Source organism: Caloenas nicobarica, chromosome Z (assembly GCF_036013445.1).
Source record: "Caloenas nicobarica isolate bCalNic1 chromosome Z, bCalNic1.hap1, whole genome shotgun sequence".
Classification (NCBI taxonomy): domain Eukaryota; kingdom Metazoa; phylum Chordata; class Aves; order Columbiformes; family Columbidae; genus Caloenas; species Caloenas nicobarica.
In genome coordinates, this window is record NC_088284.1 from 42,210,588 (window position 1) to 42,269,453 (window position 58,866).

The window sequence follows — 58,866 nt, forward strand, 5'->3', positions numbered from 1 at the left end:
AGCGGCAGTATTATGGAGCAGTCATGGGGCTGCCAAGGAAATTTGAAAGTGCCAAACAGCGTTAATTCCTGGTGGAATTATTCAAATCCTGCTGAGTGGAAGAATTCCAATTCTCTTCCAAGTGAAAGCTGCTCTGGTGAAGTTGAGGGTTGAGGGTGGAGAAATGGAATGCAGAGCCTCTGAGGGGGCTCTTAAGGGGCTGCCAGGCAAAGATTTATGGTCATTAAAGCTTCCAGTCCTGGCCAGATCTCAGGGGGAGTACTAGCTAGCAGCTCTCTCTGTTGGAGCTACCCTCTTCTGGTAAGGGATGAGCAGGTAGCTGAGTGTAACAGTGAGGTCATAGAGAGCCCAATATTTTTTTGGCTCTTAGGGGTCTGAAAAGGCAGTGTGAGGGCCAGCAACAAGTTTTATTCCTTGCCCATTTTTTATTGAAGCTGTTGCTGGACACTTTATCTTTTGGACCTTGTCTCTGCTGTAGTGCAGCTGTAGGAGAAGTAGTAAGGCAAGCTCAGAGCAGCAGTAGTGCTGGGGTGTGAAAGAGCTACCACAGAAATTGAGATCACAGTTTTGACTCCTGGCCGCTTCAGTGTGAGAGCCATTTGAACCAGGGCACTGGTTAGGGTGATGGAGTAGGTGAGGGGTGGCATAGAAGGAGCAGTGCTGTATTGTGGGTGGAGCTGTGATGCGGCTGCCAAGGGAATATGAGGCCTAGTAACACCTTTCAGTCTTAGCCACATCTGTGTGGGAGCCCTAGGTGTTGTTTTAGAGCTAGTGTGCTTAGGATGATTGGGTAGGGCTGTTAGCTGGTAGAGCAAACACAGAGCTCCAGTGCTGGTAGGGCTGAGAAGATGCTGCCAGAGGAAGGTGAGAGTTGCCGAAGACTTTTACTTCCAGACACTTCCGTGTGGGAATTCTACGTGTTGGGTGTCAGTTTTGTAGCTGGGTTTTTGTGAGGCTGAGTTTGTAGGTGAGGGAGAGGTGGCAGGCCAAGCACAGCATGCCAGTGTTGGTGGGGCTGTGAAGGGGCTGCCAAGGGAAGATGTGGGCCACCAAGAGCTTTCATTCCTGATGCACTGGTTTTGGCTAGTATGGAGCAAAAATTCTTCATAGTAGCTTGTATGGGGCTGTATTTTGGATTTGTGCTGAAAGCAGTGTTGATACTCTGATATTTTAGTTACTGCTGAGTAGTACTTACATAGCACCAAGGTATTTTCTACTCTTCACACTGCCCCACCATTGAGTACGTTGGACGTGGAAAAAAAATGTTGGGCGGGGACATGGTTGGGGCATCTGATCTCAACTGGCCAAAGGGATATTCCGTATCATATGATGTCACACTCAGCAATAAAACTCGGTGGGGGAGGTCAGCAGGGATCGGCCATTTCCTGGGGACTGGCTAGGCATTGGTCTGTTGGTGGTGAGCAATTGTTTCATTTGCATCACTTTTCTTTCTTAGGTTTTATTTCCTACCTCTCACATTTTTGTTTGTTTGAATTATTTCTTTTTAGTTATTAAACTGTTTCTAACTCAACCCACGAGTTTATTCCTTACTTATACCCTTCCTATTCTCCTCCCCTCCCACTGGGGAGGTGTAGCAAGGGGCTGTGTGGTACTTAGTTGCCAGCCAGGATTAAACCACAACAGTTCTTTTTGGAGTTCAGTTTGGGTCTTGAAGGGTTTGACATGTAACAGATTTTCCCAGAGTGTATTAGAAGAGATTTATATCTGTTAACAATTGCTAGTCAAAATCTTTATTCATCTGTTCTCAATATCAGATCTGTGCCATGCTCCTTTTATATTTTGTTTGCCATACATGTTAAAACCTGTTTTTGGCTTTTGCAGTTCACTGTACTCTGTAGCATTCAGTGATGTTTTGCCTGGGAGATTATTTATTAAAACACTGGCTTTGACCTTAATCTGGTACTTGGTGTCTGTGCTGGTTTGACTGAAAATGAGTTAATTTCCTTCATACAGTCAGAAACCTTTCTTTACCATAGCTAGCACGGTCATTATTTGGACTTAGTTTGAGAACAAGAGATAACAGCCCAGCACAGAGTTAATGTTTTTAATTGCTCTGGTCTGAGAGCCAAGGATGTTCTGAGCGCTCTGCCCACAGGTGTGAGGCATCGAGGAAGGGGGGCATGGATGGGGCAGAGCTTGACTGACATCCTGACTGATCAATAAGAGCATTCCATGCCATTAGCATCATGCTTCATATTTAAGGAGAGTCGGGATCTTCCGCACTCTCTCTTGCTTCTTCACCTTCTTTGCTCTTTTTATCAGAGTTGCGGGAGTTCTATTTGGGATGTTTAATTCAGCCTTTTGCCATCCTGCCATTTTGCAGAGGTCTCTGGGACTTTCTGCCTTTTTCCTTTTTTTCTCTGTAACAGGGTCAGCTGTTGGGACCAGGTACTGCTTCCCAGGACTGGCTGCTTGGTATGGAAGGAACTTGTGAGGAATTGCATTGAGTATCTTTTATTTTATATTCTATTTCTATTATATATATATATATATATTTACTAGTAGTGTATTAGTAATTTTATTAAACTGTGTTTATCTAAATCCAAGTTTCTCCTTCCCTTTCTATTCTCTCGCTTTTTTGGGAGTAGGGAGGGGGTGAGTGAGCAGCTATAGTGGTTGTATTGCTAGCTCAGGTTAAACCATGACAATCTCTCTACTGAAGCTATTACTGTACTTCAGGTATCAGCTCATGGAGTCAATTAACTATTACACTTCTTCCTCTGAGAATTTTTTTGTGGAGGAAATACAGAATGGCACCTTCACCACCTGCTTCTGTGATGTTTTCTCTCTTGTTACTCTTCAGTATCTTGAACGTCCTTGGGTAATCAAAATACTCCTATTGGTATTTCTTAGGAATATTGTTTCACCTTTTTCTAAGTTTAACAAGCTATTAAGAAATATGACCCATGCCCTGCTGCAGTGTGGTTATGCGTGGCATGGGAGAATATGGGGAGATATCTAGAAAGATTCTCACCTCCAAAGGTCTGGAACTTCACTCCTGAAACAGTGTGGGATTCTGATGAATTACTAGAATGGCTGGGAGGTGGAGAGGAAGATGCCCTGGCTATTCTGGAGACGCATAACTTACTGCGCAGTGCTGGGGCCTGGCCTGCACCTACCAAACTCTTGCTCAATACTGTTCAGCACCCTCAAGGAGAAGAGAGATTTTCTGGATTTGAAACCATGCCCACAGACACTACAGCTAAACCAGAGACACAGCCCTCAACTAGATCAGTCCTCCCTATAATTGAAATAATGGAAGCTGAAGTCAACTCATTCAGTAAGGAAGAAGCTTCTCCTAAGAGAGAGAATCAGAGGAGGCAGCCACAAGAACAGGAGAAAAGCCTGAGACAGAAACTACCCAATCCCTAGCCCTAAATAAGCTGTGAGCTAGGCTAAAATATTTCAGCCATCAACCAGGTGAGCAAATTCTCATCTGGTCACTCCAATGCTGGAATACTGGGTCCAATAGTCAGGAATTAGAGGTTAAGGGAGCCCAGCAGCTGGGATCCCTTGCTAGGGGTAAGGCTATTGACAAAGGTATTGGAAAGCAGGCAGGGATCCTCAGTCTTTGGTAGAGACTCCTGTGAAGGACAAGTATCGCTTCAAGGAAGACCTTGCAAATTCCCAGAGCAAATGGACCATCACTGAGGGAGGTATCCACTATCTGAGGGAGTTAGCCATGGTGGAGGTGAAGTGTAACAACCCAGATGATGACCAGGTATCCAAAAACCCTGATGAAATCCAGTCCATGCTGTCCATGTGGCAAAAGGTCACACGAAATGCGCCGGCATCATATCCCCATACCCTGGCAATGATGAGCTGGACAGACACAGAGGCACCAACTATAGATGAACTGGCCAGACAGCCCTGAGGGTATGAAGATAATCTCACTTCCTCCATGTGGGCCTGTGGCTTGGCCATGGGCAGACTGACCCAAAAAAAGTCTGAGGAAGCCAAGGAGGTCTTACTCATGCACTCCAATCAAGGCTTCAGCTATTGTCAGCCATTTTCTGCTCAAAGTATTGGTGGCACACTCCACTTGGAAACCTGTGTCTCTTTATGTGTTACCAGGGGGGATGACATGAGGAAGTGGGATGGTGAACTTACCAGGAAACTACAAGCTCAGGAACAGGAACTGAAAGAAAACCACAACAGCCAAATGGAAAAATTTCTTCTCCAGTGTCTTTCAGGCAGAGTAGAAGAGTGGATCATACATTTGACCTTGACTGAAGGGACTCCTAGTTTGCAGTTACAAAAAAATCAAGTAATGTATACTCTGATGAGGAACAGAGGGGTTCTGCCTTTGGCCAGGTGGAGGAAAGGAACAACAGGATTTGCTGAACCGTGTAGGTTCAATGTCCTGGTACATCAGCCCCACGTAAGTATGAAGTTCTAGTGGATTGTGGTGCCTCTAATACTATCAGTGGTGACTCTAATACCATCAGGTCACAAAGGGGCAGAATCCATCTGTATTTCTACAGTGACACAGGATCCCAAGAACTGTTCCTGTTGGAGGCTGCAGTAAGCCAAACTTGGAATGAATGGCAAAAGTACACTATCGAGCCTGGTCCAGAGGCTCCATGTATCCTTGCCAAAGACTACCTCAGCAACGGTGCTCTGTCCTGCACCAGGCATTAGTCATTCCAATCTTCATCAGTTCCAAATATACTCAAAAAGAGAGGAGTATATTTAAGCATTTCCCACAGAAGGAGGACTCCAGCACAATTTTTAATAGGGTCAGAGCCTCCATGACAGAAAAATAATTTTAAAACCTCTACAATGGACATACCAGAAGTATGCATAACCAACAAATAATAAAATAAAAAAATATTCAATAATCCCCCCACAACCTCTCCAACTTTCCAGATCTTCTTGGTATAATTTGCTGTCTAAAACTCAGCTGCATGCCATTTCCTCATAATCATCATTAAAGTATTTGAATAAAATACTAAATTTTTAAAGTTCCACAGCATGAATCACGAGGAAGATGGGATCTCCTTCCACAGTTTCCATTTTAAATTTTATATGCTTCAATACTGCAGTCAGGGATGAGGTAAGACACATGTGAGGGGACAGAAGGGACAGAAAAGCAAAAGTTTACTACTGACTTCTCATTTAATAAGAAGTGCCTAGAAAGAAATAGACATGATATGTAGATATATATACACACACAAATATGCAATGACAGAACTAATATTTCTGTGAGATTCCAAAGATTTTAAATAAAGAAGGAAATGAAGCCATAACACATGGGAGTACAAAAATCCCCAAAGCATAATTAAAATTCTAATTCCATAACTTATGAGAAAGTATGATGATATTTTCAGTGCTCATACTGCCAGTTCCTTCTTCCGTGCATGTAAAAATTATTCATTTCTGGGCCTTTTGGGCAAACAAGTGTTTGTACACTCTTATGGCCTAACATTCTTTCTGATAATTTCAAGGTTAAAAATGACATCTGCAATTATAATGTGAGCTGGAAAATGAGGAACTTTTTTTCCATTTTTGACAGATATTCTGAAAAGATGGGAAAAGGATGGCATGGCTTAAGCAATCACAGCTCACAATTTTTGCTAACCAAATAAACAGCCAGTGCTGCAGTTTCATAAATTAAAGCATTCAGTTTGAATTACCGTGTGACAAATTTTTAAGTTTATTAATTTAACTCTAATTCAAACTATTATCTTATTCAGAATTTACTGTAGTCGAAATTAAATTAGCTTAATTAAAATAGTACAGCTTTTAATTGTTAGTGCTTTTATTGTAGTTTATAACTGATCACATAATTGGATGATGATAAGACAACAACAGGTCTGGATCTGTTTGCATGAATCCACAAAAGGTGCACCAGTTGTGAAATGAATAGAACAGATCTCCAGATAAAAAGGTATGTTGACTCTTGCATGTGTGGTATATGCATGCTATACCTCAAAAATGGCCCTTTTCACTGGTTTTGAAAGAGATGCAGTATGTATTTTGCCCTTCTAATGTAGCATGTTAGGGTTTTAGATCCTTTTCTTTAAAAGACTTTGAAGATTTGTCTCACAAGGTTTTTCACAACAGTAAAAGAACAAACCATTAAAATATAAATGAAAAGCTTTGCTAAAGCTAATTTTATAAAGAGTGAGCGATGTTCAAAAATTATACTGTGCTATGTGAGTTATCAGGCAAGGAAAAACAGAAGTTTACCCAAATGAAGTGGCTGACATATCTATTAATTGCAGACCCTCTGCAACAAGTGGTGAAATTAAAAATCAGTAGTCAAAAGGGCACAAATCAGTAGTCAGTAACAGATGAACCAATCTAGAAAAATGCAATTTTGTGTAGTTGGCCAGAGATCAATACAGCAAAATCAGTTAAAGTTCAATGATTAATTATGAGATTCTCAAAAATGTCTAATAAATAAAGAATAAAAGTTCCAAGGTCACATCAGTGTTTCTGAAAATCCCCAAAACACTCCGTTTTGCTGTTTTTTCTTTTCCATACTACTACTCAGCAACTTTATACATTGAAGTGTATACTATTAGCATGAGATATCTCTTTTTTTTTTTTTTTTTTTTTTGGTGCAATTCCTAAAGAATACTGTGAAAATAAAAATCCCAACTTAAGTCAAATTGGAACCTTATTTATTTCACCTCTAACTGTTATACTTTGTAAGATCCACTACTACTTACATATCTGAAATATGATTTTGTTTCACAACAGCTTCTGTATCTAAAAATGTGGAAACCACCTACAGTTTTGCATTAAAAATTCTCCTGCTCAATGAGCAGTCTGCAAAGAAGTAACAGTTCATGGTGACTTACTCCTTCTTTCTGACCCTGTCAATATTAACCCACTGCTAAGAAACTACAACACAACTCCAAATGAAAGGGCATATGTTTCATTTACAAAATTATATTTAATAATTTCTTTAGATGTTCAGTCTATAGATGAAAACAGTTTCAGAATAAATACTTGTATCTTGCTCATAAATGCTCCAAGGAAAATAAAAATTTATCTGAGACATGCCCTGAGCTATGTAAACTCCTTAATAGTGCAATGTTGTAGTTATGCCTGGTACCACCCTGGCTTTTGCAAAAGAAACACAGCAACAGCCCACAGAGCTCCTAAATGGCTGACACACCACAGCATTTTGCACACTACAGCAGTTCTTGTAGCTTTACTAAGTTCCTCTCCATCCAAAGAATATTGAACTGAATTGTGTCAATTGCCTCTCTTACACAGTGCAGTTGAGAATTCTCCTCTGATTTCGACTTAAAAAATGACTCCACCTGCACAGCAAGAAAAAGAAAGAAAAAGAAAATTTCAGTTAAAATCGACACTGGCCACACAAACAGGTTCAAAAGCAAAAGCTACACATATGTTGCAGGAAATCCATTCCCTAGAATGATTTGTATCTAGGCAGCAGGCAAACTTCCCAAAATGCAAGGAAAGCATTTTTCATGGGAACTGCAGCAATAACTAATTTAGTTACAATACAAACTAATTTAGTTACTTATTGTATTCATCACATAGCAATCGCAGAGCACTCAAAGTTCTGGAAACACAGTCTCATTCTGTGACAAAGAACTGATTGTCGCATGCAACCCTCTTCAGCTCTTTGGAATGACCCCCATGCCCAGTCATCATTGTGATTGTCAATGCTAACACTTAAAGTACAGATCAAACCATAAACAACTATCTCTACTAAATTATCTAAAAGAAAACATTAGACTAAACCATTCTTGACACATTAATTTCAAGGCCTTGTTAGGGAAGACAACAGTGACTTCTAGTGGCTATTAACTGCCTCTCTACTGATACTCAAGATATGCAATAATTCCTAGGGACTGTTGACAGCAAAAATAAAATACAGCAATGTTTGTCACACTCCGTCACATTCCAGAGATGCAGAAGTCATAGCTTGTTTACAAAATATAGACCAAAATTCTATCTAGACCAAATTATTTTGGGAGACAGTTCCAGTGAAGAGGAAAACAAAACAGTATAAACAGATAACTGAGTTCAACTCTACAGGCAACTCTGCCACAGACTCAGTAGGTGATCTGCAAAATGTTCACGTACATATTTGCCATGTGTGAAATAGGGAAAGCGACAGATATATATCTTTGCAAAAGGGCTGCAAGGACAGAAATAACATGTTTTCCTCATCCTTCAATTAAATTAAAACAGCACTGGCACTAGAAAATATGCCCTTCTGGTACATTAAGCCACCAACCTCAAGTAGATGTGCCTTTGTTGCAAACTGAGAAGTTGACACACTAACGATATTCTGGATAGTATATGAGCCTAGGTGAAACCTGCAATACAAATAAAGAAGTTACTTTTAACTAGGAGCCACTTTAAGATGCAGGTTCACTATATGTACACATTTTTATTTCTATTTTTTTGTTTTAATAGTTGGAAATCACTAAAAGCACTTAAATTCAAGTTTTACGTACCTCATTTTTCAAAAGAGATAAAAGGTATCTTAGAAGTTCAAGCCTCTAGTTCCCTAATCCCTCTAAAACTCGAACTTCAGAGAAAAAGACATAGAAAATTTTCAAATTTCTATCACAGCTCAAACAGCAAAGAACTAAGGATACTACATGCTGAATACCAAGACCTGTATTTGTGGTATGTATTCCAACACTCTACAGAAATTGAATTTGCAACCAGATGTCATTTAAAACAGAGTAATACCATAATATTGGTTATTAAGAGCTTGGTTGAGCCAAAATTTTAATCCAGGAGAAGCATTTTTAGTAATGCGAAACTGTACCAAATCAAAACTAGAATTTAGAAATAGTTTTCCATGTACTATTAGCTTTTTGAAGACCTGCAGGCCAGCTCTCCTGCTGGGTACCCTTCAAGGCCAGTTAAATAGAACACATATTTGTAAAGCAAGTAGGATTTTCTGGTTATTTGATTTGGGGATTGCTGTAAAAAGGCAGAAGAAAAATGCTGAATAAATTCCCTAGGTCTGCTTTTGAATGCATTTGATCCACATAAGTACGCTGCTTCTGCAGCAACTATCTTAGAGACAGCATCCTTTTAACAGAAATTCAAATCAAGAATTTTTAAAATTACTGTGAAGCTCCACGAGGCTCCAAAGTTCCAGTAATTATTGGTGAGACTTTAGAATTTATGTTCCAAGTTATTTTTGTAAAATCGGATTTTAAAACAGGATTACCAATTTTAATATGAATCTTATATGAATCCAACTATTTATTATCTTCAGCTTGAAAGAAACAAACATGTGCTTTTGCCACTCTGACAGTGAAGGCTCAGCTACATCAAAAGCCTTACTTTCGTGTAAGCTTTTCCCAGTTCTCTTTGACAAAGTCCCAGGCCAGCAAATATCCAGGCAAACTCTGGCTAACAGTTGCTATGATATGTGAAAGCTCCTGTGTCTTGATGACTTCTCCTTCAAGGCTGTTCTGCATTAACCTAAAAGATAAAGCATGTCAAAAGGGACACAAGAAAAAACATCAATTCATATCTTCATATGATTCTCCTGATACTCCTGAATTATATGGAAAATATTATGTAACAGGTCAAACAACAAGCAAGGCCTGGCATCTGGAACACATCAACACTCCATTTTATAACACTGTACTTATTTAGCTTTAATTTCCAAGTATCAGAGTGACCTTAGCTCTAAACCAAGTACCTAAATTACCATTGTGGTTGGAAAAGATGAAGTAAATTCCATCAACTTGTAAAAGAAACCATAATATATTGAAAATTTAAGAGAGGAAAGCTGTAGTAAGAATCATGTATTAGGTTGGTGCAAAAGTAATTGCAGTTCAGACCATGAATTTTAAATCATTATAACTAGGCTCAAACACACCTTTATTAATCAAAATAGGAACCATTACAATCAACACATTTATGCCAATGAGAAATAAGTTTGTTTATTCCTGTAGCATAAAAATCTGTGCTTCGGGATTCAACAAACTCTAGGAAAGCATTTTCTGCATCTTGATGGTTGTGGAAGTGTTTTCCCTGCAAAAAGTCGTTGAGATGCTTGAGAAAGTGGTGGTTTGTTGGTGAGAGATCAGGTGAATATGGTGGGTGAGGCAAAACTTCATAGCCCAATTCGTTCAACTTTTGAAGCATCAGTTGTGCGATGCGCAGTCAGGCTTTGTTGTGGAGAAGAACTGGGCCGTTTCTGTTGACAAATGCTGGCTGCAGGCATTGCAGTTTTCAGTGCATCTCATCAATTTGCTGAGCATCCTTCTCAGATGGAATGGTTTCACCAGGATTCAGAAAGCTGTAGTGGATCAGACTGGCAGCAGACCACCGAACAGTGACCATGACCTTTTTTTTGGTGCAAGTTTGGCTTTGGGAAATCCTCTAGATGTTCTTCTCGGCCCAGCCACTGAGCTGGTTGTCGCCAGTTGTATAAAATCCACATTTCATCACATGTCACAATCCGATCAAGAAACGGTTCGTTGTTGTTGCGTAGAAGGAGAGAAGACAACACTTCAAAAAATTATTTTTTTGATTTTCAGTCAGCTCATGAGGCACTCACTTATCAAGCTTTTTCACCTTTCCAATTTGCTTCAAATGCTGAATGACCACAGAATGGTAAACGTTGAGTTCTTTGGCAACTTCTTGTGTAGTTGTAGGAGGATCAGCTTTGATGATTGCTCTCAATTGGTCATTGTCAACTTCCGATGGCCAGCAGCTATGCTCTTCATCTTGAAGGCTCTCATCTCCTTTGGAAAACTTCTTGAACCATCACTGCACTGTACGTTCCTTAGCAGCTCTTGGGCCAAATGCGTTGTTGATATTGTGAGTTGTATCTGCTCCTTTATGACCCATTGTGAACTCAAATAAGAAAATGCTCAAATTTGCTTTTTGTCTAACATTGCCATAGTTTAAAATAAATATAAATGGCAAGTAATAAGTTAGGAGTAGAAAAACATCAAGCAAGAATAGCGCATTAAAATGATGTGTAACATAACCACAATTGTTTAACAATGTATTCCTGCCCTTGCAGTTTGAACATCCTGGAACATGTGTAATTAGTTGAGTTCATTTTAATGTGTATCTTGAGACTGTCAGATAGAGTGTTCTTTAGATGGACTTTGCTCATCATGAGTTCATTATAATACTAAAGAGCACGCCCACGAGTGTGAAGACCCCTGCTCAAGTGAAGACCCCAACCCATGAGCATGTGTAGTACAAGAAAATGACTGTGTCACCATCTGTAAATTCTTAAACAATGCTGGAAAGGGAGTGGAAAACCTGGGGGGGTACTAACCAAAATCGAAAGTATAAATGGTGTAAGTATTGTGAAGAAGGGGTGCTAGCTTTGTGGTTTTATCACCTAGCACCCAACATTGCGCAATCTTGTAATAAAACAATATCTCAGCTCTGTGTGTATATTCGACTGCGTGCACACCAGGTCCCTGCTTTTGGGACTGCTTGCATAGCAGGTTGTCCCTGCTTTTGGGACGACCACAGGACAACCTTCGTGTCCTCCATGCTGTACTGAGATCTAGTCTACAGAGAGGTGTTTGAGCATAACATAAGGTCAAAATTTCACCCAAAGAAAGAAAATAAATAAATGAATAAATAAATAAAGAAATAAATAAAACCACCAACTAGTTATTATCTTGGTTACAAAGACATACCAATCCTTTAAGACTCCATAGAACAATCTTCAATTTTGTGTTACCAGGAGTGCAAAGCCTTTAAGTTCAATTGTTTTCTCTTTTGGCATATTCAGAATTTGGCCTTTTGAGCTACTCTGTTACGTATATTATTTGAAAGTGAAAAATATCAGGTTCTTCACGTTTATGGAAGCCTGTACAAAATACGGGGATATGTTTATTTTAGCAATCAGAATTTTTTTCAACAATACAAAAAAAAGGCGGCACTTTTTTTCAAATAATATTTTAACTCTTTTAATTTACACAGCCTATAGCTTTTTGGTTCCTTCATCACAGAATCACAGAATGTTAGGGATTGGAAGGGACCTCAAAAGATCATCTAGTCCAATCCCCCTGCTGGAGCAGGAACACCTAGATGAGGTTACACAGGAAGGCGTCCAGGCGGGTTTTGAATGTCTCCAGAGAAGGAGACTCCACAACCTCCCTGGGCAGCCTGTTCCAGTGTTCCGTCACCCTCACCGTGAAGAAGTTTCTTCTCATATTTAAATGGAACTTCCTATGTTCCAGTTTATACCCAGTTTCATACCAGATCAGCTTTCTGACATCTTCCGTGTTGGCTAAGGCTTCAATCATTTTGCTTTTCTCTGCTTCAGAAACTGAAGAGGAGTACATCTTTAGGAGGAATTCCCAGCCATCACTAGATTTGGCTCCAGCTGTAAATATGGCTTTCATAACATCACTAGGCAGACTACAGGGAAGAAGAAAACCAGTAACAAAACTAAGCAACAACAGAAATACAAACAAACAAACAAAAGGGGGACATAAAAATGCTCATCTGAGAAAAGAAGGAAGAAAAGTTACAAAATGAAATTATTAGCTTGAAAGAGATGCTTCCATTTTGAGCAGTTTATTTCTGTAGCAATTTTAAGTTTGCTGGACTGAATGCATGCCGGTCCAATACTTTAAGTCACTGGGAAAAGCAAATCATATTAGTCAAATGAAAGCACACTAAATTGTACAAAAATATGAGTAATTTTCTGTGGCTTGAAATGCACATGAAACCAGAGCAAATGGATTATGCAGGCTAAAAAGGTATGCATTGACATTGCTACTACATAATCCTACTTGAGCATGCGGCTTAGGGAATGCAGATGGAAGCAATTTCTTAAATTCTAGCACAGTTGTTCCTCTCATCTTAAAACAGCAATTACTTCTACATGAGGAACAGTAAAAGACAGAATGAAGTGATTTATCAATATTCAGTTGTTAGTGGTGGTGTGTGCTTTTTGTTGTTGTTGCCAAATGAATGGTGGCAAGGTAAAAGGAAAAGAGGTAGATGAAAGATGTGGAAGCCCAGTTTTTGTGGTACCTCATTGTCCCGTTAGACTTCATCCACTTCTCAAACATCTCAGTGGCAGTTGTTCTACAGTTTCTCAAATCATGGGTGCAGGCAAAATCTAGCAGTGTTGAACGGAGCTCTCGTTCAGACAGGGTTCCATCATCTGTCCAATGTTGTTGATCAATTTTATCTCCAAGCAGGTACTCTATTCTGTGCTAAAGGAGGAAAAATTATTAGCAATAACTAATTCTTACCAAGAGGATTTTCTATATACAAAACTAGTTTAAACATAGTAGTTTTTCATCTACCTATTCCATATTCCATATGCCATTTGTGATCTATGTTAATAAATATCAGACACCACACAGATCTGAAAGATGGGCCAGGTCTTAAACTGCACATTGAAACTGAAGACTACTCTTCAAACTACACTTCATACTTCTGTGTAGTCAGCTTACTATTGCAACTAACTACAACTCCTGTATGTTTAACTGCTCTTAACTTCGTCAAGTGACATGCACCTGAGTTCAGCACAAACAAAAAAATATTTCATCTATAGGCTGAACACCCTTTGCATTTGTAGTTTTGTAGCTTGCCAAAACCGCAGCTAGGTGCCTGACCAGCTACCACTTCTCAGCTGAAACACTTGAATTTAAACATAACCTCATAGACACTGCATTGCAAACCATAGCTTGGGCTGTTTATCAAGGAAGATCTGTAAAACTTTTGAATAAATACAAAATAAGGAAAATTACTATAGTAGGGGTTTTTTTTGTTTCTCATAGGTTTCCTTAAGCACTAATTACCCTTAACTAGTATAAAGAAAAACATCTGCTATTTTATCCACTCATTTAATAGTTTTCTTTCTAGGCTTAATCCCTTTGCTGACATTCTACAATGTAAAGCAGCGAGGATCATTTTAAAGCTGTAGATGAATATAGAGAGAAGGCTTCATAATAAGAAGGTAAACAGGGAAATGAAAGACATTTCCTCAGCAAGAACTGAGGCTACAATGTTGATATCATTGCTAAGTCTGTAGCACTGTATCATGTTAATCTATCACACAGCTGTAATGGGACAATGACAACCACTCATGTGTTCCTATTTTTAGAGAAAATAGTTGGGTTTTTTTTCCACTGCTTCTATACAAAGCAGTTACATCTGCGATCTCTGGCCACTCTAATAATTTTGGAATTGTAAGGAACATTTAACGAAGAACTGTTGTTTTTACGTAACTGAGGACCTGGCACCTGAGCCCAGCAGGGGTGAAGGACAGAGAGACATCAGACTATGAATCCTTAATGTAAAACACAGTCTCTTCCCGGAATATATACTGATACCTGTATGCATACTGATACCTGTATTTACAAGTTAATTTAGGGGGAAGGGTAGCCAAAGCACCAGGAATCCATATTTTAAATAGATTGATAAGGGGAAGGGTATTGTATGTAAACTGAGGCAGGCAGATTTTGGGGGGATATAGGCAGGGGCTTCTTGCCCTATTTTGTGTGCCCACCTTTTGGTAGAACAGCCGGTGTTGCAATATCGTTATTAAAAAAATATGCTTTGCTGAGAGATCCTGCCAGAGCCTATTATATTTGCAAAATAATTGTTTCCTACAGGAAATAACTCTTCTGTACTAGAAAAATATCATGGACTCTCTTAAATTACATAACCGTACTACATTGCCCTTTAAAGCCACTATAGCAAATTCCCAGACACCACTGTGTTCCCACTGCATTACACTCCTTACAAAACATTGCAGGGATGTGGGGGGGAAATCAATTCAGCATTTCAGTAAGAGATCATTTCTAAAGAAAAGCAAGAAAGACTGGCAACTATGTACAATCCCCATCCAACTTAGTGAGATTACTGAATATGTTAAACAGTCAACACTTAAAAAGATAAGGTAACTACAAAGAACATTACAGCTAATTGTTTCAAATTACAGTTTACAGAAAACTAAGACATACCATGACTCGTGCTGCCAGATATTGTTCACCCTTTTTCTCTAAAAGGCTGTATATAAGACTCAGCTGAAACAAAGCTTGAGTGAGTGGTGCAGTGCTGTTCTCTTTCTTAAGGTACTCAATCAACTCAAACGCCTTCTCCAGAGACTCTTTTCCTAGACTATAGGTCAACGAATAAAAACATTAAGATGGCTTCCAAATAAAAAGTACTTCCTGAAAAAAGGTAAGAAGTGATCTTTTCCATTACATTAACAGAGGGATAGGTGAATAGAGGGAGTAACATAAGAAACACTTTAGATGTAGAGGTTTCTATATTATAACATTAGTAAGATAGCAACAAAGCAACGGTGTCCATTAATATGCCTTCGGTTAAAAAAAAACGAAAACAGCTAACGAAGTGTGACAATGATGTATGAAAATATTTACTGTGAGGGTACTCAGATACAGGAAGCAGCTGTCAGAGGCCATCCAGAACGCTCAGCCTCACCTGCTCTGATGGCAATGGCAAAAGAAAGACAAGAGGGAGCCAGTAAAAACTTAAGAGGCAAATAGCTTATTGCTCTGAAGTGGAGCACTCATTGACAGAGCACAGGTAAACAGTCTGCTAGGCAGATTATCAGACACTAAAGAAAACAGTGTCTTCCAGAAATGGAAGCTATCATGTGTCTCTTTGTGATGCAAATAAATGGATGCTGCTATAAAGAATAGAGAGATAACATCTAACACCAATATGGAAGCATCAGTGGACTAACTTTAAAAAATATTAAGTGAATGGTGAACAATTTCAATAGACTAATAAAGACTGAATTAAAACTTCTCTGAAGCAGTTTTCTCTAGAATCTAAGTATGATCTTTTTTAACTCGGAAAAAAAAACTTGAAACATGTATTAACTATGTTTTCTAATAGAGAAGTCTTACCCTGCAAGGCTGAATATATTGTTGATCAAATTAGCTCTGTCTTTAGGACTCAAAGCAGTGTGGTTTTTTTCCAACAGATCAATCAGCATTTTCCAGTCTGCAGCATAGTGTACAATGTAATAGCCATTCATGTCCACATTGAATTTTATCCATTCCACCTCTTCTGGAAGTTCAATGACAGCTAATGGACAGACAATCAGCAGCAGAAACAAACATTTAGCGACTGTTTGTTCAAATCCAAATCTATGAAGTAGACTGGTTCCAGAGTCAATAAATCCTTTTCTACCCACTAGTTCCTCCTACTATAAAGAAGGAATAGCCAGTACAAAGGTTCCACAACGAGGGTCCAAAATTCCAGGTTGTACTTCTTCCTCTTTCTTCCTACATCTGATCGAACGAACAATATCAAAATCTGCCTCAAGTTGTATCTATGCAGTTAATTACTTAGTGCAGTGATTTTTCTCATCCTGTACAGGCCTTCTTTCAAACAACGCTGTCTTTTCTCTGCCCACTTTCTTATATATACGAAGAGCAGTTACACACATCATATAAAGAAACAGAGATGGCATTTCAGTAGATGAAAGGCCACAGTCTAGTTTCAAACTCAACTAGACACAAGAAGAGAGGCTTTGGGAAAAAGTTCTTAATTTCAGTTGGTTCTATACTGCCAAAACCGCCATTTGCATAGCACCTACGATGCCTTTGAAATTTAGTAAATATTCTACCCCAAACTCTTCTGTACATGTCTCCTACTCTTTTATCCTCCATATCCAAGTTTCTGCAGTGAGTGAGGAATTAGTATGATGAACACAAGACCACCAACTGGGCCATTTAAGGTGAAACAAAAATGATGAAATCAGACTACTTACCTGTTAGTTCTAATAAGATCAAGAACACCTTTTCGATTCTGATAATTTATCATATTCTTTTTCTAAAACTCCCTCTCAAATGAAAAAGGGCAGTAATAACTTGAAGAATTTGTAAAAACAATGTCAGAATGACAAAATTATTTACTTTAATACTTCTAAAGTCATTCTAGAGGGGTGGCAGTTCATAAAAATCAGTAAACAGCAACAACGTCAAGATCAGCTCCAAGAATTTGATTTTAATTTTGTGTAGTTTTATTTCAAAAAATAGGCGTGTGAGATAGGTTTATGAATTAAAAATAATTTCCACTTAAATGCACTGAATAGTAACTTTAACAAGGGAGAAGAAAATACATGAGCAGATATAAGACAACGGGTCAGACCAGCTTCAATAAAATCCAAAAACTGATTCATGTCAGTGGAGAGAGACAGCCAAAGTGATTTTAGCACAATACCGCATAGAAGCGTATAGTAACTCTTTACTTGGTAAGGAAAAAAACAGGGCTGGGGAAAAAAAAAAAAATCCAGAAAACCCCACCAACCACCACCAACAACCAAACAAAAAACCCCCACCACAACAACAACAAAATCACAAAAAACCAAACCATAGACTAGCAATTTAGGATTCAAAGTAGCCAGTGCAGCAAAAGCGGAGTTTATGTGAAAAGATATAAGGGTTTCAAGTTTTACAACAGCATTCTCAAAAAGTTAATCTGTTCCAAATGTAGTATTTTCTTATACCATTAAAGAAATAATATTTCATGGAAAGTGACTTACATTTCAGTACACTGGCACAGCAACTCTCACATTACTCCCCCTGTAAAGCACAGGCAGTTTGAGAGATTTTGTGCTGGCACTGGGATGAAAAGAGTACAGGCTTTTACAAATTCCAGACGTGTACTTCTGCCCCAGTTGCTGCCACTTACTTGTACATATAATGCTACAGGGAACCAACTCTCTAATGAGTAGTGCTTGGTTCCAGATCTCTGTAAATATTTTGTACTACATATGCCTTCATCTTCACATCTTAGGCAAGTGTGTGTTCAGAAAGATCAGTAATCTATAACACTTAAGTAACTTGCTACCAAAGTTTTGAGTCACATACCTGACTTTCGGTCCAGTAAATATGCATTAGAGCAATGGATAAAGTTGCAGCTACTGGTTATGTAGGTGAGAGGAATATGCCACAGATAACTGCAAAGCAAAGCAAATGTTTACTGACATATTAAACACATATTAATTGCCTTGAAGGTTCTTTTCTCTTTTTTTTAAATTTAAGCATTTTAATATATTAGTTTTACAATAACTGCATGCTGTGTAGAATAATAAAGTATAAATCTAACTCATATAATCAGAATATTATGAAAGAATACATGTACAGCATGTACAGCAATTATTTTTATATTCCCACCATGTTGAGAAGTGGGAACATTCCATAGAATGGTTCGGGTTGGAAGGGACCTTCAAATGTCATCTACTTCAACCCCACTGCAATGTGCAGGGACATCTTCCACTATATCAAGTTGTTCAGGGCCCCATCCAGCCTGGCCTGGAATGTTTCCAGGGATGAGGCATCTACCACCTTTCTGGGAAACCCGGGCCAGTGTTTCACCACTCTCATCGTAAAAAATTTCTTCTTCATGTCTAGCCTGAATCACCCCTCCTTTACTACAAAACCATTAACCCTTGTCCTATTGCTACAGACCCCACTAAGAAGTCTGTCCCCATCTTTCCTTTAAGTACTGAAAGGCCACAATAAGGTCTCCCTGGAGCCTTATCTTCTCCAAACTAAACAACCCCAACTTTCTCAGCCTTTCCTCATACAGGAGGTGTTCCAGCCCTCTGATCATTTTTTGGCCCTCTTCTGGACCTGTTCCAACAGGTCCACATCTTTCCTGTACTGAGGGCTCCAGAGCTGGACACAGAACTCCAGGTGGGGTCTCACCAGAGCAGAGTATAGGAGCAGAATCACATCCCTTGACCTGCTGGCTGTGCTTCTTTTGATGCAGCCCAGGTATAGTTGGCTTTCTGGGCTGCGAATGCACATTGCTAGCTCATGTCCAGCTTTTCATCCACCAGTCCTTCTCCACAGGGCTGCTCTCAATCCCTTCATCTTCCAGCCTGTGCTAACACTGGGGCTTGCCCTAACCCAGGTACAGGCCTTGTTGAACCTCAGGATGCTCACACGGGCCCACTTCTCGAGCTTGTCCAGTTCAATCTGGATGACATTCCATGACACCACTCAGCTCGGTGTCATCTGCAAGTTTGCTGCGGGTACACTCAATCCCACTGTCAATGTAATTGATGAAGACGTTAAATAGTCCTAATCCCAGTACAGATCCCTGAGGGACAATACATTCCAGCATACTAAATAGCTCGTCTAAAGTTATATAGCCAGGAAATCTCTTGTTGCATCAGAAATTCAACCAGTATCATTTTCACCTCACTCCAGTGTTCTGTCTTCCTGAAATTTTACAAGTTTTATTAAAAAAAAAAAAAGTTCATTCAAGTACAAGACTCAAGTTACAAATCATGGTAATAGAAAGCATAATTGATTTCATACCACAAAGACTATCTCAAGTGAACTGCAAGCAGGAAGAACAAAGGCTAAGAAGGAAATAACCTTGTGTCTGATGTCCAATTTTCTGTTTCCATGTGATACAAAAATTGTTCTTGTTGTACAGAAATATTCTTTCCATTTCGGACAACAGTAACTAAAGGAAATCCTTTATGCAGAATCCAAGTTTTCATCAACTTCTTTACATCCAGTGTTCCATTGGTAATCTGTAAAAAACAATCATAACTTGACAAGAAAAGAGCAAATGGAGAACATTTTTAAACCTTCCTCTTTAACTTACCAAGTAGCTAGTAGCATGATTCTGCATCTGTAAACAATCACTTTGACACCAAGCTTATATATTTCATAAGAAAAAATTTAGGGGAACAAGTAGTTTTTATTTTCTTAAGTTGAGGGAATCCTAGCCAAGCAGTAGAAAGACAAATTAGAAACATCGGGTACATTGAAGTGGTATGTCATAGAAGTGGAGAAGAAAATGTTACAGAAAGAAACTTATGTTAAGCTCCCAAGCTCCCCCCCCCACTTTCTCTTTCCTTATTCATATTCTGATATTATGTGGGCGTTTAATGTTAAAGATCTTCTTTCCATTCTGAAATGAATATTAGAAATTGAATTAAAGTGATAGTGTTTGTACAACAAAAACAACATATCCTTTATATTTCTCTTCTTTTTTTTCTTTTTTTTTCCCGCCTCCCACTTACCAGCCTTTACATAGCTTAACCTCCAACCTCTTCTAATTTTTCAGGAACTGTTTGCACTACGACATCCTCACTGAGAGACAAGTGTTTTATAATGTACATACCACTGCCTCTTTATTAGCAGAGATGATAATCCAATCTGAAAAGGACAGTAAGTCTCCTAACTTAAAAAAGATGGTTTAGGTTGAGCTATCAGGAACATAAAGAAATCAATATATCACTATTCAATTTACATTTGACTTTTACCAATCTGTACTCTGTCCTTCTCTAGTTTACCTCATGAGCATGTTACTGCCCACTCTTCTCTGTTCAAGTCAACAATAACACGTACAGTTTATCCTTATGGGAAAATACTATATTATCACAAGCTATCATTGTTACTACAATGTTACATTATGCATTCCCTTCATAAATTGCCCAGGATGTGCTGGGTGCATTCATCAGAAAATATCTAAAGAACCAGTTGATGTGCTCCTCCACACAGAAGGGCAACTTCTGGCAGACAATGCTGTTAAATATCTGGTGTGAGCAGAATTAGGTAACTATTTAATGAGCACCAAATACAAAAGGTTGTTTATCATTAAAATAGGAAATAGACACTGAGTTCTGATGTTAGATGTTAGTTGTTTGGATGCAACTCACTTAACAATACTAATACAGGTGGGTGAAGCAATCCCAGAGTTTCAAACAATTACTTTTGACTCTTAAAAGATGATGACTCAGGTTCCAGAAGACTGAGGAAAGAGGCCTGCTGTGTTTGCAGAAAAGCTGAACTTGCCCCATGGACAAACAGTTGGGTTACAATTAAAAAAAAGTTCATTTCTGAGCCAGAGACAGACCAAGCAAGTAATCTAAAGTTTTGAGAATGACTCTTTTCCCATGCTCTAGTAACAGTTAAACCCTACATCTGGGAACGGTTAAGCCCTCACATTAATTAAATGTGAGGCATCTGTGTAGTCTCCCTAGCCACTCTATTTGGATACTACCACTTCCCTGTGGCATGCTCTCTAGGTGTGCACAACTGAAGATGGTTGGTTAGGAGGCTCCATTTTGCAGAGGTTGAGGAAAGTCTATTTTGAATATAAAAATCACTACAAAAACCAGAAGAGTTCTTTGTCATAAGAGAGGCACACTCTGGTATCAGTAATAATCCATCACTAGCTGGCAAACTAGTGACTAAACACACAAATTTACAGCCACTTGTGACAGCTGGCAATAACAGCAGTTCTACTTCTGCAGAAACTAAACATTAAGCTAGTATCCTGCTTAGCACTCAGCTTCTGTGAGTGAACCTCACATGTATTTCAGAGACTTTAATACATACTATGCAGTACACACACTCACAGGGAAATCTGTTCCCTTCCCTTATACAATTACCTTGACGCTCCCTGGGAATACTCAGCAGCTCTTTCTTGTTTGGATCACTCTGTCTTGCACTCCCTCGCACGAACACTCTCTCCCTCTCATACATTCCTCTCCTTGCACTCTCCCTCCAGTTCTCTCCCACTTGTGCTCTCTCGCACTCTTCCACTGCCACCCCTTCCTTGCTCTCTCTCCCCGTCTCTCCCTCCTGCCATCTCTCTCCCCTCCTTCACATGTGCCATCTCACTCCTGCCCTCCCCAGCTCCCACACGCTTGCCAACTCTTGCCCTTGCTCTCTCCTGCCCATGCTCTTGCTTTCTTGCAGCTTTTCTCTCTTCACCCACAGTCACTTTAATCAGACACAGCCCTTTGCGTGCCTTACCACTGCAGAGATGCTGAACCAAACTGTCCCCTCCAATTCCAGCACTGCTTGTTGAAACAGAAGCTATAACTGAAAGTTACACTAGTAGAGAGTATCAGAAGACCTCTGCAGAGGTTGCATTCAGCTGTTTCTTGAAAGCAAAGTTTAGTACTACATTTGACTATTTTTATTCTGATTTTAATACACTAACAGTGCAACTCTAGAGAGGATATGAATATACCAGTATGTCCACACATGTGGATATGCATGGCAGTGCAGTGCTTTTTTGGGATGATACTCAATAAAGCCCTAGAAGCTACATGAATCTCCATATCTATATGACAGAACTTTGGACTACGAAGATAAAGAACTTCAGAGTACTTGTCTGCTATTATCTTATTTCTTTCATGAACAAGGAAATAAATCAAAATTTACACACTTAGAGAAGTGAAAAAAACAAGAACAGCATATCAAAGATGGATACCTCATTCATGCTGTCCCATAAGTCATCACTCTGGGCAGAGCCATAGCTGTGATTATGCAAATATACCTCAATACCAGCTTGGAAAACATCCTTAGTGAGATAGTGCTTGAGCATCAAAAGAAGTGAAGCTCCCTTTAGGGAAAAAAAAGAAAAATAATTTGTAAATTAAATTTATAGAACTTGTTGAAGCATATGCATATTATAGCTCTTTCACGATACAAGAATAACTCAGAAGATGGCAGATTTTATCCAAATATATCTCATTTGAATAATTACCCTATATGCAGCTACAAAACAGGCTAATAGAGCTTGATTTTTTTTCTAATTAACATAATCTCAAAAAGAACTTCTTATTGATAAGCCTCTGCCTACTTATTCATGACTCCATTCATGTTTTCAATAGCTAAAACATCACTTTCCAAACATTTCCAAATATTTTTAAAGTTACCTTGATATAAGAAAGTGCATCAAACATTTCTTCAATTTGCTCTGAAGATTGAACAGCAGAAGAGACTGGGTGGGAAGAGTTCAAGGAATCCTTCATCATAGCCTTAAAAATTAAGTTAAGGAAATCTTCATCCTAGAAAAGAAACATTTATAAATGTCTGAGAAGCTAGAACATATATGGTAAGCAGAATGGTAAAAGTTGTCACTGCTTTGTTCTTCCATTGTCCTAATATGCCATTGCTCACCTTCCTGCCAATGGAGGCAGCAAAAGCATCGTCAACGTAGCATTTGTAAAATCTGCTCTTTCCCTACCACATTTTAGCAGTGGAATCTCAGTCTTGAGCTTGAATCATCATCCAGATTGTTACGCTTCTGTCTCAGGCAAATGCATAATTGGCACTAGAGAAAATAAATGTACCTACTAAGTACATATGTGACAAATTTCAGATTTGGCTCACTAATGTCTTCAGTTCATTTACAGGAAGCAGGGAATACAAAAGCATGACTTCTTGAGTATGTTTTAATATTAAAGCATTAAGTCTAGTGAAATTACTCACTACAGTGACACTTGTGTGAATATAAACACCACCTTATCAAATTCTCTTTCTTCTTTTCTTCTAGAATGAAGTTATTTGAATTTAATACATTGTTACCAGAACGAGACAACCCCAAACACTGCAAAGAAGCTGATTGTACTGGTATTTGTCCACCTCATTTCATGGAGACTCAAGCAAACAATTCTCTATACAGTTTCCTCTATACAGTAGAGAATTACAAAAAATAAAAGGTAAGACCTGTGTACAAAACAATAAGGATACCTTTAAAGTTTAAAGTTTTAAAGCTATTATTGAATGCAGATGTTCCAAGTGATTTTTTTTAATTTTCACAAAAACACATTTTGGCACCAGCAAGTGGTGAAATGAGATGTTGGTGAAGGCAACTTTGAGAATGAAGTATACGAGTGCCAGATGTGCCCTTGTTAAACCATTAGAATAGTTTTGTGTCCTCCCCTCACCACATATGCACCTAACAAGCAGAATGGCTACACAAACATGCTTTCAGTGGTCATCAAACAAAACAATCAAGCTAGGCCAAATGGAAAACATGCAGTTTCAAGAAAGAATTCTCCTGAATCAAGTTAGTAATCCAAGTTTCTTAATGCAATAAGAATAAGTGAATTAGGAACTCAAAACTAACACTCAGGCAGAATGCTGAGAAGAACAACAGACAGGAAACAGTCAGTACACATCAGGATTTTAATACCGTGACTAATGCAAATCACATAAACTCTCCTGGAAGCTGGTTCCAGAGCCTAGCTATCTCCTCTCCTAGGAGATGCCTTTACTCAAGACGCAGAATTATTCTCTCCATTGCCCCCTCCATTTAGTTCCACTAATTTTTGTTTCTCTGCCTGCATTTAGTGACAAGGATGCTTTAGAGCAGTAGCTGGTATCTCTTAGAGAAGAAAGATCAAGTTTGATTCCTTCATGTTTTCCAGAGTCTGAAAAGCTAGGTCACTTAGTACCAGAGTGAGTTGTTAAATGATCACTAGGTTATTATATAAAAAAGATTCTATCCTTCAGCCATACGTGTAAACAGATTGCCTGTGCTTTGTACAATTAGTGTAACTCAATGCTATCACAATCCACTGGATGGGACCATATGCCACTTTTACATCTGCTCCTCTGATTTGTGAATCTCAGACTGATTCAGGCACAAGCAAGTACCACAATGAGGGAAATAAAGGAGTTACTCCAAGCATATTTAGTAACTTAAAGCTCTGGTGCTTCCTAAGTGTACTAGGAAAAGTAGAGACAAACAAACATGCTCAACAACATGCCTGGACTTCCTGTATGAAGATTTTAAGTTATAATTTGATATACAGATGCCTACACCTTTTAAGACCTGGTATTTTGCACAGAATTTTTTAATCAAAACAAAACACAAAGGCTGCATACACACTACTACCAAAAAAAACCCAAAACAAAACCAAACTCCACAAAAACAACGTACCCTCCCCAAAAACCCTCCCAAACCCACTTCCAATATAATGAAAGTGCCAAAGCAGAGGAGATAAAAGTATAATCTCAATGGTGGCCAAAGTGAATTTCAATATAATTTTATAACTATCAGTCCTTTATGGCCAGCATTAAAAAACATCTTAGCAAAGGTACCATAAGTCTAGTTACAGAAAGAACTTACTGAATGTAGTTCTGGAAAAATCTCCTCCATGGCAAAGTACTCCATGAAAGTGGCAAACCCCTCATTCAGCCAAAGATCGTTCCACCATTCCATAGTTACTAGATTGCCAAACCACTATGAAAGACAAAAAATGTAATTATTTTTCAGACACAAAATCAAGCAAATACAGTAACACTTCATCCATCCTCAGCTTTATCTTGTGGCAAAGTCAAGTTCAGTCAAAGCCACCGTAATGTATTTGCATTAACAACTCTCTAAGAGTTGGGTTTTGCCTGTTGTGCTGGAGAAAATACACCTGCAGATATTCTGAACAGATAAAATACACAACCCAGTCACAATAAGAGCAGGAGTGAATTTAAGGACAGAATTTCATTTAAAAAAAAAAAAACACACCACATTCAAAGAATGACCTCCTCAATCAAGTACCTGATGGGCAAGCTCATGTGCTATCACTGCAGTTATTAACTTTTTATCCCTTGCTGAAGAAGTATTACTGTCAAACAAGAGCGTTGTTTCTCGGAAGGTGATCAAGCCCCAGTTTTCCATTGCACCAGACTGAAAATCAGGAATTGCTACCAGATCTGGAAAAGATTTGAAAGAAGCTTTGAAAACTGCTAGTTAAAGCAATTCTGTATTTCAAGGCTATCTATTCTATCCATAATCACTAAAAACCTCATTATTTAAATCCTGTTGTCTTGGCATCTGCTCACATCTCAAGCTCAGAAGACCCATAGCTTTACAGATGTGTTTCTCTAGCAGTACTCTTACAAAAACAACTTAAAGCACTAGAGACACTGCATATAGATCTTGCATGCACACAAGTAATGAGGAAATGTGGCTGCCTCTCCTAAAAGTAATGTCTTAGAAGACTGCATTTCAGAACCTTTCCAGTCAAACTAACACATGCACAGAAGTCAGGCTGCAGATTTTGCACCAGTGAATATGGTTCGCAGACTGAGAATTCTGTATCTCCCTACCAAGGCACATCATGTTAAATTTAGACTGAATTATTTCTTTCATATTATATACAGGTATAAGCAATCTGGTGTCAAAGGCTCACAAAAATTTTCCAGCTTGGGAATCACTTAATACTCATACTCAGTCAAACATTTTATGAATTTTAAAAATAATTTGGAGGGAACATTACTTCACAGATGCTTTATGCTACTGTTTATTTTAAGCACACCTTTTCAGAACAAAAGTTCCCCTGCATTTCTCAGAATTGATTAGGGCTTCTTCTTCTTCTGTTTAAAAAAAGTTCAAAAGAACTTACCTAATTTTTCAAGAGGGTAGTTTATTAAAAAGTACTTTTCATAAAATTCCAGAAGTTGCACTGCTGTGTTTAAGGCATACCCAACTTGGTTTAGATGCTGTGGTATGGCATAGACAGATACCTAGTCCAACCAGAGAAGAGAAAAAATTTTGAAAGATACAAAAGCTTTAGAAGTAAAAGAGGACCTGGCAGAACTTCCTGAAACAGGTAGGACACGGTTTTGGGAGTATGCACATAGGTTACAAACACTAGTTATGAAGCTGTGAATAAAGAGTTAATTTTTTTGCTAGACCTTATTCCCTAGTCAAAATACAGACAGAGTATCCAACTGACCAATGTGTATGCAAGAACAATTAAAGGCTGACAGCTTTAAGGAAGGTGTTCAAGAAGGGTCCATATGAACAGAAGTTGATCCATTTCCTTTTTTATTCATGACTTATTAAGTGACCCTCCCTTTATACCTCAATTAATCTACAAATATAGACTATCAGTACAATATCATCTGCAAGAAATTATCTCAAGAAATAATAATTGGCACAAAGTTCACCCATTCCTCTATGTAAGGTAGGGTCACATTGGACATGATGTAAGAAGCATTTATAAAAATTGAGAGGTTACAGTCTCCCTCTATTCATGTTAAAGTTGCTATACCAAGAAAATAACTTTGATTAGGTTATAGGTTGATCCAGGTTTAGGATGCCCTTTCACACACAAACACAAAATAGGTTGAGACTAATTTTCCTGTTCTATTAAAAAAAAAAAATAGTCCCTCTCACAATGCTACAAATCTGTAAACAAATGACCTTGCCAATAGATGGATGCGTGACCTTTTAATTCTTGAGTTTGAACCAACGACATACAAGTAAGGATCTAATGTAGTGCTCCTGGAAGTACAAAATTGTTATTAGCTGCAAGTTTTAAGCTCAAAAACAAGACATAAAACCCACCCAGGATCTTCTGGAGTTGAGAAAAATCTCAATTGCATTATGAACACATAACAACTTTCCTTCAACTCTAAGCTATCTTATAAGATTCATGACAATAAACTTATTCTGTGTGAACTGGTTAGCTCAAATTTTTTGAATCTCCCAGCGAAAAATGACTGGAAGCATTTTGAGAATACATTTTGTGGAAAATGTCACTGTATACTTCCTTCTTACAGTCTTCCTTGGCCTACTTGACACTGCTAGCAACAGAACAACCCACTAGCCAGACTCCAGACTTACTTCGTATGACCACTCTTATGCTTTCTCCCTTCAAGCTGGCAAATACTTTTATACATTGCTAGACCCTTCGTGTTTGGTGCCTTGGAACAGGCTGCCCAGGGAAGTGATTGAAGTAGTTGAAGAACATCCCTGGACGTGTTCAAAAGATGCGTAGATGAGGTTTTTAGGGACAAGGTTTAGTGACAGTTAGCCTGTTGCCCGAAAATAAGACAGGGTCTTATATTAATTTTTGCCCCAAACTTATTACTTTTTTACATGTATAGCTGCCTGGACACTATTTAAATTGACCTTTAAAATGAACTGTAAGTAGGGCTTATTTTTGGAGTAGGGCTTATATTTCGAGCATCTTCAAAAATCCTGAAAAATCATGCTACGGCTTATTTTCAGGGTAGGTCTTATTTTTGGGGAAACAGGGGAACGGTTGGACTCTATGATCTTGAGGGTCTTTCCAAACAAAATGATTCTATGATTCTAAAAGTCTACTGGACTTCCCTTCTGTCCAAGTCAGAATCCAAGCCTATTCACCAGTATCTTTAGTTGTGCATACTGGATTAAACAGAGAGCTTCTCCTTCTACAATGCTACTAGCACTATTCCCTCTGGCTCTTTCTAGATAGACAGTGGCACTTCAGATGTTTCACCACAAAGGGGCAGTTCCTGCTAGAGAGTCATGAAAATCATTGCCCAGCGAAAAACTCCTGCACCTCCTAAAATAGGATTAAGGAGCATCTCCTAATATTACCATGGGTTTTTGTATAGTTACTTTAATTGCACACATTGTAGTAACTGCTCACTGACTCTGCAGGCCATACCCCCATGAAGTACGAATATCAAAGAGGACCTACTGTTTGATTTTTGGAACCTTTGGAAAAACAAAAACCTCACAAAGAAATCTTTGTGTTCAAGTGACTAAATGCAGACTTAAAGTTAGTCTAGATTTGCTTTATTGTAGGGCTTGGGGTTTTAGGTAGCTTATTTATTTTTGCAGGTATAGAACACATTTACAGCACTGCTTGAAATAGTATGTAGGCTTCCCTGGTTTACATGACACTACTCCCTCACAGATGAAGCATTAAAACTAAAAGTTTAAAGCTTCCAGCTCTGAAAGCTCTCACAAATTTTCGATTTTGTAAATTTCCACTGTATAACAACACCTGATGCTGAGTCCCTTGCTCTAAAGTCTTCTCAATCTGGTATAAGATATCAAGTCAGTCCAACCTATGGCATATGGCTTTTGTCCCCTACCTATGATGAGTATAATAAAACCACGAAAATAAATAAATTTTTAAAAGACAGGGTTTGCTTGTTGGTTTTGGGATTTTCTTCTTTTGTTTTGGCTGGCTGGTTGGCTTGGGAGGGGTAAGGAACAAATTAAAGTGAAACAAACATACCAGACTTCCATTAGTTTCCATACTGATGTTTTTCAAGTCTGCAACAACAAAGGCTACTAGGTAAGTGCTCATCTTCAAACTCACAAAAAACTCATCTTGAACAATTCCATTTGTCACAGGAGTAGTGGCCTTCTGCAGGTGAAAGGAAAACATGGTTATTAATGCAGACAAAAGAATACTAAGACACGCAAGGAATCAATGTTAAATCAAAGAACTGCCTCATGTTAGAACAGTTTATAAGTAAACTTTCAGAACACCTTTGTATTTTAGTTGCACTTCAGTGGGATACATGATACTCCAACCTGCTCATGGTGTCACAAAACTTAAAAAGACATGGCACATTTAAGCCTATATATCAAAAAATTATTTCTCCAGCAATGTTACCACACAACTGCATTGTTGGGGAAACCATCAATCTAATTTACTTCACACTTAAACCCCCAGTATAATCCAACATCGACATAAAGATTAGTATTAACTCAAGAGAACTTTAGGCTACATCAGAGACGCAGTTCAGCATAGGCTACTAAAAACACTGGTATTGCATGAGACATTTGTCTCTTGCCAGAAGCCTCTTCAAAACTAAGTAACCAGACACAGCCATTATTTTAAAACAACAGATCAAAAAACCACTCTCACACACCCTTACAAATCAAAAGAGATCACATTTTAAAAAGTGAAGAGGCTGCAGTTACTAGCTTGGTTTTCAAAAACATAGTAGCTACACCAGCACCTGAGCTTTTGACAGTCTTCTGGGATGCAAACTGCACAGTTTATATGCATGTCCCACCAACACAAAGGTTGTAATTTTTTTCATTACTAGTTAGATCAATGTCAGTATTAATGATGTTTCTGTTGGGTGATAAATGGTGGTAATGTTTTGATGAGAGAGGGCCTAGTTCAGACACAGACTAGGTAATAAGTCAGTCTTGCTGGTCTGTCTGAATGAATGAAGCTTCTATAAAGTTTTCTCCAAAGGCTTAATGGCATAAAGCATCACCATAAAATTCAAATATGCTCTTGAAAGATTTTGCCTCAAAAGATCTAGCTTAAGGAATTTCAGATCTCTTATTCATTTGCTGGAGTTGACTCTGTATTCACACGCGGCTTCCTCTTGTCTAGGCTCAAAAACACATCTTTCAAGATCACGCATATCTTTCACAGAGACTATTGCTAGTTACATGAACCTTTGATAAAGACATTTCAGTATTCTGCACATGTGCACTACCAGCAAACAGAAAACTCAAAAGGGAATCTTAAGGGCTCTTGAGACAGATGTACCCAAGAACAAAACTCCTGCAAAACAATGATTCTTTTAAATTCAACAAGAACCCCTCCCATAGCCATTCAACTATCCCTACAACAATATCCTACACTGGGCAGTACATTAAACAGTTGTCTTTTCTATGAAGTTACTTAGTTCAAGTTTTCGAGGAAGAGGCAGTTGTTTTATTGTAAAGTCATATGGTTTATAGCTTATCCACTCAAGTCAATCCCCTGCAACAAAAACACAATGCAAAACACTTAAACAGATTACCTAGACAGCAGCTCTACTAAAATTCCTCTACGAAAGCAGGTTACCTTCGGCATATTTGACAGAGCAGAAAGTGTCTCATCTCTTTTGATCTTGATTAAAAAAGTAGCTTTAAATTCTGGTTCATCAAAGCACGGAAAAGCAGACCTTGCTGCCAGAGGTTCAAACTGAGTTGCTGCAAACCACCTAATGGGAAGAGTAGAGAGAGCAAATTAAGAATTATGCAAAGGATAAATGTCAGTTTATTTATATCAGAACAGTCATTTCCCCCCCAAACTTTGTAACAGACTGTTACAGGAGAAGCTTTCTGAATGGTAGATGACAGGGTTGTTACATTTAGAATAAATGTTTCATTAAAATTTTTTTTAAACTCAAAAAAACATATTTGGCTGTTTTTCACTATCTTTACAAAGAAGAATGCAACTGGAATAACACAATTAAAGAACAATCACCAAAGTATCAGCCAGACAGCTTCCAGTAAAAGGGAAGAAAAAGCAGATTGAAAAATTAAGTCAGTGGGCATGCCAACTAAATAGAAGTTTTAAAACCTCAGCAGCAGATGAGACTACAAGTAGGTGTTTTTATCTAGTTGTCATGCCCTCTCCTGCAGATTCTCCCATAGTTCATCCAAATGTATGCCTGCTCCCTTTACTGGCTGGTAGATGGATTCTGTCTAAGTTCATACACTGTCTTGTCTCTAATCCAACAAGTCACATCACAAGAGAACTTCCCAGAAGCCTATACTCCTTCTCCAGTATTTGGATACTAACCAGCTGCAGAAATTATGGCTTTTCCTAGAGAATATCTCTGACTTGCTCCTGCTAGCCAACACTGGGAGCTTAACAAGGAGTTTGTGAAAGTAAGTCTTCTACTAGAGCTGAACAGTGGAGAGAACTGTGGTTTGGTTGGTTTGGTTTGGTTGGTTTAAAAAAAACCAAACAAACCACAAAACAAACAAATTAACAAAAAACCCAACCCAACCCAAACCACCTACTGCTAAGCTACTCAAAAGTTTTGGGGGCTTATCTTTTCTTGTGCACCATGATAAAAACATTTTTGGACCTACAACTTTTCTGAGGAGGCACACTGCTGACAATTCACAAGATTGATCTCCATGCCTGCTTTCAACTTCGTACTCTTCTCTTCCCCCTCACTGATAATCTTGATGTTGGTGCAGTAAGTTTCTTTTTCTTTTTTTATCTTCGCTCAAAGGTTTTACAGAAGAAAACTAAAAAATAAAGAACCATTCTGCATAGAGGTATAAATAAGGCCCAACTATTTAAATTTGCACCTAGCAACAGGGACTTATTTTGCTATTTGATAATTTTAGTGTTTTTGTCAGAATACAAAAAATCTTCAAAAGAAAATTAAACTAGAAAAAAAGATATTTTCTTGCAAAAGCAGCTTGACAGCTTGAGTCTTATACAGAAAATGCAATAACAACAGAGGTTGGCAAGGTAGCCTGCATTTGTAAAACCACGGGCATTAAGCATACAGAGACAATGCCTGTGGAAATAGAAGAGGCAGGCAAGGCAACAGAAATTATGATATCAGTTATCTGAAAAGGATTTACTGAAAAACATACAACTTAAAGCATGTGCTATATCCTGTTCCTGAACAAAAACAGGTAGCACTGGACTGAAGGGGGACAAAAACTCAAGAACTTACTGAGAGATCATATTTTTCCCCTGTGAACACTTACGCATTCTCTTTCTACTACCGTTAAACAAGGACAAAACAAAGCTTCAGCTACATTAGAACAGGAAAAAACACATAGATTTAAAAAGAGGCTAATCATTCACGAGATTTTTGCTTTCTACACCTACTGTGTTCTTACTCCAACTTCATGGTAATGCATGTCATTATTATTTGTGATAAGCTACTTAGCTCTATTTCATTTCCTCTTGTGGTTATGTTCTTCTGATGCAATCTACATCCTTTGTGATTCTTTATTATCCAAAACATTCCACAACAGAGAAACAACTTGTGGCATTTTTGTTATAATGACAGAATTCTGAAGCCTAACAGCAGTTTGCCAAGTGACAACAGATTCTCTCTAATGATCATGCATACACTATGTTTTAGTATACCCTGAGGAACAGCCCTTTCATTGATAAGAGGCTTATCAACAGCACTTTACCTGAGGGATCTGAACAATCATCCATGTTTGCACCTCAGTAAAAATACTCACCTTCATTGGAGATGTAGGCCAACTGAAACAGATCAGCAATCCTTTAACCCAGATTTATTTCTTAAAATTCTTGATCTCCTAAAGAAAGCCCCTAAGACTACCTCAGATGAGGACCAACAGGAACACATGGGAGTAAAAAGCAGAGTGTTACTGCCTTATCTCAGTTGCTGACCAGTTCAAGAACCCACTTAAATGTTCCACGGTTCATCCAAATGCACCAGGTTTTGCATATATTTGAAAACGACTGTTGCAGCTAACTTACCTTCTTGCACACTTCAGCACTACCTCATAGACCCAATAGGAGTAGGAGTTCTAAAGGCAAACTGTAACAAACCTCAGAAAATGCTAAGAGAGGTCTCCTGACTCCGAAATTCTCCTGACTCTGGGATTTTGTTCAGAGAACAGAAAAGAAATACATCTTTGTTATGTTATGCAGCTTGCTAACCGTCTATGAAATAATCTTTACACTAAGTATCTTGTTCTGTTTAGTTTTTAAATATGAACAATCATTGAGGGACTTAAATAATTCAAACATCAGCAGTGTATAGTTTCCATATCTCACTGGAAACAGAAAAATTATGACTAAGTTTGCCACACTTCTGTTTTCTTCTTCAGGTAGTCTCACTGAAAAAGTCTGCAACAGCTCAGTGAACCATCTTGTTTTAAGTAACTGAAAAGAAATACAATCTCAGTGTGATTCACTTCCCAGAGAATAATTTCAAGTATATATTGTCAATTTGAAAAAGATTGTGTTGGTGATGCTAATTTTAAATTCTGCCTTCCCCTTTCAGGAAACAAAATCTACTTATTAATATTTTGGGAATTTCCAGGGAAACTCTCTCTCTCTTGCAAAGATTTGTAATACTATATACATTGATTTGTCTTGCTTTTTCCTTTACAACCCCTTTTTTTTTTTTAAGCTTTAGAGTTTAGCATTTCTTAGCACAAGTTGGTGTCTTATGTCTTTATTTAGCAGTTGTTTTTTTGGACTCTTCAAAACTACTATTCTGTCAGCTGGTCCTGGACTGACTCATACTCCTCATTCAGTCTTTTGTTTATTGCACTGCCCTCTGTTCCTATAAAAATTGCATGGACAATTATGTGACAACAAAGAAAGGAACACTCTTATGTGCATGACCAGTGTAAGGCCCATTTGAAGTGGGTGGTAGTGGGTGGCAATTTAATTAATCTTCTTGGTAAAAAGTTCTGATTTACCCTTTTTTAAAAATGAGTGTGATGTTTCCCTCTTCTCCAGTCACTGGGGACTTCACCTGACTGCCATGACTTTTCAAATACTATTGAGTGTGGCTTGGCAACTACATCTGCCAGTTCACTTAGGACTGTTGGATGAGTCTCATCAGGTCCTATGGATTTGTATATGTCCAAGTTCTTCAGATGGTCTCAAATCTGATCTTCTCCTATTATGGTGGGACATTGTTCCCCCAGTCCCTGCCTTGAAAGTCAGGAACTTGAGAGATGTGGGAAGAATTTCTGAAGAGAGAAACTAAAAATTAAACAAAAAGCCACACTATAGCTACCTACAACCAGTATACTGCACTCCATTTAACTGACAAAGAGACTGCCCTGACTTAATGAACTCATCCATGAAATACATTTTTCAGATAGATTAATCAGGAAAGCAAAGATTGATTTTGCTCAACAGGAATCAGTTGTACGAAACATCCAATTAAAAAAGCAACCCTTGTTAATTTCTATTATCAAAGCACAATCTAGAAGTGATCAAAAGAGAAGCTACAATTGTGGGCATACCTTTGCTTAGAATTCTCATCCTTGTAAGAAATTTTGTAAAAGCCATAATAGCTATCTGAAAAATTAGATGAATATTCTATGTTGATGGTATAATTCTGTCCTACAAGGAGAGCCTCAGGAGCCATGACTGCAATCTGGTCATGCAATGGATACTCCAGGAATTCAACTGGCTTTGCTCGATGCCCTCCTGCTGAAGTAATGGTTGCCTTGGTGATATTAAGTCCTGAGCTGTGAAGTACAATCTTCCAAGTTTCCTTGGTGATGTTAACCACTATCTTTACAGAGCCTGCAAATTTCAGAGTAGTAAGGTTTGGCTGCAAGGTAAGATCGTAATGCAGTGGTACAACATCAGGAGGAAGTCTAATTTTTGCCCATGGAAACAGTTTTCCATTGGTTGCCAAAGGGTATATTAGTTCCATCGTATGATTTTTTTTATGGCAACCTTCTTTGGTAAAGGTACATTTGGGAAGAAGATAAATCGACATTATTAATGAAACTGCAATCACAAGAACAACTGTGCAAACCACCATGGTCCTCGTAGAGGGTGCAGAGCACGATCCATTTGTATTTTGTCTATAGACAGACATGTTATTCCGGAGACCTGAGCTTCTGTTCATGAAGGACATCCCCAGCAATTTTGCTGATGACTCATAATCCTCTTCATCATCCTCCATTTCGTGCTCTCCAAGGCCACGCACCAAGAGCCGGGAGCTCCTTGGTTCATATTCCACTTCATCAGGCTCCAGGGGATGCAAACAAGACTCTTTTGCCAAGTCAACCACATCAGGCTCCTCTTCAAACATACTGTTTTCAATCATATTCCTGGGTAACTGAATTAGATCTGAAAAAGAAAAGATCATATGTTACATCATAAACAAGAGGCATGATTATAATACCTCAAAGATAGTTTACTGAACTACAGAATGGGTAACACTTTTACAGTACCTATGATCAAGAGCTCTTGGATTTTTTTCTCTCGGGTTTGTTTCCAGAAAACATTCCTGTGCTTTTCTGCCTACTATAATTTTTTGTTCAGTATATTTGAAAGAATGCTTCTGTTGTACATACTTAATCATGTCTTGCATCATAACTGGAGATCAGCTGTATCACTTCATAGAATGCCCACTTCATTGATGTCAGTATCTTGGCTACATTTCTTCTACCCCAGAAAACTATATTTGTATCCAACTAAATTAGTTAAGACAGAATATTCTTTATCTTGCAGGGTAAGGCACAGGAAGCCAATACAGTTCTAGAGGTGTTTCTGAATATGCTAGCTACAGAGTTGTTCAATACAGGAGAAAATCTGCCAAGGTGCTGGCACCTACAAAAATAAAACATCCACTTGACATTATTAAACTTCATTTTTCACACACACCCCCCAAAAAGATAAAAAGTATTTCTCACACAAAAATGGCAGTATAAAAATTACAGTTCCAATTGAGATCTTCCCTTAAGATCTAGCTCATACAACCCTAGAAACAATCCATGCAGGTAAGAACTAAAATCAGTGCCAATCAGATCATTTGTCTCCATAAAATTTGCCCTTAATAGATAATAGAACACTGAACACAAACGAAGAATTGAAATCCATATCAAATGTTAAAAGGATCATGTGCTCTCATATTCTACATGCAGTTGTATTTTAATCAAAGTTCTGGTCATGTCTATAACTGTTTATGTAAAAGGTTATCTTTCAGATGACCTGTTTGGTGGAAAGTGGAAAAAATTAAAAACACTGTTAGAAAGAAGCATATATAGGGAATGGGACATGCACACTCAAAAGTAGCCAAATTAGGATCAAGGAGCTTTTTTTCATACTGTATTTAATCCAAAGCACTATAAACAACATAGAAAGGATGTCAACTGGCTTTTGTTAGGACACCACAGAGTTGTCTAGAGAACAAAACAACTCAAATGGAAAAGCCATCTATATGGAGATTTCCCTCCCCAAAAGGCCAAGAGATCCCATTACAACTTTCTAGGATCTTGAAATTACAGTTAATTTTAATTAGTTCCCTGTTACGGCTTTTATCTAAAGGACTAGACAAAACTTTTGTCCAACTATAAAGCTTCAGACATGAAACTAATGTCTTTCACACATGAAAGTCTACTGCTAATTGAACAATAATCACATCATGCCTCTATCCTCCACATTCTATGTTTTCAGAATGAGAAAGATAATTTTTTATTTGGATCTAAACATACTGAAAAGTAGGTTGACTTTATTAATTTCTGACAAGAATGTACATTTGGCCAGTCTATATACAGTCTACAACATCAGTGTTCCTATCATACATTACTGATTTTATCTGTATTGCTAAGCTCCTATCTAATAATTGAGGATAATACACATAAATAAATTACACTAATAATTTCAGGAATGTAACTACACATAGCTGCTTGATGGGGCTTAAAACATTGAAACAGACTAATGGAAGATAATGGCAGGGTAAAGATTTACGGTTTGGTAGTAGCTTTATTTTTCCCCCCTTTTTTTTTAAGTCGGGTTTCTATATGGCTGAAGTGCTGAAAGGTGAAAACAAAACATCTTAAAGAAAATATGTCAAGAATCTTTACAAACCAGATATACCAAACTCCTCAACACTTACTCTAAAATGTATCAAGGCCACAAACTCAGAAAACTATAGTGTCAGTAGGCGTAACACTGAAAAAGTTGGAGCGAGAATTCTTATTCTAGCCCACGTCCTACCATGATTTTCTCTTTGTGTGATATCTGTGTATTAAACCTCTAATAATACTTGTCTGTCACTTATTTCATAGTTAGACATACAGACTATTCAGATATCTTCAAAACAAATAACAGCTTCATAAATCAGCACCCTGCATCTCCAACAAAAAATCTGCTGTGTTACTTTAAAAAATATCGACCTTGAACATTTCTCTGCAAAGGTCTTAAAATAAGAAAAAAAAGAAAAGAAAAAATCCTACCCCACAGAAGCCAGTTAAGAGGAAGATGCACTGGTCAATCTGAACAAGGAATATGGACACAGATGAAAGCAGGGAGCTTGCTGGAATTTGGATCTACCTACTCAACCTTTGTGCCATTGTACACAGGCTGCTCTGACAAGAATAGGGTCATAGGTTCACAGGATACCTGAGGTTGGAAGGGACTTCAGGAGGTCATCTACTCTAACTTCCAGGCAAAAGCAGCTTCTAAATGTTTCTGTCCTTATGGCATTTCCCAGTACAGTGCTCGTGTTCCAGCCTTCAGGCTATGACTGGAGTTCAGAGCACTATGATCCCTACATTGTAGCATGTGAACTCATACATCAGATCAGAGGCCTCACAGAGCAAAGAAAGAGGGTAAAAAACTAAGTTACAAGTGAAAACACGTAGACTAACTAGTGGAGGAAAAAAGTGGAAAGACAAAGCATTGTGCAATGGAAGCTCTTCTGCAATTCTTCTACCCAAGAAGAGTTTATGAAGAATTCATTAATCTATTTCTAGCAGATTCTTGTTCATTACTCCCTCAACTGGTTGCTTTTCAAATCTGCTGGCTAGCTTCAACCAAATTTGAAAACAGACTCAAGACCAAATTTCTTGAAGTCCCAGTGCAACCCCGCCCCAAAACAACAAGCTGCTGGCGGAACACACCCAAATCAGTATCCGCTATGTAGAAAAGGCAGGTATTGAGACTCACATCGTAAGCACTCCAAAAGGTAGCAGCCAGTCAGTACACAGCTCCAACCACAGCCATGGCATGTGCTGCTGAATGGCCAGCAAAAGAGGTAGAAGACAGGGGAGGCACTGCAGAGGGAAGGAGGAGAAAGATAAATAGCATAAAACTGGCAGAAAGTAGGCTTCATCAGCTTTGCAGCTGACAGAACAGATTGCTTTTTAAAGAGCTAATAAGTGTCTTCTAAAGTCAACTGTCTTAATATTTTCAAAGTACCATGCAGGAACTAATAACTCTTTTAGTCAAAAATAATCATACAACATTCTCAAACTGAAACTAAGACATAAGAGAGAAAACAGAAGTTAGTTTCAAGGCAATTCACAGTTTTAATAGCTAAGATACATTAATCTTGAGGAAAACAACAGTTAAAACTAATTTCTAGATAAGTATTTGCAAAAATGAGAAGCAATCAAAGATTTGGTTGTTCTGTAATGCTGAAAAATCTGTAAGATCAGAACTTTACTGAAGATCAAGGGCATAACCAGAGTACTATTATCCACTGGAAAGCACACGGACACAGTATCAAAAGGTTACAGGAGTTATTTATGCTGACATATGCATTCACAGAAGCACTGAAGTAAGGCTACGTTTTAGAGAGGAATCATGGCAAACGTTTAAAGCTTTTACACTCAGACACACTCTGGACTGCTTGCTTCCTGCTGGTTTACGTGAATTTATAATACAATACTGTGAGTCATCAATCATGTGAATTGAACTCTTATGACCTTCCAGCTTTAACTCAGGAGCTGCTACAATATAAGCTAAAAAAAAAAAAAAAAAAATCACACTAAGGACAAAAAAGGTATTATTAAACCAAAACAAGCCATAGGGAATAAGCACCAGCCTGAGGAACACAATCGCAACCATCACATTTCATTGTCATCTTTCACACCAAGTATGGCCAAGAGGCAAACACTGCCATTCTGAAACATACTAAAAGAACATTAATTCATATATTCAAGCAAATTACTTCAGATTCCAAATATGATGCAGAAAAAATTAATATAATTGCAAGGCTAGGGAAATTTAATCTGCAAAGAAGCTGCATGGTTCCAGTGAACTACCACTGCCATGTCAGAGGTTGTAGGTGCAGTAAAGGCATTTGTAGTCACACTAGCACACAATTAAGGAAGTGCTGATCTGAGCTGCCAAAATGCGCTATAAAAATTATCTGTCATCAGACATGGCAATTTATATCTAAATCTTTACTAAACATAAGCTTAGTGTGAGAGTGAACAAAGGTTAAAAAAGGTCATGGGGCTAAGTCTTGTTGCTCCCAGATTAGCACCAATGTTATGACGCTAAAAGCTTAAAGCTACAGCAGCTAAAAGCTTAAAGCTACAGCAGCTAAAAGCTTAAACACACCCCAGTAGAAGTGATTTTACTAAGTTCTTCCACAAATTTGTGATGTGCAAATTAGAGATTTTCAACATCTTCCTCCTTAAGTGATCTATTATCACATCTAGCACAGAACAGTATGAACATTCACAGTTCACAAACAATCCTGAGAAGCGATGTGAGGTTAAAAACCAAGTGTGGCAGACCAGGGGTGCCACACTCATTTTTACCAGCGGCCACATCAGCCTCGTGGTTGCCTTCAAAGGGCCAAATGTAATTTCAGGACTGTAGAGCTACATTTATATCCTTTGCTAATCACAGAATCACAGAATGGTTGGGGTTGGAAGGGACCTCTGGAGATCATCTAGTCCAACCCACCTGCTAAGACAGGTTCACCCAGACCACATCACACATGAATGTGTCCAGGCAGGTTTTCAATGTCTCCAGAGAAGGAGACTCCACAACCTCTCTGGGCAGCCTGTTCCAGTGCTCTGGCACCCTCAAAGTAAAGAAGTTTCTCCTCTTATTCAGATGGAACCTCCTGTGCTTCAGTTTGTGCCCGTTGCCCCTCATCCTATCGTTGGGCACCACTGAGAAGAGTCTGGCCCCATCTGTGGACAGCATAGTCATAACTAGATGATAAAAAGTGGCATGACTTAAGGACACAAAAGTGAGTAATTAATCAGACCAAGCTAAACAGGAGGTTCCTATAAGCCATACATCTTTCACTGCTACACCTTTTCACAAATTGGTATTTTAAATTACAAAGCAACTTTACCACAATACTCTAGTATAAAACATGATCATGCAGGGACAATCAGGTGCTGCAGTAAAACTGTCTAGTGTTTGTTCCAAGTATTTATATTGCCCAAAGACCTCTATTCACACTAACAAGGATAATGTAAGGTTTCCCGAGTGTAAAAGCCTCAGGCAACACCATGTAATGAATCTCAGTATGTGCAACAATGAAGTATCTCACAATGTTTGGTTTTGAAAGCCATTAAAAATATTCTGTAGAATACAAAAAGTCATTATTCCTTTATTTTTCAAAGTCACTATCTTCCTATAGTGGTATTGATACCTCTCTATAATGCGAGAAGTAGGTACATTTCCCTTGCAAAACAAAATCAGTAATCTCTTGCTATCAGGCTTCAAGTCTGGGTATTCTATCCCAAATTGAAATCTCAACACTCAAAATTCTTATATGAATCTAACTGACCCATTCCTCAAGTTCATTCCCTTTTAAAATGTATGCAGAAAATGCTCAAAGGCAATTTTTCTTTTCTTCCACTTTCTATATTCAAATTAAGAGGTTCAAATTTTAAAACTGCACAATTTAAACCAAATAAATCCTACTGATAGACAGGCTGTCCCCACTTCTGAGACTTAAGTTCAGCACATTATCACATTTAAATAATGAGCAGGTACCATACAGTATTTTTAACAAAGGAAATGTTAAAAGAATTGCAGTAACACCTGGCATTTTGAAGCAACCAAACCCTTAGTGCAGAGATAAGCACGGGAAACTTTCTGTTACCCTGCAATAACCTAGAAGCCAAACGACTACTGGACTGCATGTTGTCACAGACTGGCAGATGTAGCAAACCCCAAGGCCAGACTAAATGGCCCTGTATAAAGTATGCCTACTAGGTGGAGTAAAAACTGATCCCAACAGAATGTAGACTACTTCCGTTGCATTTAAGTTATGGTATAGAAGGTGATGCCCCAAAATAGAAATCTACTAATGTGTTGATGTGTTCTATGTCTGGTCTATCAGGAAAGAACACAGGAAAATTATGAACAAAGTACTCATTTTGCTATCTGACTTGCTATCAAGCAACTCACTAATATTACGCCAAAGTATAATTCTGTTCAATTATTTCAGGAATAGCTACAGGTGTTTAACAACAGGTTTAATTATTCAGACCATAATACTGTTTTAGATATCTTACTTTTATGTCCAACTTGGAAAGCATTGGTCTTTTCTTAGCAGAAGCAGTTGCTGACCAAACAGTAAATTCCATAGACAAACCACATCGATTTTTTTCCTTCTAATGACTGGTTGCATTCGCTAAGACCACCCAGTGGGGTGAAAAGCAACTTTGAGGTGCTGGAGTTTTTTTTCCTTTTAAAGATCTATTTTATGTTCATGTAACTATCTAAATGCCACCTTTTTTAGAGGTATTGCTGAAATACTTGCAAGATTTCAGCACAGATAGTAAGCTCAGAGTATGATACATAAATAAGCCTGCTACCACGATGGTAAAGTAAGTTTCAGAAAAAGGTGCCAGCAGGAACAAATACTGTGCCACACAGCCTAACATCAAAAAGCAAAGGCTCCACTATTCCTAAAACATTCAAAAATGAGTTCTATGCTCTAGAGTTTTAGCAAACAGCCTAAAGCTATTTGTTTACAGGACTTCATGAAAACATACGAAGCGCTTGCAAGCACTTTCAAACACACTGTGTATGGCAGGCAAGCACACTTCAAAGGGACAGATGTATTGTCATATGTGCTGGGTTGGCCAAGATAGGTTTCATTTCCATAGGCAGCTGGGGGGATCACACAGCCAGGACAGCTGACCCAAAACTAGCCAAAGGGTATTTGATACCAGATGAGGTCATGCCCAGTTATAAAAGGGGGCTGGCCAGGGGTGGAGTCTCTCTTTCTCGCTGCTGGGAGCACTGCACAATTTTAAAAGAACCTATTATAGTGAACACAAATGTATAAAATTTCTCTGCTACAATAGCAGTGTCTGTAAGAGGTAATATGATCTGTGCAGTTGCCCATGCACCCATGGCACTAGAAATTTTGTGAGTAATAGGTGTATTTGCTATAGAATGTGTTCTTTTAAGAAAAGGATGAACATATTACAGTACATTATTCATCTGTATTTATGAGAGAAAAACAAAAATATACCTACTTCCAGTTTACATAGCAAAATTACTCACACACATCATGTCATCAGTCCTTCCAAGCTAGAGACAAGAACAACATGAAATGTGAGAGTCAATAAAAAACAGAGGAACTTGCATTGCACAGTTTGAATGCAAGAAGGAGGAAAACAAGCTATAGGACAACAGCATAAGTAATATCCAGCAACCTTTGAGAAATGCTACGGGTTTGTTCAGATTGTTCAGATTAAACAAACACTAGTTTTTATTTTAAATTCAAAATAAGTCAACATTTTAAATGCACAAAACACTAAGCTTTTCATTAGAAAAAAGTATTCTTAATGCACGGCAGGAGAGAAAGGCTAGACTTGACTGTAGGAACAAAAATGTAATTTTTCACGTTAAATAGTTATCTAAAATGCGTATAAGTGCATTTGAGACACTGAAGATTGGGAAGTACAATTAAAGGGCTACACTTTTTCTCCTGAACTGTTTGTCCCCAAATCTGCATCTTCAGCCTCAAGTAAAGGGAAGGTAGGAAGAGAGAAATGTTCTCTAAATACTCCATATCTCTCTGAATTGTCCTGACTAAAATTTCAGAAGTGTTACTATAGAAAAGCAACATAGTATATGGTTTTCAACCATACTTCTCTAATTTTTTTAAATTCCATTTGGCATAGACCCATCTTCCACATTCATTTAGTCAAAGCCATAAATCAATTAGTTTATGCTGAGTATTATATATATATGTATACAATAACAGTAACAACAACAATAATAATTATGCATAATTAGGAAATATATCATTTTAACAGAATTGTACAAATCAAAACTATATACCCAGGCTCTGCTCCTACTAATGTTAGATTACCAATTCTGCTTAACAGAGAATGAATCAATCTCCACAATTCCAAACTGCAAGACATTAAATTTTTCATAGAAGAAAGAGAGAAACATACACTCCTATTTGTGGACTCCATGTTGGACTCATTGCTTGAGTCTCGCTACAAATCGTGATCTTATTCTCAGCCAAAACTATTGTTGCAGTTATTGTTTCTTGGCTTTGTTATTGGGCTTGGCTGATGGGAGAGGGAGACAGGTGGCCCAAAGTGGGGTTCCAAAACACTCATTTTCACAGGTGCTGAAACTGGCGCACAGAGGCATTTTGAAGAAAACTAAATGTTACTACACTGGACATCCAAAAGGTTAGAAATATTTCAGAAAGGTATGAAGGTCCGCAAGTGGAACCAAACAACAACATTGAGAAAGATGTACAACTAAGTTGGAGGTGCTGCAGAGGATAAGTTGATCTGCACTCTCCATCAAAACTGCTGCTATAAAGAAAAAAAGACAGGTCATGGTCATAGGAGATTCCATTCTGAAGGGAACAGAAGGCTCAATATGCAGACTGGACCCACTTCTTAGGGAAGTCTGCTGCCTCCCTGGGGCTAGGGTTGAAGATGTGAAGATAAAACTTCCTGCCCTGGTTAGGCCCTCTACTAATTTTTCTGGTAGGCAGTGATGAGACTGCATTAGGAAATCTGAAGGCAATCAAGAAGGACTTCAGGGCCTTGGGACGACTGGTTAAGGGATCAGGAGCACAAGTTGTGTTCTCTGTCCTCCCAATCACAGGGTACAATGAGGGAAGATACAGGAAGACCCAGAAGATCAATACCTGGGTGCAGGACTGGTGTCATCAGCAGAACGTTGAGGGTTTTGATTATGGATCAGTTTACATGACACCAGGCCTGCTGGCGATGAATGGGATGCACCTGTCTCAAAGGGGGAAAAGGACTTGGAGAGGAGTTAGCAGGGCTCTTTGAAAGAGCTTTAAACTGGATTTGAAGAGGGAGGGGGAAAAAAACAGGCACAGCAGGGACAAACCCAAGGGCGGCATGCCAGTGTTTGAGGGAAAGGGTACTAGCAAGGCCCTTTGGTCTGCCATCTCAGTGGAGGCAGGAGACGGAGAGCAGTGTAGTAGCAAAGACACAAGAGTTATAGATGTGTTAGAAACCACGTAAGTGCCTGAGAATGGTCACAAAGGAATTAGGGCTTATCCCCCCAAAAAAGTGGTGGGATCAATGGCCCTAATGGCCCTGGGATCAAAGTGCACCTATATGGATGCAGGCAGCACGCACAACAAACAGGGGGAGCTGGAAGCCATTGTGTGGCAGAAAAACTATGATGTAGTTGCCATCATGGAAACATGGGGGGATGACCCGCGCTACTGGAGTGCTGTGTTAGATGGCTATAAACTCTTCAGAAGGGACAGCTAAGGAAGGAGAGGAGGTGGGGTAACCCAGTAGGTTAGGGAGGGTTTTGACTGTCTAGAGCTTGGTGACAATACGGTTGAGTGTCTATGGGTAAGAATCAGGGGGAAGGCCAACAAAGCAGATATCCTGGTAGGAGTGTGTTACAGACCACCCAACCAGGATGAAGAGGCAGATGAAATATTTTGCAGGCATCTGGGAGAAGTCTCTCGATTGCTAGCCCTAGTTCTTGTGAGGGACTTCAACCTACCAGATATCTGCTGGACATACAACACAGCAGAGAGGAAGCAGTCTAGGAGGGTCTTGCAGTGCATGGAAGACAACTTCCTGACACAGCTGGTTAATGAGACAACTAGGGAAGGAGCCCCCCTGGACCTGTTCTGTGCGAACAGAGAAGGACTCATGGGTAATGTAATGTTCAGAAGGCACCTTGGGCATAGCAATCATGAAAGGATAGTTCTTGATTCTTGGAGAACTAAGTAGGGTGGTCTGCAGAACTGCTACCCTGGACTACCAAAGGGCAGACTTTGACCTGTTCAGAAGGCTGGTTGGCAGAGTCCCTTGGGAGGCAGTCCTGAAGGGCAAAGGAGTCCAGGAAGGCTGGTCTCTCTCCAAGAAGGAAATCTTAAAGGCACAGGAGCAGGCTGTCCCCATGTGCTGAAAGACAAATCGGTGGGGAAGACCACTGGCCTGGCTGAATAGAGAGGTTTGGCTGAAACTCAGGAATAAAAGAAGAATTTATAACCTTTGGAAGAAGGGGCAGGCAGCTCAGGAGGACTACAAGGATGCTGTGAAGCATGAGCAACAAAAGGAGGGTGAAAGAGAATCTCACCCTCTGAAGGATGTGGGGAGAAACATAGTGACAGAAGACAAGGGAAAGGCTGAGGAAATAAATGCCTTCTTTCCCTCAGTTTTTAATAGTAAGACCAGTTGTGCTCCAGGTACACAGCCCTCTGAGCCAGAAGACAGGGAGCAGAATGAAGCCCAAATAATCCAACGGGAAATGGTTAGTGACCTGCTACACCACTTAGACACCCACAAGTCTATGGGACCATGTGGGATTCATCCAAGGGTACTGAGGGAGCTGGTAGAGGTGATCACCAAACCACTTTCAGTTATTTATGGGCAGTCCTGGCTAACCAGGGAGGTCCCAGTTGACTGGAAGTTGGCAAATGTGACACCCATTTACAGGAAGGGCCAGAAGGAGGATCCAGGGAATTACAAGCCTGTCAGTCTGACCTCAGTGCCAACGAAAGTCATGGAACAAATCATCCCGCGTGCCATCACGTGGCATATACAAGACAATCAAGTGATCAGGCCCAGTCAACACGGATTTGTGAAAGGCAGGTTCTGCTTGACCAACCTGATCTCCCTCTATGGCAACGTGACCCACTTAGTGGATGAAAGAAAGGCTGTAGATGTTGTGCACCTGGACTTTAACAAAGCCCTTGACACTGTTTCCCACAGCATTCTCCTGGAGAAGCTAGCAGCTCATGGCCTGGATGGGTGTATTCTTTGCCAAGCAAAGAATTGTCTGGATGGGTGGGCCCAAAGAGTTGTGGTGAACGGAGTCAAATAAAGTTGGCGGCCAATCACAAGTGGTGTTCCCCAGGGATCAGTACTGGGGACAGTTCTGTTCAATCTCTTTATCAGTGATCTGGATGAAGGGATTGAGTGCACCCTCAGTAAGCTTGCAGATGACACCAAGTTGGGTGGGAGTGTTGATCTGCTGGAGAATAGGAAGGCCATACAGAAGGATCTGGACAGGGTGGATCAGTGGGCTGAGGCTAGTTGTAGGAGGTTCAACAAGGCCAAGTGCCAGGTACTGCACCTGGGTCATAACAACCCCAGGCAACACTACAGGTTCAGGGAAGAGTGGCTGGAAAGCTGCATGGCGGAAAAAAATTTGGGGGTGTTGGTCAACAGCCAGCTGAATATGAGCCAGCAGTGTGCCCAGGTGGCCAAAAAGGCCAACAGCATCCTGGCTTGTATCATGAACAGTGTGGCCAGCAGGACTAGGGAACTGACTATGCCCCTGTACTCAGCACTGGTGAGGCTACACCTCAAATACTGTGTTCAGTTTTGGGTCCCTCCCTACTAGAAAGACATTGAGGTGCCGAAGTGTGTCCAAAGAAGAGCAACAAAGCTGCTGAAGGGTCTAGAGCACAAGTTTTATGAGGAGAAGCTGAAGGAATGGTGCTGTTTAGTCTGGAGAAAAGGAGGCTGAAGGGGAGACCTTATCCCTCTCTATAACTACCTGAAAGGACACTGTAACGAGGTGAGCGCCATCCTCTTTTCCCATGTAACAAGTGAGAGGATGAGAGGAAACAGCCTCAATTTGCACTGGGGTGGTTTAGATTGGATATAAGGAAAAAATTCTTCGCCAAAAGGGTTGTGTAGCACTGGAACGTGCTGCCCAGGGAAGTAGTTGAGTCACAATCCCTGGAGGTAATAAAAAGCCATAGAGACGTGGCACTTAGGGACATGGTTTAGTGGTGGACTTATTAGTGTTAGGTTAACGGTTGGACTTGATGATCTTAAGGGTCTTTTCAACCTAAATGATTCTATAAATTAATTGCTTACCGTGGGGACTTTTAGCACTAGGTATAAGTCTTAAAAATCTGACCTAATCAAGTAAATTGGTCAATTTGCACAGACTTTCTCAATTTCTTTGCTGGTAGCATGTTGTATTCCCAGCTATTAAAACTGGTAGAACAGCACATACTGAACATCATTGTGCCTGTTCCCTCTCCTAACTCACCACCTTCACCTCTGACAGAAAGATACATCATCCTCTCACCATGTCTTACCATCCTTTCCCAGACACCTGTGCCCAAGTTAATGCAGAGACAGTTCTGTTTTCCATCCTCCTTTGTTTCTCTGCTCCCTTCAGAGCTTCCTACTGCTGCTACCCAGCAGAAGGCAAAATGATTAAAACATGAGCAGGTTCTTCCTGTTTCTCCTCTGAGCACTACATCCACAGATTCACCGCAAGGACTGTACACTTATTTCCAGGTAGAGTTAACAGAGGAATTAACTTCTGGTTCCTTACTTCAGAGCCTACAATGGTCACAAACTCTTAATTAGCTCTTTCCTTACTTTAGTTTCCAAGTAAAGACATAAGATCCACGTAACTTCTAATTCCTCAGCTCTCTAACTGCGAGCCCTCCCTCTCTGTCACAGTATGTCTTGTCTTGCCATAGCCTGGAAATAAATGCCTCAAAACATTAGAGGAAGCAATAAGAAACTTTAAAGTGGAAAAAAAATCATTAAATAACAAACATTAATTTTAGAAATTGATTTTTTGTTCTTCTAAAATACCACCCAATGGAAGCTATACAGGGTTTCTAAAATTTTGCCCATGGACAATCCACAGCATAGTCAGTAAATAATTCCTGTTGCTATGTTCATGTGCAGTACATAGACACAGCTTACCGGGACACAGAAGGTCACTTTCAGAAAGAGTAGTATGGCATTGGCACAGACTCTTGATGATCACATGCAAAACTCCCTTGCCACTTTGTAAGGGCTTCAGGGGACAAATAAGGCTATAAGGCTAGGTGTAATCTAAATGGCAGAGGTTTACAAGAATACGTCTAGTTAAGCACCTATCATGGTTTTCACCATTAAGCCACAGTGGACTGGAAAAAAAGTGCACAAAACAGATGCTGCTTTGCAAAAAAAACATTTTTCACAAGTTTTGTACTATCCTAACTTGAAAATGTAAAGTTTTTCCTGTATTACAAAGGAGGACAAATCCATGGGCCCCGATGGGATGCACCCATGAGTGCTGAGAGTTGGCAGATGTTATTGCCAAGCTGTTCTCCATCATCTTTGAAAGGTCATGGAGAACAGGAGAGGTGCCTGAGGACTGGAAGAAAGCCAATGTCACTCCAGTCTTCAAAAAGGGCAAGAAGGAGGACCCAGGAAACTACAAGCCAGTCAGCATCACCTCCATCCCTGGAAAGGTGATGGAACAACTCCTTCTGGACATCATCTCCAAGCATGTGGAGGAAAAGAAGGTTATTGGGAGTAGTCGACATGGGAAATCATGTTTGATCAACCCAATAGCCTTCTATGATGGTATGACTGGCTGGGTAGACAAGGGGAGAGCAGTGGATGTTGTCTGCCTTGACTTCAGCAAGGGTTTTGACACCGTCTCTCACAACATCCTTATAGACAAGCTCAGGAAGTGCAGGTTGGATGAGTGCACAGTGAGATGGATCATGAACTGGTTGGATGGCAGAGCTCAGAGGGTTGTGATCAATGGTGCGGACTCTGTTTGGAGGTCTGTAGTTAGTGGGGTTCCCCAGGGTCAGCATTAGGTCCAGTTCTGCTCATCTTGTTCATCAGTGACCTGGATGAAGAGACTGAATGCACCCTCAGCAAGTTTGCTGATGATACCAAGCTGCAAGGAAGAGCTGATACAGCAGAAGGCTGTGCTGCCATTCAGTGAGACTTGGACAGGCTTGAGGACTGGGCAGAGAAGAACCTTATGAATTTCAACAAGGGCAAGTGTAGGGTCCTGCACCTGGGGAGAAATAACTGCAGGCCCCAGTACAGGTTAGGGTTCGACCTGCTGGAAAGCAGCATTGCTGAGAAAGACTTGGGAGTCCTGGTTGACAACAGGTTGACCATGAGTCAGAAATTCGCCCTTGTAGCCAAGAAGGCCAAAGGTATCCTGGGGTGCATTAGGAAAAGTGTGACCAGCAGGTTGAGGGAGGTTATCCTTCCCCTCTACTCTGCCCTGGTGAGGCCACATCTGGAGTACTGTGCCCAGTTATGGGCTCTCCAGTTTATGACAGACAAGGAATTACTGAAGAGAGTCCAGCGGAGACCTAGAAAGATGATTAGGGGACTAGAGCGTCTTTCTTATGAGGAGAGACTGAGAGAGCTGGGTCTTTTCAACCTGGAGGAGGCTGAGATGCGATCTGATCAATGCTTGCAAATATGTCAATGGTGGGTGTCAAGAGGATGGGACTAGACTCCTTCCAGTGGTACCCAACGATACGATGAGGGGCAACGGGCACACACTGAAGCACAGGAGGTTCCATCTGAATAAGACGAGAAACTTCTTTACTTTGAGGGTGCCAGAGCACTGGAACAGGCTGCCCAGAGAGGTTGTGGAGTCTCCTTCTCTGGAGACATTGAAAACCTGCCTGGACACATTCATGTGTGATGTGGTCTGGGTGAACCTGTCTTAGCAGGTGGGTTGGACTAGATGATCTCCAGAGGTCCCTTCCAACCCCAACCATTCTGTGATTCTGTGAAATGCTACTTACTGATCCAAAATAAGCAAAGGAACCTAAGTACTAAGCCATACAAAGTCACTCTCCACTTCCTGTCCTCCGGCCTATACTGAAGGTCTGTTTGTGGGGGTTTTTTTTTGAGGGTTTGTTGTTTTGGTTTGGTTTTTTTTTTTTTTTGGCAAAATTCTGCCAATTGGGCTGTATCATGGAAATTAAAACAATACATGATTACGTATGTTAAGACCTTCTCTTAAGTTGCCATACGAAACAGAAGCTAAGAGTGTAATCTCATATCAGTCACTGTTTATTAGTCTTGGGTACTTCTAAAAGGTTTTCTGAATGTCTTTTCCTGTTTTTTAAGGAAAGCACAATGGCATTTTCTTCGGCAGGACCTCAGGCTGAATGGATCAATTATATATAAATAATCAGACTATTACTGATATGATTTTTCAAATCTCTAATGTCATCAACAAAAAGAAAACATCACGGAAGGGGAAAAAAAGAGTTTGGTTCATTTACTGAACACGGTAGCTATTCAACTGGCAAAAAATGTAAGCTACTTTTGTCATAATTATTTTTCTGGAGGTCAGTGTAGGTAACTGCAGATTTTAAGGTTAATCAATACAAGCTTAGTCTGGATTTTGGTATCCAACACAGGTATATGATATCCATTCACATCTTAACAAACATTTTCAAATTTCAATTTGGTACAAGTTGGGTTTCCACAGTGAAAAGGGGGGGAAGTGGAGGAAAGGGAAGAAGAGGAGGTTGTTTTAAATGATACTTTGCTCTTTGGGCATAGCAAACCTGAGAGAAAAAACCTGCAACAAGTCCCAACAACATTAAGCCACTGTTCCCTTGGTTGACTGAAACACAGGATGGGAAAGAGGGCTCTGAATAATTTGGGATTTTAGTTTCCTGTTTCCAATCTGATCAAGGGTATGTTTTCCAATTAAAATGATAGAAAATGTTTAGCCACAGGGGTCTAACGAAAAGGCCCTGAGTCTTGGAGACATGCAGAAACTTGTCTCAAACTCCTCAAGCCAGTCAGGACTGCTGACTATCTTATTCACTATATCTGTCCATCAATTTAATGGCTAAAAAATACCAGGCTCATCACAGCTGAAGTTACAAAAGATTTCTCTGCTAGTGTCAGTTGTCCAGAAGAAAAATTTTTAGAGAACTTTGCAAAACATCTAACAGACTTTCAAGAATACAATCTGATGGACTGCATACAACCTGACGCTTGCTCAGACTTTTGTTTGTTCTTTTTCGTTTTTGTTTGTTTTAAAATAAGGCAATAAATTCAAACTACCATACTGTCTCACCTTGAACAGAACAAACCAATGTGTCTTCCAAATTACTATTGTTACTTAACACACACTTAACAACTCCAGTGATAATACTACACAAAACCATTTGTAAGTCACAAGCAAGTACTGCATGTTCACTACTTCATAACTGGTATTTCAGCTCACAGAAGCAATAAAGTCTAAAGCTTACTGCCTATGACTAGCAAGGCAGTAAATTTTACAGGGTCTTAACAGAAACAATACAAGTCCTTAAATTTTTGTCAGTCTCATTACATAACAAGACAAAGGACTTTGACAGAGAAAGAAATGGCAGTATGCCTGCTTGGTAGCTCTAGAAATACCAAGATCTAAACTGCTCTAAAACCCTACCCTGGCATCATGTTATCGGCTGTGAAATCAGCCCCCCATGGGGGCAGGGGCAGCTCAGATACCAGACACTTTTCAGAAGGTATCCTAGGGTTCCCTCTTTCACTCATTCTCACCATGAAAAAACAGGTGGGAGAGCTGTAGACTGCACAGATTACCAGACTGATCTATACAGCAGATGACCATGCCCCGCAGGGTCTGTGAAATCTTTCTGCAGAAATACCACCTGGGTCACTCTAGAGCCAGCCCTGAGGGAGCTCCAATTAACAGGCTTTGCATACAGGCAGCTATTTTGATCTTGAAAGTACTCTGGGTTGCTTTGCTCAGCAATGTACATATTGTTGGCCGCATCACTGTTATTAGAACATTTCAGAACACATATGCTGCTACCAGAAAAAAGAAATAAAATAGCAAAATGAGAGGAAAAAATACAACAGAAATAATAGTTTTTAAAAAAGACAACCATGGTTCCTCTCTAAACAAAGCATATTTTTAATCACCAATTTTTATTTAGAAGAATTTCTGCAGATCATAGCGCTGTCGACGATACAATCCGGCATAGTAACAGTTAGTTCCATTCCACATTTGAAGTTTTTATGCCTTGATTGATCTTAATACCACAATCATAATTTTCACAGATTAAAAGTTAACCACAATATGGCCTACTCTTTCTGTGCAAAACACCCTAGTTTGGCAAAGACAAGATTTAGCATCTGCATACTGTTCTTTTAGATACTCCACACTTTCACTGCTTTATGTATACATGGTTGTGGTGGGGAAACAAACACAACTTATAAGTACAAAGGATATTGACCTTCCTGCATTTCAACATTTATTTTAGCCTCTTCTATTCCAGGCACCATCCCTTGGCACAACACTAGCCTGAACTTAGATGAAATCACTCAACAGAGTTGCCAACAAGTCATTTGCTATGATGGAGCTTGCTAGCCTGATCAGTGTACATAGTGCATGACAAATACAACATTCCTACCTCTGCAATGCAGACCACTATCATAGTAGCATCACTGTACTATAGTCACACAAGATAGATATGAAGGAAGATTTAATCTGTTTCCTTGGATTTTGTTATTCATTTGTTTAACAGGTTGCACACTTCTGAATATTATTGGTTCTTCTTTTCTTCTCATTTGTGTCTTTTATTGCTAAAGTGCATATTCTGTAATGGCTCCTTTAATTACTTCCCAGTTATTTGTGGAATACTACTTTACATATATGAATACTCAGTTGTGCCAAAAAAGACGCCCACGCCTCATTATCATCTCCACCAATGACAGAAAGTACAAATCTGGATAACAAAACTGACAGCCTATACCTGGTGTATTCACAGTTCCATTCTCTGAAAACATGCTCTTTGTCTTTCTCTTATAATGGTTTACAGCTCAGAAGTAATGAGGCTTCTAGAGTATTCTCAAGCTTTTTGGACTTCCACAAATACAAGCCTGTTTCCTGAAAGAGTGGTTCATATGCATGAAAAACTGTTACAAGTGATTCTAATGATGTGTTAACAATTCATTATTACTGCAGAAGAAATTGACAGATTTTATACAAAATAAATGCTTAAATAAAAAAAGCAGCTAGGCCCTGAAAGCAGTATGTAAATTAGGCACATTCTTAGTTTTAAACACAACTGGTTCTCCATATAAGTCAATGGAACTGTGATAAAAGTATTGTTACACAGGAACTCCAGTATTCGTAGAAACAGCTCCTTCAATGTCAAAGTGTGACTACAATCCCAAGAAAAGTTCTCTGCACTCAGCTATGCTTACTAATGCACAGTGAAACTGACTTCTTAAAACAGGTTGGTGGGAGCTTTGGTGGGAAGAAAAATTCCCCCAAATCAAAAGCCACCTCATCTCCACATGGACAAACAAAACACCAGAAGTGTCTCACATTTCAGTGGAATCCAGATTCCTCTCTCTCACTCTTCACTAGCTGTAGTAAAGGAGACTACTGCTGCAGTACATTACTGTAATACACACCCTGAATAATCCAAGAGAACTGGACACTGAGATCTTTGAATGTCTTTTGTGAGACAACACTCATTCTGGAATAAAACATCATCTGTGCTCAGGCAGGCAAACTGAGCTAAACCAAACACACCATATTACCCTGAAATTCCTGTTCCTTGATCAACTGGACGAGTTTTGCAGAGCTGTGCCCTTTGGTCCTTCCTCCCAATTTCCTTCAAGAATCTCCATCTGTTCTCTCTGTTTTCTTCCTGGCTACAAGGTACGCAGTCTTTTTGTGATTCTTACAATTTAAGGTTAATATACTTCCACTATTTAAAGCAGTACCTACTGAATTCATTTCTGAGCATCTGTTGCTAGAGAGTGAGTTCAACATAATGCAGTAAAAAAGCAAATACATATCCAACTCATTGAAAAAACAGGTTACTGATTAGCTTAGCTGACAAAAGAACACAAGACACAGGTGCTACAACACAGCTTTGTTGCAAAATACTATCCACAAACATGCACTTGAAAAACATAAAAATTACATTTAGAAACAGATGCAATCAGCACTTTTTCTGTCAGTAATACCTGACGATAGTAAAATGCTGGGATATGCAAAACATGGAGGGAAAAAAAACCACATTGAGAACAGATCTCTTAGGATTTTTATGTACCATCTTACTAAAACAGATTACTGTCTGTTGTCTAGGACTGAATAATACAGCTTAAAACAAACAGGAACCCTTCTGCTCCATGACACAAGAGTACACAATATTGACAGGTAGCGATATCCCTATTGTCCCCAATAGACTTAGGCTATGCACACAGAACTTGTTTCTGCATCTCCAATATGTGTATATACTGAAAAAAACTAACACAAAGGAAACATTTTGGTATTGACAGGAACTAGTTGAAATAACTAGATTTTGTAAATGACATTTTCCACTTCGTAAATGACTACCTAACTTGGTTTATTTCTACATTTTACAAAAAAGAAAAAAAACCTCTTCCCATAAGAGCCTTTTTATTTTGTTCCTCAGTTTACTTATGTAATTAATTTCAATGTTTCCACTCACTGTGTAAAAAAAAAAAAAAGAGACATAAAAATAAGTCTAGAATGTCAGTGACAGTGAATGTTATTTGCATTTCAGCAGATCATCACAAGTTACCCCTTCTGCAGTTACTCGTTTATGCATGTCACCAGTCTTAAGTGAGAAACACTAGTAGGTCACTTCCACCTTTCTGTTTCATCTCAAATTGAAAAGTTCCATGTTTAATGTATTAAACAGGAAATGGTGAAATGATCTTTTAGAAACGCATGCAATATAAAAATAGAAGCAAAAGGCTTGCAAAACAGTTAGTAATATTGTCCAAAAGAAAGATGTCCCAAATTAAATGACAGTATTTCACTTTAGTATTTCGCTTTAGTAATTATTTCACTTTTTTTTTTTTTTTAGTTAGTGAAACAGTTTAGGTAACAAATTACTAGTTAGAATTAATAAATTCTGCTCATTAATTTGCCATTTCCAATTCAGAAAAATTTGAGACCATACAAAATAGAGGGGAAAAAAAAAAATATATATATATATATGCAAGAACAAGGAAGTCGTCCATGTACTTTTAATTACACTTTGATTATTCTTACTTCTGGAAAAGTCTCAGATTAAGAATAGCCATGTAAAATAGAGAAATTTGTCTCGAAAAATAAAATCTTACCAGTAACCATTTCTAAAACATTTACTAATTTATAACATTTCAGGGAATGTTCAGGTTGGACATTATGAAATGGTTCTTCACTAGCAGGATAGTCAGTCATTGGAACAGGCTCCCCAGGAAAGTGGTGATGGCACCAAGCCCATCAGAGTTCAAGGAGCATCTGGACGATGCTCTTGGTCATATGGTTTAGTTTTAGGTAGTCCTGCAAGGAGCAGGGAGTTTGTCTCAATGATCCTTATGGGTGCTTTCCAACTTGAGACATTCTATGATTCCGTGATTAACTCAGCTATTACAGGCCCTAAAAATAGATCGGTTCTTCCAGAGCTACAGACCTCACACATTATCTCCAACTAAACTCATGGGCAGAAGGGAAGGCATAGCAGAGGTCTCTCCAAAGAGGACCAAACCTAAGTTTCCAGTGCAGAGGTGGGGGGTGAAGTCAAAAAAGAAATCTTAAATATTTTTATTTAGGTTATCTGAGTATTTCCACTGGAGAACCTATTCAAACAATAAAGAGTCCGGCACACCCACTAGCATGTCAAGGAAGGGATAAGAGTTTCTTTGACTTTTGAAATCAATTATGGCTGTGGTTTTCCTTTCATTTAAAGAAAATTTAAAACCCACCAAATACTGAACTAGAAAAACCATCATCTTCCGTATCCACTTCAGTGCATTTGTTGCCATAAAGACTATTTTAAGATACATATCCATCCTGACACAGATCTACATCTGTTAAGTAAAACAATGAATAGTCTTCTTGCCAGTTCTGAATCCAACTGAAATGCTTTTGGAAAATCTTAAGATTCATTCTGTTCCCTCTACTTTAGGACGGTAAAAGCCCCAAAGAACTCAGAGAGCTACAAATATAATATTGAAACCTTCCTGTGATAGCTCTTTTTTCCTCTGAATTTACACAGCACTTTGCACCAAAAAATCAACACACAGTCACAAACAGAACTCATTAATACAATATAAGACAAACCAAAAACCTTCCAGTTTATTTGAAAGATTTGATGCTCACAAAAGCTTCTAGATCACCAGCCATGGAAATGAAAAGTCTATTCAAAAAGCCAATAGTGTAAGCATCCTCCTCCCCCCGGATTTTATCAGCTGCTGTCGAGCACCAAGCCTCTCTCATGATCAAAATAAGGAGCAACATATCTACAATAATATTTGCACATTCTCTTTAGTGTCCTTTCCAGCAGAGCCACCTTTCTGGAGGAAATTCATTGACCAGCTTTAGCTCCAAATTTTCTTCCAAACAGTCTCACTATCATCTCCAGGTTTTTCACTTCATGGAACAAAATTAGGAATGAACATCGCTTCTCAGTAGTAGCACAAAGTACCTTTGAACTGTATGATGAGGCCTACACATGATTTCTTCCAGCTGCATGCATATATAGCAGATTTTTTTTTAACGTTTTGTCATGAGGCAGTAACAGTATTATGTCAAACAGATTTTTAAAGTGATAGCATGATGGCTGTCTGTCTCAAAAGGAATGGACTCAGCAAGATGACTGTAAAAAAAAAAAAATCTACCCAAAACTGCAGTACTATTAAAGACAAGGTCTTTTTACTATGCACAGAGGAATTCAGATTACAACTCTGTGATTGTAATAAACTGTAGTTGAAAGATCTTCTACCAAGGCTAGGATTAAGTACAAAGCCAAAGCATCTAATGCTTGCACAAACTGTAATTTTAACAAGACAAAAAAAAACGCTCCACAGAAGTGTAATTTAATAAATAAATAAATAAAGGGGAAAGTTCCATCTTGCTAGTTAAACCAACAAAATATGCCCAGAGCTCATAACCTTTGGATTCTATGCAGCAGCATATAAAGGATGGGCAATTTCTAGTGTATTTGAGAAAAGGGAAGCACAAGGCAATGACAATATACTTCTCAAGTGAAACACAAAATTTACTTTTTACTGCATCAGGTTTTTCTGAATTTGGTAGAAGTTTTGTACTTTGATTTGGCAGGTCACAGAGGAGTTAAAATACACTGCAGCAAACTCTGCTTTAGCTATGGCTACCCAGCATGCCTGCCATTTAAAAGACAAAATGCCACCTGCAATAGAAGTGCTGCATTTTCAGCAGGAAGCCTGTTGGTTTACCCAGTGTCTTGTCCTAATTCCATATTTGGCTATGGTCTTGAGTCTAACCAAACATACTTTAGTTTCAGTTTGAGAGCGTCATTTCCTCCTGTCCCGTATGCATAGAGTGTGTTGCTAACACAGAAGCAGTAGTAACATGGGCTTCATTTCAGTCACAAACACAAGATCCACACACACTGCTGTATCATGATGTTATAAAATGGTCCTATATGCTCATCTCTAAGCTGCAACCACATCACTATTTCAAACACTTCTTTCGAAGTACAGACAGCTGTGAAAGCTTTCTGGCTTCCAGGTACACCCTGAAACACTGCTTCAAAACACCCTAAATCCTCCTGGGCTCCTCCTTTCTCTCACCCCGAGGAGACACTGATCAGAGCGCCTCGATTATGAACACGGCATAAAGAGAGGGTCTGGTTCCTCCTTCCCACCGGAGTCACGATGGCTTTGGCAACCTGGACGCACGTAAGGCTCTTTCCTCGGAGCAATATAGAGAGAGAGCACACCTTGGTGCAGAAGTTGCCTCGGCCCCGTGGCGTCCCTGATCTGCCACCGTGAGACTATGGCCGGGCAACAAAACGCGCAACAGTACCGAAAAAGAGCCTCCTCTCACGCTTCCTCGTTACAGACATGTGTGCCTAATTAACCGAAATAAAACAAGATCCGAGCTAATGTCCAAGCCGTGGGCCACGGAGGCGGCACGCCTGAGAAGCCTCCCCTGTTCCTCTGGGCAAGTGGCTCCTGCCAGGAGCTCCGGCTGCCCCCGGGCCCAGCCGAGCGAGCGCCCGTCGGGAAGCGGCTCTGCCAGGCGGGCGGGCAGGCCTGCGCCAGGGAGGCCGCGCGCCACCGTCCCAGGCTGCGGCTGTGCCCACTCGCAGCGCGGCGCTGCCGCGGTACTCACCGCTAGGGAACGGCTCCATTTTCCTCCTGGAGTCCGCCCGCAGCCCGCGAAAGCTAAGCCCTGGCGAAGAGGAAGAAGACGACGCGGAGACGCAGCCACGACTCTTCCTCTTGCCGCTGCAGGCTCCCAGGACAGGCGCTGCCTCGGGCTCCCCCGAGCCGCTGAGGCCCTGCACGCCGCAGCCAGTGCCCACCGGCCCTGCGCCGCCCCTCCCGCGGCCGGGGACACAACCGGCTCAGCCCGCGGCTCCCTGCTCAGCAGCGGTTCCAGAGGCGCGAACCCTCACCAGCCATCACCTGCCCGGGTCTCGGCGCCTCCCCCGGCGGGTCACGCTGCACCGCCTACTCCTCACACAGCCGTGGCGCCCAGCGCGCCCCGCGCCCGGCAGGGTTGGGGCAGGGGCTCGCTGGGCTGCAGCGTCCTGCGGGTGCCCGCGAACCTCGGGCGAGTTTCTAAATGAGGGTCCGCTGTCCTCTGCTTGTTTGGGCCACTTCGGCCGTGTCAGCCGGCCGCCGCCTGGCCGCTGCGGAGGCGGAATGACCCGGCCGCGGCGGGATGCGGTCGCTGCCCCGCAGGCCCCCGTGTAGCTGTGGGGCTCCCCGGCGCGCTGCACGAAGGCCCCGCGGGCGCCTGACGAGCGTGGCAATGCCGCCGGGCCGGGCCAGCTTGGCCTGCGTCTCACCGCCATGCTCCGTTCCTCACTGTTTAACCTTAGATTTAATTTGTAGCCTTGTTGCTGCCTTACCTGCCCCCTCCTCCCAGGCCACGATACTGCTGCTATCACATGACTG

At 39.7% G+C, this 58,866-nt stretch overlaps 1 protein-coding gene across 2 annotated transcripts; it reads right to left on the bottom strand.

The window, feature by feature from the left end:
- Positions 1 to 5,054: 5,054 nt before the first annotated feature.
- On the bottom strand, positions 5,055 to 58,616 carry LNPEP (leucyl and cystinyl aminopeptidase). Of its 2 annotated transcripts, XM_065655833.1 has the most exons (19): positions 58,076 to 58,616; positions 37,904 to 38,010; positions 34,240 to 35,080; positions 30,326 to 30,464; positions 28,745 to 28,876; positions 26,129 to 26,249; positions 25,282 to 25,436; positions 24,856 to 24,969; positions 22,655 to 22,786; positions 22,207 to 22,338; positions 19,347 to 19,507; positions 17,829 to 17,917; positions 15,858 to 16,038; positions 14,943 to 15,099; positions 13,000 to 13,184; positions 12,217 to 12,378; positions 9,316 to 9,456; positions 8,246 to 8,327; positions 5,055 to 7,298 (listed from the first exon to the last, which is right to left on the bottom strand). In XM_065655833.1, the coding sequence occupies exons 3-19, from the start codon at positions 35,055 to 35,057 to the stop codon at positions 7,167 to 7,169; spliced, it is 3,033 nt and encodes a 1,010-aa protein (XP_065511905.1). In that variant the 5' UTR covers positions 35,058 to 35,080; positions 37,904 to 38,010; positions 58,076 to 58,616; the 3' UTR covers positions 5,055 to 7,166. The 2 variants fall into 2 exon arrangements, with proteins under 2 accessions (XP_065511905.1, XP_065511904.1); XM_065655832.1 differs by lacking the exon at positions 37,904 to 38,010.
- Between the last annotated feature and the right edge of the window lie 250 nt (positions 58,617 to 58,866).

Excerpts from the sequence above, each read along its gene's own strand:
- LNPEP (XM_065655832.1), bottom strand. Across the intron at positions 12,379-12,999 it reads AAGTCTAACGGGACAATGAG|TCTGCCTAGTGATGTTATGA; the intron begins GTACCACAAAAA and ends TCTTCCCTGTAG. Across the intron at positions 9,457-12,216 it reads GATGTCAGAAAGCTGATCTG|GTTAATGCAGAACAGCCTTG; the intron begins GTATGAAACTGG and ends TTTATCTTTTAG.